Source organism: Polyodon spathula, chromosome 2 (genome assembly GCF_017654505.1).
Source record: "Polyodon spathula isolate WHYD16114869_AA chromosome 2, ASM1765450v1, whole genome shotgun sequence".
Taxonomy (NCBI): Eukaryota; Metazoa; Chordata; class Actinopteri; order Acipenseriformes; family Polyodontidae; genus Polyodon; species Polyodon spathula.
In genome coordinates, this window is record NC_054535.1 from 82586868 (window position 1) to 82658956 (window position 72089).

General features: G+C 36.0%; 2 protein-coding genes and 1 long non-coding RNA gene across 3 annotated transcripts; 2 read left to right on the top strand and 1 right to left on the bottom strand.

Annotated features, from left to right (window-relative positions):
• Positions 1-11187: 11187 nt before the first annotated feature.
• Positions 11188-15861, bottom strand: lyrm7 (LYR motif containing 7). Its single transcript, XM_041232073.1, has 5 exons — positions 15757-15861; positions 15376-15448; positions 14881-14951; positions 13939-14020; positions 11188-11540 (listed from the first exon to the last, which is right to left on the bottom strand). Exons 1-5 carry the CDS (start codon positions 15772-15774, stop codon positions 11467-11469), a joined length of 318 nt encoding a protein of 105 aa, XP_041088007.1. The 5' UTR covers positions 15775-15861; the 3' UTR covers positions 11188-11466.
• A 173-nt stretch (positions 15862-16034) lies between these two features.
• On the top strand, positions 16035-17849 carry LOC121302241. The gene is made up of 3 exons (XR_005947690.1): positions 16035-16211; positions 16796-16900; positions 17276-17849. It is a non-coding gene; the product is annotated as an uncharacterized LOC121302241 (long non-coding RNA).
• Positions 17850-20899: 3050 nt separating this feature from the next.
• LOC121302249 (histidine triad nucleotide-binding protein 1-like) lies at positions 20900-23694 on the top strand. Its single transcript, XM_041232093.1, has 3 exons — positions 20900-21087; positions 22371-22475; positions 23389-23694. The coding sequence occupies exons 1-3, from the start codon at positions 20977-20979 to the stop codon at positions 23551-23553; spliced, it is 381 nt and encodes a 126-aa protein (XP_041088027.1). The 5' UTR covers positions 20900-20976; the 3' UTR covers positions 23554-23694.
• The last annotated feature ends 48395 nt before the right edge of the window (positions 23695-72089 follow it).

The following is a 72089-nucleotide window of genomic DNA, read 5'->3' on the forward strand; positions in this document are numbered from 1 at the left end:
TCGTCCAATTCTAGCAGCAACACTTCTATAATATGACCAAGCTACAGTAGAGCACTATTACTGTAAATACACGACACACGCAGATAAGTGTTTAACATAGAATGAATATGGGCAATGAATGAGAAGCATTACTAAAAGTGATTGTACAGTAGCTCGCAAAATAATTCACAAATCTTACTTGCTGTGCACTTCCATGCGAGAACACTAGGTCTCAAATGTGCAGTTATTAAAGTCACGACAAACATGTATTTTAATTTTAAAATGAGATGTCTGGCACTGAGCTAGGTTAAAGAAAGTTTGCTTGCCTTTCCTTCAGGAAGTTTGCTACCAAGACACCTCAGCAGTGTCTTTGAGAAGGGGCTGGTTGACAGGAAAGAACATGCTGAAGTTTCACTGTTGTGCTGTGGAGAGACATGCAGCAAGTTTCAGCTTTGAAAAATATAATTTCTTTAACCTAATGCAGTACCAGATACTGTATTGCATTTTAAATAGAAAATACATGTTTGATGCTGTATATCATGTGTTTTATTATTATTTTTTTCAAAACTGCACATTTGAAGCCTAGAGTAATAACTGAAAGCAATTTATAGAATGTTGACAGCTACTGACTATACTGTACAAGCAATTTGATCCATACTTGCTCAGATTATTTCATTCATTTGTGAGTTCACCAAAATATTTGTTTTTCTTCAGCTAAAATACTAGCAATTGAACTGGACCCTTTGTTTTAAGAGTCACTTAACCTCCTTGTGCTCCATCCTATGGATGAGATGTTAAATCTATGTCCTATTGTAAGTGACTCTGCATATAATGCACAGTTCACAGCCTACCTCTGTAAAGTGCTTTATGATGGTGGTCCACTATGAAAGGCGCTATATAAAAATAAAGCCATTATTAATTATTATTATGCAATACTGTTATCTTAGTAAAATACAGCATATACACAGCATATACATCATATATATACATATATATATATATATATATATATATATATATATGTATATTATATATATATATATATATATATATATATATATATATATATATATATATAAGAAGTTCTGCTATTTCAGTAGGCCTCAAAAAATAATCCAGTATCAATGTCTAAAATCTCAAACTTCCTCCCAGACCATCCCACAAACAGAATTAAATGTATAGTGTATATACATGCAAGATCCGGATGAGTGGCAATACTAACCTACCACGATATATATATATATAGGAGACATTTTATCTTTATTATCCTCCTACCTCATCACATAAACTCTTGTAAAATAAACAGCAGCACCACTGCAGCACAGAACCATAGACTCTCAACCCAGCCGTATTGTACAACACGCTAGTCTTTTTCTGTATCCCCACACTATTATTTTCTTACAATACCATTGAGCACAGACACCTGCATTCATTTAATTCTCTCATGGCAAACATTCTCCCATTTTGGCATCTACATGTTTGACTGGCAATACACTAAGATCTACTGTCAAAACTAGAAAAGGAGACTTGTGGAAGATAAGGTGTGCTGAGACTGCATCCCTGAACAGATGGAATTCATCCCTGGTTGGCACGACTGAAAGGACACAGCCTTGTGAGAACTAACCAAAGCAGTCTTGGCACAATTCCTGGTGGTTAGTGTCGCAAAATCATGGCTGCGGCTTGCACCTGACAGTGTCTTTTCAGTGGAGGCCAAGATTTCACATCAAACCCTTTTGAATACCCCTGTATTTCTCTGAAATATTCATTCAGAGCCATAACTTATTTTACCCACTTTCCACTGAACTTACAAATGCAGAATAAACTCGAGATATTCGTTTCAGTGCCAGTTTAATACTTTGATTCAATTTTAATTATGGCAGTTCTATCCTCAGCAGCGAATAACAAAACAAAAACATGACAACGGTATCTGATGGCGAGAGTATTCAATATTTGCTCCTCGTGTATCATACCACAGTCGATGAACTTACAGGACAGTTTTTAAAATCTGCTTTAAGAATCGCCAATTAAAATTGTAATTTTAGGATTAGTCTGTTTTCCTATTTGCAAGGGGGTCACATAATCCAAAAACATTATTATTATTATTATTTTTTTTTAAAGAAACAAGGTGAAATGGTAGGCATATTAGTCCAGAGATGACAGACAAAAAAGGAGATTTGATAATAAAATAAAAGGTATGCCATCTCCTTCTCTGTTTAAATAAACAAGCAAAGTTAACAGGAAGTCAAACATATTATACTGCATAGAGGCTATTTCAGAAGCACTGTATTTTGCCAGCATTTCAAACACTACAGTAAATTCTCAAGGAAAAGAAGCCATGACAGACTGGGAAGAGTTAGCCTTTCACATCTCTCACACACAGTATACATCAAAGGAACTTTGTACAGTAACCCTTGTTTCATAGCTTGTTTCCTTGTTGAGCTACAGTTTAATCATTTTCTTTTACTGCTGGCAAGACACTCATACTTCAGACTATTTTCCTTTTCAACTAATTATTGTGGCATACAATTGAGTTTATTTTATTTATTTTTTTTTAAATCAAGCGATGTTCCATCTGTGAGCTTATGCCTATCCCAGTTGTTGACTTGCTTTATGGTCAACAGATGGCAAATTCAGAAATCATACTTGCCATCTGCTTTTCAACGTAACCATTTCAAACTTTCCGCTTCACTTAAATAGACAGGGGCCAGCCGTGACAGTATTTAATCCAGCTGCAGTATATACTGCACCTCAAACGCTGTGCTTCTGCTCATTCAGCTCTGTAGAGATCATGGTCCTCTACACAGGATATGGTTAAAAGATCCTTAAAGACTTTATGTATTTGAGTCAATTCTGGCTGGATAACCTCCAACTTGTACAAACACACAATCTTTGTCTGCTTAAAACACATTTGAGCCCTAAAATACAATACTGACTCCACTAAACTTTTTGCTGATGCAGGTAAAACCCTGGCTTCATCAATGTTTCTTTCCAATCTCATGATCAAATTAGAAGTTTCAGGTACTTGAAATCTGTACTGCTCGAGTACTTCAAAATGAATTGTTCTGGTTAAATTGTGTGTCTCTGGCTCAATAAAACATTCCTTAGCATTCTACTTTAGGGAACATCTTCCAAGCAACTACAGGGACAGTGGATCAACATGCAACATTTTCTTGCAGTTCAGTAAATTTTTCAAACAGTTGCTGGCTTTTAAAAGCAACATATTGAATAATGGATTAGGTCCACAATCAAACCACAGCAGTAACTGTAATGAATTGTTCTGGTTAAATTGTGTGTCTCTGGCTCAATAAAACATTCCTTAGCATTCTACTTTAGGGAACATCTTCCAAGCAACTACAGGGACAAGGATCAACATGCAACATTTTCTTGCAGTTCAGTAAATTACAAACAGTTAGGCTTTTGTCATTGTTAACAAAAATAATATATATATATATATATATATATATATATATATATATATAGATATAGAGCGTATGATCAGTGGCATTCCAATATGCTTTAAAATTTCAGCTGAAAATGTAATTTTGCAAGAGAAATATTTGAAGTTGTTTCACGTAATAGTTTAGACCCAGTGAAACAAACCATAACATCCACTTAAATGTTTTTAATTAACAGTAGACTGTCAGAGAGTTACTAACACCTTGAACCATATTTATGCATTTTCTTGCATCATTACAAAACCGAAACGTTACAAAACTGAAAAATGAAAAAATTACATGAGCAAAGATTTCACGTGTGCACAAAAATGACCTTGATACATCTATCCCACTGTGCACTTCGACTTTAAACATATACAAAAATCTGCAAACTTGAAACACATGATACTTTACCAAATGCCCTCTTGTATCTGTGCCTTCTGTACTGCTCAATATATACACCACCACTGTACAAAAAAAACAGTGAACTGTACTGCATTCCCTTGCATAGTACACATCAGCTAATGCTGGCTGGAGAGAGAAAATGTACTCTATTTAACACTGGGCTCCTCAGTCTGCTGTGGTGCTGGTGCTGGGGGGGTCCTGAACAAAATGGGTAAGGCAGGTGCACAGCTCTATTATAGGAAGAGCAGCAGAAAATAGGTTGCTTATCTCTGCATCCAACTGGATCTGGATCTGTCTGAAGCCAGCTGGGGACACTCTGTGTCATTAGAACAGCCTCCTAACTAAATGTATAGTCCCAGCAAGCTAACATAGTTTTTAAAAAGTTCTGGATGTTATACCATTAAAATATATATTTGTTTAGTTGGGTGGCACCAAAATAAATGATAATCCATTCTTAACTAATGATGGGTCACCCTGAACGCTGGTGGAAGACATTCATGATACTGTATATATACTGTAAGTGGTGTAAAGTGACAACATGTACTCACTTAACTTTATCAATAGGCATCACTAAATGGAAAGTTATGTTTGTGTTGGTCCCTTCTTTGTGAATTCTGCAAAACCAATAACTAAATGGTACAGTACAGTTTACTATGTTGAGTATTGTAGAATTACCAATATTACCAAAACACAGGTTTTTTTTAGCATCACATGTATTTAAAACTAAGTAGGAGGACTATGGGTGGAATATACTGTGAAATAAATGACTCATTTTAAACCCAAACCTACTGTGAAATAAATGACTCATTCAAGTGGTTATAAATACCAAGCAGAGGCCAATGAGTAAAGTGAAACCTAAACAGAAGGAAAAAATTACAGCAAAGAAACTGAAAAGGTCAAATGACATGATCACATGCAGCTCAATTAAACTGATCAGAGTTTACTACTGCATCGCGTTACATACCAGTACACATCTACGTTTTGGTAAGTGTAGTTCAGTCCACTATTGTTAGATAAACTGTGCTACAATGTAAAAATCCCAAGGCGAAACTGGAGCTAAATCTAAAACCACGTTAATATTCACCAATGGCAACAAAGCAAAATGCTCTAAGAACAAATCAGTAACATAGTACGGATATGCAAAACAAATCTAAAAAGTGATCTTGCATTTATTTGCATGTTAATTAGATTTCTGTGGACAGTGGCACTAATAAAGACAAGTCACACTGATTTGAATGTGTGGGAAGTAATCCTGTTATGTTCATGCTTATCTCTGTAAAACAGGGTTGAGAACTGAACAGATCGCTTAGTTTACGATTCACATAGCCAATAATATAACACATTTAGTATGCCTGTTTAAAACTGCATTTGCAAAGCGAATTCGGCACATCAACCAAACACTTGGGTAATGCATCAACACAATTAAAACTTGATTTTGCGACACAAATCATGCCTTCGACACAATCCTGCTGATTATTCTGTTAAAAGCAAAGCTTTACAACACGCTTTCTATAGTATAACTAATTTTCACATTACACTATACATACCTGTACGCAGAATATCGCATACAATGGTCTAGATCAGTGATTGCAATATAGGTTAGAAACGGACAGATATGTCTTAAAACAGACAGCGTGTCTTTAATAAAAAGAGAATTGAAAATGTGCCCCTAACCCAAATTAGCAATTATGTTTACTAATATGTTTTAAAAATAATAACAATACTAACTCGTGTTTAATATAAGCAAAGGATGTAACAATAATATTTCTTACATGCATCACATTAAATGTCAGATCAAATGTCAATTGTAATTTGTATTCTTCCTTGAATCGTGTCTTTCTAGAATTAAGTGCCCATAAATAAGAACGAGGCTAATATAAAACCGACAATGCACAATAATATTTCTATCTGATTAACTTGTATTACTTGTACCCTACATGAATAAAACCCAATTGATTCAACAGCAACAATAAGAATAACACTCAATGCCTTACCTATATCCCCTTGCCTTCAGCTTTCCCAGTGCAATGCTTTTCCCCAATATGCAATGTGACTTAAAAAACATAAAGCGTCTGTGTCATTTGGTGGACGTGCACAGCTTTCCCAATGTAACGTGCGCGTGTAAGCTGAATACGAGAAGTAAAGGAAGCAAAAAAGTCGATGAAGATGGCGACTCACTCTGCTGCCGAAGAAGACTGAAATGCTGCTGCTGCTGTTTCTGCCGGGTTTGAATTAGAAAATAATCAGGTTCCGAAAGGAGGGGACTTCTCACACACCGACACTCCTCCAGGAATTAAAATCCAACAGATACATAAACAAGGAAAACAGCGCCTCCAGTGGTTTGACTTGTGTACACACAAAACCATAATCATGAGTAGGCGAAGCTTCGTTTGCTAAGCGTTGTATTAAGGGATAGTCAATTATGCATGTCAATTAGATCAAAATTGCATGTTTATAGTCAAGGTCAACCATTTTTCAAATGGGCACCTACCCCAGACCAACACACACACACACACAGATAGATAGATAGATAAAGATAGATACATGCTGTCAAAATGAAAACATTACAAAGTTAGCATTGGGTATGACCTCTCTGAGTATTAACACAATCCTGGCAGCGTTGATGCATAGATCTCTGTCTTCCAGGATGTGGCCTGTCCCTCACAGAACCGATTTCCTGGTTTCTCATTCTCTGGGCAACTTCTCTCACAGACAGGCCTCCTTCAATCATGCCAATAGCAACCAGGCAGTCTTCATTACTCAAGCGGGGAATGGTTGCATCTTTCGCTGTTCTTGGGTTAATTAAAATCATATATTTTAGAATGGTTATTTTAACTCATTTTGGCAATTTTAACTCAACTCAAATACCTAACACTGAGCACCTGGCATTTTTATGAAATCAAATGACTTGAGCTGAGTATTCTGTTATCCCAAGGAACATTATTACTCAAACAACCAACAAAATTATTTGCTCACTATTTAAAATGTAATTAACATTATGTATGTGCCCAATGAGCTATTGATGTAAAACTTCTACTGTTGCATTTTCATTGTGCATCAGTATATATTATATATATATATATATATATATGGACAAGCTTTGAAGATGTGGATGTGAGCTCATGAAAGTATACATATTGCACCCCAAGAGCCAAACTTGAGGTTGAGGAAACTGAACTCATTTAGAAAGCTTAGGAAGGCGTGATCAAAGTTTCAGAAATCTGAAAAGAGAGCAACAAAGCCCTGAGACCAGAGGACTCTTTTGGAAGTTTAGTGGAAGATGGAGTGAGGCACATTTTACAGAGGCATTGGTGGGTTGTAGAGTGGGTTTTAAATCCATGTTGCTGCTTATTCAGTGGGATCCTTTCATACATTGTATTTTTGGCACTGGGTATATGAGAAATTTGACAGGGGTGGTTGCCCCCTAAATAGATAATCCGCTCCATCTTGGTACCTCAAAACCGTATTATTCATTTACAACAACAGTAGCAAATTATCAAACAAAAACACACAGAATTATTGTGCAGCATGGTCATCAATTTTGAGTCTATTTCTGAATAAAAGGATATAAAAAACAGAAGTAAATAATCACATCTTGAACGTGGGAAAAGGGTACCAATGCCAATAAGAGGTACAAAAATTAGACTTTAAAAACTTGGTTAGCACTAGAACAGAAACTCTAGTTTATCATATTTCTGTAAACCAGTTTTAACATGTTATTAGCTCATGTCAGTGTGATCTAATGCTACCAGGTTCAGAAAACAAACACAGATCCATAACATAGCTCTAGGGTAAAAGAAGACTTGTCATTACATAGACAGCTGGAAATAACTGACTTAGCAAGCTGTAAAGGAGATTTCCAGAGACACACATCTGTGTAGCACATCAACTGTAGAAATGTAGCAAAACTCAGCAGTTACTTTAATCAATTTCTAACCCTGGACTACAAATTACATTTTCTGTTTGCACAACCATCCACCTGCTCCTGCTTTATCACAGCACACAGGGGAAGGAATCTATCAGCTCAGGAAGTGAGACTGTGTATATTGGCAAACAGACTTTATACTCCTTGGAAGATGTCTGAACTGTAGTGTAGTCCATTAAACTTCTACAATCCACTAGTCACTGGAAGTAACTTGTTCTAGTAAGTAGTGCATGTACAGTGGCTTGAGAAAGTATTGACCCCCTTTGGCATTTTTCCTATTTCGTTGCCTTACAAACCGGAATTAAAATGGGTTTTGATTTGGATTTCATGTAATGAACATACACAAAATAGTCCAAATTGGTGAAGTGAAATGAAAAAAATAACTTGTTTCAAATAATTCTAAAAAATAAATAACGGAAAAGTGATGCGTGCATATGTATTCACCCCCTTTTCTATTAAGCCTCTAAATAAGATCTGGTGCAACCAATTACCTTTAGAAGTCACATAATTAGTTAAATAAAGTCCACCTGTGTGCAATCTAAGTGTCACATGATCTGTCACATGATCTCTGTATATATACAGCTGTTCTGAAAGGCCCCAGAGTCTGCAACACCACTAAGCAAGGGGCACCACCAAGCAAGCAGCACCATGAAGACCAAGGAGCTCTCCAAACAGGTCAGGGACAAAGTTGTGGAGAAGTACAGATCAGGGTTTGGTTATAAAAAAATATCCGAAACTTTGAACATCCCACGGAGCACCATTAAAGCCATTATTAAAAAATGGAAAGAATATGGCACCACAACAAACCTGGCAAGAGAGGGCCGCCCACCAAAACTCACGGACCAGGCAAGGAGGACATTAATCAAAGAGGCAACAAAGAGACCAAAGACAACCTTGAAGGAGCTGCAAAGCTCCATAGCAGAGACTGGAGTATCTGTCCATTTTTAGGTCCAGAAAAAAGCCATTGTTTAAAGAAAAAAACAAGCAAACAGGTTTAACGTTCGCCAAAAGGCATGTCGGAGACTCCCCAAACATATGGAAGAAGGTACTCTGGTCAGATGAGACTAAAATTGAGCTTTTTGGCCATCAAGGAAAATGCTATGTCTGGCACAAACCCAACACCTCTCATCACCCCAAGAACACCATCCCCACAGTGAAGCATGGTGGTGGCACCATCATGCTGTGGGGATGTTTTTCATCGGCAGGGACTGGGAAACTTGTTAGAATTGAAGGAATGATGGATGGTGCTAAATACAGGGAAATTCTTGAGGGAAACCTGTTTCAGTCTTCCAGAGATTTGAGGCTGGGACGGAGGTTCACCTTCCAGCAGGACAATGACCCTAAGCATACTGCTAAAGCAACACTTGAGTGGTTTAAGGGGAAACATTTAAATGTCTTGGAATGGCTTAGTCAAAGCCCAGACCTCAATCCAACTGAGAATCTGTGGTATGACTTAAAGATTGCTGTACACCAGCGGAACCCATCCAACTTGAAGGAGCTGGAGCAGTTTTGCCTTGAAGAATGGGCAAAAATCCCAGTGGTTAGATGTGCCAAGCTTATAGATACATACTCCAAGAGACTTGCAGCTGTAATTGCTGCAAAAGGTGGCTCTACAAAGTATTGACTTGAATACTTATGCACACTCAAGTTTTCTGTTTTTTTTGTCTTATTTCTTGTTTGTTTCACAATAAAAAAATATTTTGCATCTTTAAAGTGGTAGGCATGTTGTGTAAATCAAATGATACAAACCCCCAAAAAATCCATTTTAATTGTAAAGCAACAAAATAGGAAAAATGCCAAGGGGGGGGTCAATACTTTCGAAAGCCACTGTAAAAGCACAAATTCACTAAAGCCTAACTTTAAGCCATGTCAATAAAAAAAGACCACTTTGCAAAAAAACCCAAAAAACATTCCCGATTGGCTCCTACTGACAGCAAGGCAAAATTGTGTTATAGATGTTTACCTATTTAGGGTCCATATGAACAGTGAAATTGACTACAAACGACTTTTCTGTCTGTCTTTAGCAAGTCTGACTCCACGTTATGCCAATAGAAAAGTGCAATACTGTAACTGACACTAACCTTTCTGTATAAGGATTTCAAAAAGACCAAACTACCTTTGACAAGCTTTGATGACCAGATGAAGTAAGCTGCACAATATTCTGAATTCTAGAATAAGAAATGAGTGTCACCGATATTTTTCTGTTTTGACTGACATTATTTTAATAGTCGAGATTTTTTTTTTGCCCAGAACAGCACGTAAAGGGCCTGCTTCAGCTTATCACAGGGCAAAAGTCATCAAACATAAATTGAGCTTGAACAGTATCAATAAAGAGGTCAATATGAAGTTAATTAACTAGACTCTATGCTTGTTCTAAGGGAGTATCTGAAAGGATAGCAGCGTCAAAGTGAAATACAAGAAATGAAAGGTCCATCCCAGTTATGCTATGGTACTGTTTGCAGTTTCTAATTTGCCAGCAGAACCAGTTGTGAGCCTGAGAGACCTAGATATAGGCTTGGAATATTTGTTTATGTGAACAAAAAGGAAAACAGGATATCACAGAAATACTAGTCACATAGAAAATACAAGTATAGTGGCATTAAAATCTAGTCATGAAAGATAAATAAAAATGAGTGACCCTAAATTCAAAAACTATATCGGTATACTGTAGCCTGTATACTGAAAGTGAATAATTTATTTTCTTTTTCACATTCATGTTTCACTTTTGAAATTTCATACATTTTGAATACAGATGTTTTACACAATAGTTCTTAGCTTAACTGAGTTTTGAGAAAATCTAGTACACAGATTTCCAGTTCCTTGATAACATTATCAAAGTGAATTGGTGTATTTTGTATTGAAAAGATACAAGGGTGAATATTTCATATATAATAATAATGCTGTCATATGTGGCAATTGCTCAGATCAGCATTTCTGGAAGACGACTTGTAATCTATATAGACGGAAACTATATTAAAGGCAATTGAGGAAAGAGATAATCGGATACTTCAGCAAATTAAATGATGTTGTTCCTAGTTGGTACATATTCCAGAGAACTAAAATATTTATTCTTAATTTATTTTAAACAGCTCATAAAACCTACAAACATAATGGCAATAAAACAAATACAAGAACTACCATGGAAGACAAACAAATAAAATATTTACTGCAAACTGTAACTACAAACTGCTTGTTATTATTATCAGCTGAAAACCAGCAATGCATCAATTTACTGTGTTCATAGGTATGTTTCTTTAAAATGAACATAGCATGTGTTTAACACCTTTTTATGTATATTTTGTAAAACGTGTTTCTAACAGCTTCTAGCAATCCATGTTTGTCTGTTTTGTTTTTTCTTTGCAAGGTTGTTAATATATAGAAGCAACACTGCCATCTAATGTTCAACCATACTGTAACTCTGCTTTATAAAACAAAGATGCAACATTGGGGAGGGAATGTCTTTATTCAGAAAACTATATTACAACACATTAAATAAATTAATTGTTTAAAATGTGAATACAAAATATGAAGAACCGAAGTCAGTGCACAAAACGCACTTACAGATAAGTGACCGTCACCACTGAAAGCGAGCTCACCACTGAGCAGTTTCTATGGCAACAGTAAAATAAAATTCAACCTTCAAGTTGCCTGAAGAACAAAAGTAGGCTTTTGCACCTTTGATACTCGGTTTGGTTTGCAGGATCTTGTTGGGGATCACACAAGTCATGCATTCTTCTTGGCAGGATTATCACAATAAGGTACATTTTCCTGAAGATGTTCTTCTCTGTACCGAAGCTCTGTCAAAAAAGCAGAACAATGTTTATCTTGTTTTACAGAAGACATATTTAATTTGGTGAAACATGCTTGCAGAAAACCCAGTGTATTTAAGTATCTGGAAACCACTAAATCTAATTAAGTCACTAGAAACAGGAGTACATGTTTCAGAACAGCAATAAACACAAAAATGTACTATCTTGCAGTACTTGAATTATGGGAGAAAAAGTAGGGGAACCTAAAATGTGAGCCTGAAGTGACAGTTAGCACAGCCAATCAATGTTTTACCCTCAGACTTCACAAGCATATACAAAATCCAGTATGTAAATCACAATATTCTTGCACACACAAGATGACTAATAATAGAAAATAAACATACTTGCTTGATTTATTTATGCTTTTTTTTTTTTTTTTTTTTTTTTAGGAAAGAAAGAGTCAACCTATAGGTAATGTTTATTAAACTAAAAATATTAAAAAAAAAAAAAAAAAAAAGATATTATTCTTTAATATATCATCATGTATTTTCCTGTTAGGTTTTCAATGCCAAAAAACATAGGTCTTTAAAGTTGTCAGCGCTGCAACAAACAAATAAAAAGGCATGAATAAAAATCAGCTGCCCTCAGTTTACAAACACAAATAACCAATGACGCTCCAGTGTCAAAAAGAGAAACAACTGCAATTGAAGATTGAAAGTATAATAACTTTGGTTAGAAAGGTGCTTTAAAGTATTAAGATTTCTGTATTTTTTTTGCATTATGTGTACTTTAAGCTTACTTTTCATAGCACATTAACGCATACACTTTTCTTACAGTAAATACTATGTTACTAATTACGATTGACGTAATTTTATATATGGATTTTCTTGCTTGTATTTCTGATCTTTGGTCTTTTTCATTGTATATCGCGAGTATTGTTTGATCAAGACAAAAAACTAGGAAGAAATCTGAAAAAAATCGCAAATTAATATCCGACAAAAAACTGATATGAAATCTTACAAAGCTAACAGTTATTGGAACACTATTATTTTCTTGGACGCTTTCTGTTAGGATGACTGAGGTTAGCTTTATTAAGGATGGAGTCTTCTCCCTAAAATTCGGCAAAACTTCTCTCAAATTAGTCTTTGTAGTTATTATTTTCTGATTAATACTGTATAATAGCAACGATGGAAAATGTATTTGGAAACTACTGGACATATTGTACTGTATTTATTAAAATGCCACATCTCTTTTATATTACATTTTTTTGTAACATTAAACATTGGGTGTATTTATTGCAGATTTACATTGTCATCTGACCAAAACATGTTAAATGTACAAAAGGACAGGCTGGAAACATTTGATCAGCTTTTAACAATCAAAAACAAAATATATACAGCTATGGCCAAAGGTTTTGCATCCCCTATAGAATTAACTGATAATTCTGCTTCATAAAGTCAAATCCTGCTGAATGTTACTCTAACTAATTCTAACTGAATTACAATCCCAGCTTTCTTGGATGTCTGGTAAACCTGTGTGTGATTCTGTGAATACTAACCCAAGTTTTACACTTAAGTTAATGATAAAAACAAGCACTGGTTTGTGTGATATTGGTCACTGTTATGGGTAATTATATATGCAAGTCGATATTTAAGAAAAAAATGTACCAACTTCTTTCAGAACAACTTTTAACCACCTGATGTAAACATCCACATCTTAACCATGAGAAAGTAAACTCCAGCTCACATCCATACCGCGTGCGACCAAAACATGGTAGCATCTCCAATCATTCATAATGCGTACAGCCAAAACAGCAGTTTGATAGGTAGCACCTCCAATCATTCATACTGTGCGCCGCACAGAAACAGCAATTTGCTTGGTAGTAAGAGGATGTGAATGCTGTCATATACATTGCAGAAAGCGGCATAACTTCTACAAAAGACTTTCCCTGCAAAATATAAAAACAAGAAATATCCAGCAAGATAGGAAATCCTCCCGTCGCCAGCAGATTTCTAGCATCCCTGGTAGGGGTGCCAAGAAATGCCCCCCCCCCCCACCTTCTTTAAACAATGTCCCCACTACCCAGGTTACTCAATATAGTAACTCCAATGTAGTATAAACATCAGACATGGGCTCAATTACAATTGTAATTTTTTGTCATTCGATCACTATTCTTGTATCTTCAACCCCTTCAAATATACTATAACTTGATAACACAAGTTATCGTATATTTTTGTATTTGTACCTGCGATTATTGCTTGCTTATTAGAGTAAACATGTTAATATGCGTAGCGGTATGTAAATTGTAATTATTTCAGTATAAACTGTAACTAATTGAACAAAATACCATTGTAATTGTAATTGAGATTTCAGCACACAATTCTGCTGTAGGTGTAAATGTAATTGACCCAGGACTGAGAAACATACAGATATTGTTCTTACTTACGTATTTTTTTGTCTTCTACATGAACTCCCTGGATTACTGTTTTTCGAAGAATAACTTCAACATCTGAGCCAATTTTAATCATCTGAAAAATATTTTTCAAGTTAAATACAATTGCTTTAAGAATAACCACCTCATTGGCATCAACTTAGAACTTATTTGAGGAACGGAATACACTCACCACATTAGCCTCTTTTCAATCACCACATTTTTTTTTTTTTTTTTTTTTTTTTTTTAACAGTAATCGAGTTTCGAAGAATATTGTAAGTTTGAAATATCTATTTAACTTCTAAACAATAAAACAGAGGATATATATATATATATATATATATATATATATATATATATATATATATATATATATATAATATATATATATATAGTTATTGATTATCTGATCAAAAATTATGAGGATGATCACAATTAGCTTAAATCCTGTTTCAGACTCCCTAAACTGAGATAAAGGTTAATGAGATAAATATTAGTTGCCTTTAAACCGGCTTAGAAGTGTGAAATCCGGTTAGCGTTCACACTACGCAGGTTTAACACCGTTCGAGACCACCAACGGTCTTGAGTCCAGTTTTAAATCAGATCAAGTACAGTGTGGTCTGTCAGAAGTGTGGATGCTGTAATGCTGAACTACATTTTTTCTTTATCTGCCAATATCCCAAAATGCTTTCTGATACGTTTTGGCACGTGGACATTACAAAAGCAGTACTCAGAACAGGCGCCTGAAGGAGCTGAGAGGGACTATCAATACTGCTGTACCGTATACCATTTCTGAGGCTGGTTGTAAAATGGTGGATCATGAAGCGACATGATCAGAATTCAAAGCTCTAAAATAAAGCCATACTACTTCTCTCTCCCACAACAGAGGGGAAGACTGAATTGGAATATTTTTCTAATCAAAACAGGCTTAATAAAATAAATAAATAAATAAAATACCTTATTTATTGTTTCTGTACATGTTTCATTTCTGTGTTTCTTGAATTCTTCATTTATCTTCTCCCTGGCAGCTTTTAAGAAAAAAAAAAAACATGTTGCACTGATTATATCCTCTCTATAGGATTGTTTTATTATTTTTTAAAATGAACACTGAAGGCATTTTGTTGAGCCTGTAGACTAATCGTAATACTCGTAAGAGTCATTCTCCAAAATGTTGTTTTCCAATTTACAAAGATATATCTCGTAGGCATGTCTGACGGACAGTAATGTATGATTGAGAAGGTGGTCACTTATTTGACATGCTAGTAATATTAAGCTCACGGTAAACCTAAGAATACCGATATGTACATCTGCTGCTATACTACGTCGACCTGGGAGTTCTGAGTTTATCCCACTGCGATTATATTGCAACAGTGGTTTTGGATTATTATGTAAAGATTTAAATTTAATAGAAATATAAATAAATAAATAAATAAATAAATAAATAAATATTACCTCCCAAAGCTCTTGTGTCATCTCTGAACACGTTCTGTCTCGTTCTGTGCAATGCTTTGAATAGTCTAAGAACCTGCAGTATGTACAAAAAATAATTTTAGTGCAATTCTGGGGAGCGACTTCAAACGGGTAGTTATATTATATATCCTGCTTGATAACATACAAGATAAAATAGTTCATGTACCAGTAGTACAGTAAATTGATCAAATGCATTCATGACAGCAGTATCTCAATATCTCACTCAATTTGGATTTAATATTACACACTATAGGCTATTTGCAATTTTACAAAAGACAATTAAAAGAAATGTTATAAATGTCAGAACGGTGAAACGAAAGCGTGATGTTATTTAAAAAAACAAATTGCCAATGTCTCTCTCACCTTCATGCGCGGCTCCATGTTGCTTTTTTTCTGAACGCGAGTTGTAAATATCCACGCCTCTTTCTCAAGTCTTAACAAGTCATGTCACAGAAATCCGAGAAGGGCGTGGTAGATTTTACTTCCAATGGTACAGTCTGGAGGCAGGTCTAGTGTCTACGGGTACACCAAGGGCCAATAATATGTAAATTGTGTTCTTACGGTTTATTACGTGCTCTTCGAACAACCAATAACAATCGAAAATGAAAATGAAGCGTCTCCTTTTTTTTTTTTTTTTTTTTTTTGCAATGAAAAACATATTATTAGGTTCAGGTTTCGCAGCCGCAGCCTGCAGCACCCTTATTTGGCGATAGAAGAGGATACATAGTTTTGAAACCATGGCTGAAGGCGAAGACACGCTCTTCAGTAAAATCATTCGCAAGGAAATTCATGCAAAAATATTTTATGAAGACGAGCAGGTATTTATTAGTCTGATTTATTTGCAGAAATAAATGTAAATAGATGAATGTATGTTCTTTCATACTCAGATTGATGTATTCTCTAAACTGCACGTTTAGGATTACACCGGGGCCAAAGCAGTTTAGTTTACAGTAAATATTTATATGGTAGCATCGTCAAAAAGGTGAAATATGAAGATCTAATTGCATGGCCTATCAAAACAATTTAAAAACCTGCTCCACTGTGTGGTACTGGGGGAAGGGCATCTAGAGCCAGTTTTAACTTGTTGGTGCAGATGTCCTATTATTATGTATGTACCATATCATGTTGTAAATTAAATGAAATGTACTATAAAGTAAGGATCTATTAACTGTCATGTAAGAATGTACATACATGTTCGTGCATTGCCTTTTCACCATTGTATTATATAACATATATGAATTGATCTAAAATGTTAAATTATTTACTTTAGAGAAAACAGACAAAAACAAAATAAAATTAAAACTGCTGTGTGTATTCGTTTTGTTTGTTTATTTTAATTATTTTTTAAAAAGCCATTTATAAATAACAGCTTGTTGCAAATATCTATGTTTGTGTTTTTTAGTGTATAGCATTTCATGACATTGCACCTGAAGCCCCAACGCACTTTCTAGTGGTTCCCAGGAAACCCATTGCTCAGCTGTCAAAAGCTGAGGAAGCTGATGCAGCTGTAAGTATGGTGTATTGCAGGTCTTGACTAAAACCAATGCTTGCCCCCTTTGTTCTGCTTGTTTTTGACTTACTCAAGCTGTGCAGGTATTTAAGTTCCTAACCACTTTCAGTGCTGTAGTTCACACCTACCCCAATAGCCTAGCAACAATATGACAATGTGACCTACTGCAAAGGTTCCAGGATGTTCTTTTTATAGAAAGTGTTGAATTATAAACATGTCCATTTCCTGATCTAATATATAAAAAAAGATTTCCAGCACAATAATGCAGTTAATAAGAAGAAACTGTCTCACATGCACAGTTTTGAAAGAGAAACATGTATTTCTTTTGAAGTAAGAAAAATACTTACTAACATTGTTGCATTGTATTTACAGCTTCTCGGAGGACATGGGCCTCTCTAAGGGATACCGGCTGGTTTTGAATGACGGGCCCCATGGAGGACAAGAAGCTTACCACATTCACATCCATGTTCTCGGAGGCCGTCAGATGGGCTGGCCCCCTGGTTAACCTTACGGACCAGAAAACGTCCACATACAAAAAACATGGCTGGGCATTCTTTCCTGGCTGGTCTCAGTGCTGGATTAAAACCATTGGCTGAGCAGCTGTGCAAAGGACCACTGCTGGTCTTTTCAATAGATTGCTGTTTTGCAGCACTTCAAATATTATTTACAACCAAATTTTGACTACATAATTTAATTAGAATTCTTATATTACTTACACACATAACTAAAATATGACTCTTATAATGCCAAGTAAACTGCAAAGCAAAGCACCCAATGGGAATACAGCTGACACCTAAACCAGCTAGGAAACAGAATGCAATAGGCTCTCAATCTTTTTCATATAGATTATTACTGACACTCGCTCGTAGTATTGCTTCACCGTCTGTTTGCTGCCTGGAAACAAATAATAACAATAACAAAAAAATTAAAAAGTGTTCAAAACAAAGCAATGTTTACGTCTATATTTCTGCATATTCATAGAAATGTTAACACTCCATTTTAATTTTCTGTTAAGTTGAATGTTTGGTGTAATCAGAATGCATTTACTACCTAAAGTTGTAATAATTAGGCTACTGATAGAATTGTCTCTAATAAGATCAGGTGTCCATAAAGCTTTCTGAAAAGAATGTACCTGAAGTTACGGAGAAAGGCCAAGGGTCTTGGTGTAATCAGATGGGAATTTTGCTTAAAAGTTATTTTACCCTTAATAGAACTACCATAGCGTAGAATTTGCAGAAATTAACTTGTTTATTGCCACATTCTATTTTTCTTCCATGGGTGTCGAATCCTATATAGGCCCATTTTTTTAAAATGTTTCATTCATTAACAACTTCAGTGTTCAGTGTGCTGTTCAGCAATGTAAAAATATATACATTTGAAAAGATGACATTGTTTAAAGATGGTGCAAAGCAGGAATTACCTCAAAATGAGATAATCTGTATGTGGGAGTCTATTCCATACACATGTAAAAAATAAGAATGTGGCAAAAGAAAAGTTAATTTTTGCAAAGTTCAAGAGTAATTGGCGGGGTTCCGATAGATAGAGTGTTCCACCTCCCCACATGTTGCTATAGCTGTTTAAATAACATACCTGTAATTTTTCTTTACAATGTTATCATTCTGACAACTTTTTACACTTAAAAGTTTAAAGTCTGTTTCAAAGCTCTTTTCAAAATGTCCACGCTAGTGCACTGATAGTTTAAGGATTATTGCCCACATTGTCAAACAGGTAACACAGCAACATGATGTGGTACGGAACTGAAAAGCATGAGCACTTGTTATGTCTTCCTACAGTGATCACAGGACAGATCTCAAATCCCAGTGCACTATAGTGGACATTTTGAAAAGAGCTTTGAAACTAAAGTTGTCAGGGTGTTGTCACAGATGGTTCTGGCACGTCCCTTTTGTGCTATAAGTCACTAGCTCCTTTTGCGTGGAAGGCCTCGGTTGCATGGGTGTGCGGTTCTTTGATGGACCCAGATTCAGTTCAAATGTGTTTGCCCACGTGAGAATGTAGGAGATGTGGCGCCTGGCTAACATCATTTAAGTTTTTGTAGGTATCAAGTAAAGACCCTGGTCACCCACACCTGTGATGTAAAACATTGGCTGCTCAGGCCTGTTGTGGTGTTTGCAGAGCCACATCGAGCTGAGCAAGTAGGAGAATTTGCTACCAAGCAGGTTTCTAATTAAATTAACCTCTTGCCTTCTGTGTATATCAATGAAGTAAAATAAAATGACAATTTATAAAAGAGATTGCTATATTGAAGTATCTGAATTAGAAATACATGTTATAAAATAATTTAAAGTATAAACTGTAACTTTGCATATACAGTGAACTGATTTGTAACCTTGTCCTTACCTGCTGGTAGTAAAAGTGGTGAAGATGACTCGTTGGTTTTTGCCAATGTAGCTGGGTTTTTTGATGGTCAGCGATTTAAAGGCCAAGCTCCTCTATAATGAGCAATCTCTTTAATATTAACAAACAAAACACCTTTCAGATAACAGAAGGTAGGAGTTTATTTTAAAATAAACATTTTCTGTATATAACAAAAATTAATTAGAACCTGGCAAGAAGAAATGGGAATGGAAAACGTAGGACAGGTTTACTGCGTTAAGTTAAAATTTGGTCTAAACTAATGAGTATTAGAAAATTCTTATGGTAGTGTTTCACATTAATCAACACCAAACATTGGACCTGCGATTGAAAGCTTAAATAACTTCAAACAGATCAATGGAGTAAAAGAAAATTATTGAAGTATTTGAAATGGAAATATATGACGTTTTTAATGTTAAACAGTTGAAAGAACATATTAAAAGTTTATTATAACAGAAGCTTGACATTGACAATGTTGTAGACAAATTGTTAAGACACATGAGATAATGTTATTAATTTAATCAATTTAAGAATTAGTTCAGTTTCTGTCTCCAACTGAACAGATTTTTTTTTAGACATTAAAATATCAATTAAACTAAAGAATATAAATGTTTGGTTTGTACAAAAGTTTTACTGCAACATAAAACAGAGGAACTGTTAAGTTTGAATGTAGAGCTCAAAGGTATTATGTCAGTTTGAAAGAGGTGAGCAGAGTATAAAAATCACCTGTGGTAGATCGACAGAAGGAGTGAGAGTGAGACTGAGACTGAATACAGGAAGAGAAGAGAGAGGAGAGAAGAGAAGAGAAGAGAAGAGAAGAGAAGAGTAGAGTAGAGTAGAGAGTAGAGTAGAGTAGTGTAGTGTTGCGATGACTGACCAAAGTTAAGCAGTGAGCTGTTCTTGAGCGGAGCTGATACCAGTGCAACTGGAGAGTGGCTGCCGGCAAGGAAAGCACTTTGTTGCTGATCCAGGCTACGGGAGAGCTTGGCTGTGTGATTTCGGCTGGAGAATCGGGGGGGCGGCACGTCCTCTGTAGCTTTTTACAGACACTGCAATAGCTGAAGTTAAGTATCTCTCTCCATAATTAATCTGGGTTGACTGGTTTTTGTAGTATGTGTATTCTTTTTTAACTGATTTATTTTGTTCTGTAATTTGTTATTAACTGCATGTTTAAATGGTATAATAGGTCTTTTTAGCCTCAAGTGCAGCTGACTTTTAGTGAAAGCTCATTAAGTGTTTCTTGCTTTGGTTTGTACTAGTAGTATTTGATTTTGATGTGTGGTATTAAATTGTGAATTGCACTGAGTTATTTAAATGTTTTGAGAATTGTTTTTGTGATTCTAGTTATTGATTTGTAAGTGATATTGGCTTATGTATGTTGGTTTGTGTGATGTTTTAATATATTGAAGCCTGTTTGGGATTGTGCATAATTGATCTGTTGATTGAACATGATTATAATTGATTATAAATCATGTACCTAATTTTTCTCTATATAATGATATATTTAAGTATCTTGTTTATGTCTTTATATTCTGGATAATACGGTGGATGTTTATTAGTCCAGCCAATAAAATACGACACCAAGGATCGTTCCATTTGTAATGCACAGGGTGTCTTTTTTGTGTGGAGTCATGTTCAGAGTCGACAATACTACAGATAGAGTAGGGAGGAGAGCCTTCAGGGGGAAGTAGACAATAGCTATGGCTGACGAAATTGCAAAGGAACAAAGCGCCCAAGCCGGTGGAGACACGATCTTCGGTAAAATCATTCGCAAGGAAATTCCTGCAAAAATATTTTATGAAGACGAACAGGTATTTTCATATGACTGAAATTACATTGATAGAGAATTACTGTATACAGACACAGTTCCATACACGCGTGCAGCCACCCGTCCCCCACACCTCCAACAATCCGGGTGCAATAACTACTGGAACATAACACGTGAACTTATATTCGTATAATTGCTTTTTTTTTTTTTTTGCTTTGCTAATAATAGTAAAGTTTCATGGTCAAATTATACTGCAATTTGCATATGTATGAGGAGGACCCTGAGGCCTGGCTTTCAGTGATTAGGCTCAATACAGACAATACCACAAATAACCAACTATAAGACCTAGTAGTGTTTTTAGGTGGATAATAAATCTAAAATATCTTTTAGTTAAATTTAACTATCAGTTTAATAATACAATAGTAAAAGGTTGATTTTTGGAATTTGTGTCATGATTCATCTCTTCGTTTCCTGCCTGAAGCAGCCAGAGACCGCTGTCACGCTGGCAATACTTCTTTTGCCAGTGTTGCCAACTTTTCAGATCTGAACGTAGCTATTTTAAAGAAACAGTCGCCAAACAATCATAGTACATAGGCCCACCAACAAATACACACAGTAATGCAGTGATGTAGTCCTAAATCTAGGAGTACCCGAACGCTAGTGGCGTGATACGCGAAAGTGGTTACCTCGGAATAAATTTCATAGATCAGCTTAGTAAGGGAACCATGTGGCCCTGTTCAGCGGGACAATTCAGGCTTTTCAACTCAGAATCCGATGCATTCTGGTAAGCGTAGTTCTGCTTCTCGTAAGGTACCTGCGACAGGTAAAACGTACAAGAATGCATTGGTTGGGAGCTGAAAAGCCTGAACTATCCCAAACTGTCCCGCTGAACTCAGAGCCATATGGTCACCTTCCTACTGAGTAGCAGCACATTTCAGATATAAGCCCATGAGACATTTTTATTACCACTTTTTTACCAACTGGTTAACTCTGTTATTGCAAGACAATGTTGTTCTGCCAAAGTTTTAGGTGTGTTTGAGATGACTCTAATGTGCTAGCTTTTTCAAAATCATAATACTTTTGTTTCCCCATAGATGCACTTTCACTAGAAAAGACCCTGACTTTAGATATGATTCTGAAATATGAAACACATTTGTGAACATGTTCTGCCACATTTTCCTTGAATTAAAATATTCTCAAGTGCACAGCATTGTTGAAAACATGTAGGCCTCATTTCATATACTGACTGTAATATATGGAATGGTGATTGCTCTGGTAATCGTTATTAAATGTAAACATTTATCTTTTGTTTTTTGTTGTTTTAAGTGTTTGGCATTTCATGACGTTGCACCACAATCTCCTACACACTTTCTTGTGATTCCCAAAAAACCTATCGCTCAGCTGTCTAAGGCAGAGGAGGCTGATGCAGCTGTAAGTATGGTGATTTGATGATGATTTCCAACTCTGTTTGTGTAAAACACCTTTTAAAAAGAAGACTGTACCAACCAGTGCAGTGTGCTTTTATTTATTTTTACACTTTATGTATGATTCTACTAAAGGAAGAACAATAATTTCAATGTTAATGGTAGTTGAGGAAAAAACAATGTTGCATCTAGTTAATCTTGTTTGTGGTTCAGCTGAAATTGAATGAGAAAGTGTTTGAAGGGAACCAAATGAAAGATATTCCCCTGATCTTGGACACCATTGTCATATCTTCAAAAGCTTTTGAGTTCTTGTTTCATCAAATGGAAATACTATTTGAGTAAAAAAAAAAACAAAACAAAAAAAAAAACATTATTGGTTTGAACTTCAAAGGTAAGCCTTAAGTTTTTTTTTGTTCGAGTTATGTACAGCTATGGCCAAGCATTTTGCATCACCTAGAATTTTAGGATTGAAACATTAAACAAACAAAAAAAGCCCTATGAACATAATTTAGATATTTATTTAAAGTCATGTAATCAAAGAAACTATAAAATTATATTGTAAAAGTCTGCCGGAAGCCATAATAGTTGTACAGTATTTCATGTTAGATTTCAAAATGTCACATTTTTAAATTGTCAGTTTTTCGTTAAGTACTGTATATGGAAAACTACAAATCAGTATGTAATTCCGTATATTAACCTAACACTATTCAGCAGGTTTCATTCAACTTCTTTTTGTATTGCAATATGATTTAATTCTATAAGGTGATTTATATAGCTGGATATTTATCTGGGTGTTCTTACTAGGGCTACATATACTGTCATGGATATGAGGATATAAGGATAAACCCCCCACCTCCCCCCCAATCAAATTTTAAATATATTTGCATTTAAAACCTTCTTACTAATTACTGTGTTTTCAGCTTCTTGGACATTTAATGATCGTGGCGAAGAAATGTGCAGAGGAGATGGGCCTCTTGAAGGGATACCGTCTGATTGTGAATGAAGGGCCTGACGGCGGGCAGACAGTTTACCACCTTCACATCCACATTCTCGGAGGCCGTCAGCTGGGATGGCCTCCTGGTTAACCGTATTGATCTGAGAAGTGTCAAGAAACTTCAACAGCTATATAGATTTCTTCTGTTAACCCTGACCTGCAATGTCAACTGTGAATGTCAATTCATCTCATGTGTTTACTGCAAACAAATAGCAAATAAAAACCTTTCAGCACATTGTTTTTTTTGTTTGTTTTTTTTTTTTTTTAAATGGAATTGCAAGTTTTAGCCCCTTTTTGTTTGTTTCACATTTGCTGAATGTCAGAATTATTGATTATTTTATTCTTTTTTTTTTTTTTTTAATTTTGTTGGTCTGTATTATTGAACTTTTGTAATGTCAGTGTTGTAAACCAGGAGTCTGTTTTATTTATTTTTTTTACAATTAGAGGGGGAAACGTTTTTGTTGCTTGCACAGTTAGCCTCTGTTCATATTGAGGATTGTTTTGAATGGCCACAGTAAAGTTGCTATAGTTTGGATCAGTATTGAAACTCTGGTTTCTCCAAATTTGATATTTGAAAATAACATACAAGATATCAAATCTCAAAACGACTCACTGTTACTCAGCACAATGGCAATGTATTTCTGGTAGGACAACCTGAAAATGACAAGCAAGTTGAATGGGCAGGTAGTTCTCTCTACAGTTTAAGAATTATAATTAGCATCTGCTATCCTGCTTCTGCAATATACAGCTCCTTAGCAGGGGTGCTGACATCCATAGTGTGAAGATGACACACAAAAACATTCAATGTTTACTTTATATAGCGCCTTTCAAAGTGGCCCACCATCACAAAGCGCTTTACAAGATGCAATAACAAGAACATCCATAATACTTTAAACACAGAGAAATGCATAATACATGATATACAGTAAAAAAAAAAAGAAAGCATAATACATTAGATTCAGGGGAAAGTACATAATACACAATAGTAGCACCCAGGAAATGCAGCTGCAAACAAATGAAATGAAAACTGACAATGGACTTGCACTATTAATTAAATGTCTTAAAAACCCCTTTCACACTGACGTTCCTAACTGGAGCATGTGGGTCGACACGCTTTGACCAGCTTCCAGTTGTTGCTTCCCATTATAGCCACACTGATTTGTGCAAGGCTTGTTTTCCCCACCTGTCAGTTACAGTTGGCTATTTTTCTTGCTAAACAAAGCATGTGTTTTTTTTTTGCCAGTGGAGTGTGCATTGTGAATTATGGATTGTGTTACTACATATTCTCCCTGCTAGTATTTTTATTTGTAATTCCTGATTTAAAAAAAAAAAAAAAAAAAAAACTTGCTGTCAGTTCTTCTATTTTCTATATCAAATGTATATGCCTTTTCTCATTGGACAAATTTAAATCCATCTAATATTTTCAGAATCAGGTTAGAGAATAGTACAACATGCCCACTGCACAAGTCATTCTGAGAGTAATTAAGCACAATTCATTCTGAGAGTATTCCGACATAAGGCTGTATCTTGATATTATATATATATATATATATATATATAATATATATATATATATATATATATATATATATATATATATAAGCTACCTGATTAACAATACATTTGATTTTGAAAAGTTGAAAGGCCTATAAATGGAGATCATTGTTTAGAATAAGACACGGAAGAGAATGTTGGGTCACTGACGTGCATGCTGGATAATTACAATGAAGGTGTAATGTCTAAGACTTGCATTGACAGGAATCGAAACACTCAATTAACCACAACCTTCCATTTAGCTATAAATATGCACAATAAAAAGTATGAATAGATGTAATAGTGAAATATGAAAACAAGTGAAGGTGATTGAACCACCTGACCTATAGAAACATTTGCAGACATTGTGTGATTTATCACATCACTTTTTGCCAGGGAGTTGTAAGCGTATTGTAAAGAAACAAACTTTTTACTTTGGTGGAATATTTAAATTCTTAACCATATTAATGGTTTATATTAATTTGTAATACTGTATGTCACTAAAATGTACCTAATATTATTAGTTTGTGCTTGGTTAACAGTGCTAAAAAACAGTATCCAAGGTTTGTGTCTTAAAAAACAAAACAGCATAGGATCAGCAAAATACTGTACATAGAGATGCTGTGCTTTTTGTAAGAACCACAAGAGGGCGGTGCAACTCAATGTTTGTTCCTTAAGGTGGTACTATAAGTACCACTACTCAAAATCATAGCAACAGTTAAACCTTGATTGCGTGATGGCTGCCTGGCTTGCTTCTTACATATTTTTTATTGTACACTTTGGAATTACTTTAATGATAGATTAATTCTCAATACAGATCATTCAACATACATTCATTTTATAATAATAATAGACAGGATTAAAGATGGCTTGGGGGTCCATTATAATCCGGTAAAAAAAAAAAAAACAACAAAAAAAAAAAAAACAGTATTACTGATTTGAAGTCTTTCAAACCCCCCAAGCAATATTTTACCAGATTTTAAATATATACCTTAAATGTAACAACAAGACTCCATATGGCAACCAATCAAGCGTTAGTTAATTCCTTTTCATAGGAAGCAACGTAGTCAAACGTAGCCACCTGTCAAACAAGGCCACTGTAGTGTGTCTCATAGGGAAACAATCCTGTAGGTACCTAATACTTAACATTTGGAACCTGGTGGTTCCTTACCAATTCTTGTTCGAACAGCAATATTATAGTATGCACACATGATGCCCATTGTCTTTGCCTATAATCACTCACTCAAATTGTTCATAACTACCCAATGGGGAAGGCATAAAGGTAGCAATCACATTCTCCCACACAGCTGCAGTCCCTCAGAAAGCCTCAACACTGGTAAAGGAGATCTCAAGGTCAACTTCTCTCCATCAAAGATGAGGTCCCCTGTCACTGCAATTAAGATCTGAATTTTCTTAATGGGCTTTTTTTAAAACAGTGAAGCCTCTGAAGGTGCAATAACTGTCTGCAACATGACAAAGTGTCTGCAATATCTACAAGGTCAGCTGGCGTGTTCCCTCTTATGGGTCTCCTGTGTGACACTGATAGAAGCTGTGGATTGAGTTTATGGGACACACTTCATATGCTATTTCTTTAAACAGAGAAGGAAATAGAAAATCAAAACATGAACTTGCATAAATATTTTAATTGTTTTTAATATTTGATATTTTTCAGACCTACAGAATGTGCTTTGTAATCTGCAGTACACTGTATGTGGAGCGATGTGAGGGAGGGGGGGATTTAAAGCACAATATTTGAAGTATCAGGCTTTATGGTTGCCATAGCTTTGATGCATTTATAACATCTGGGAATGCATCTAACTGAATGTTCAAATAAAATATTTCAATGAATATAAAATATACACATATATGCCTGTAGCAACATCACATGGCAGTGAATAAATTATTATCCATCACCCTTTGAGACTGCTTTTTTAAACAATGGACTAATTCAAAAAGTGACCCGAGGCTACTCTAGAATGGATACATGGCTGGTAAACTGAAATCCTTTTTGCTATAAAGATAGCGTCAAAAGGGGAGTACTGGTCAAAATATTATACACATATCTAATACATCTAGCATGCCTTGATCATTTAAGCGTTCATTTTGCCAAATACATAGCTGGGCCACAATATGCCACCCTTTAAAGCAAAGCCGAAGTCAGTATTTTCAAGAGGAATTCAATTATTATTATTATAGGAACAACAAATTAGCATGAAGGAGTGGCTGAAATATTGTGAGAAGTTTCTTGGGCTCCTATGTGCATTGTGCCAGGCTTCAGAAAACAAGCTTCAATTTAAACAATAAGTAGCCATCGCACCCTTTCATGAGTACAGTATGGGTATTGGGGATGTGAATTTGAGTTTAACCCTTAAAAGGACGATGACAAATATAGACATGGCATTTGGTATCTCTAGGCAAGAGTTGCTATGGAAACATTTGCGGTTGTTTTTTGGAATGGTGCTCAATTGTAAAAAGCTTTTTTTTTTTTTTTTACAGCAATCTATCCTTATAGGTGGGTTTTAAATTATTTTGTACATTGTATTTTAGAGAGAGATAAGGCAGGACATTATGTCTTTTGTAGAGAGCTATAGAGTGGATAATCCCCTGAGAGGTGTACTTTAGCTCTTGGGGATAGAAATAATAACAGCACAATGGGACGATGCCGAGGAGCCGAATGGGGTTTCTAGTCGCACATTTACACACATCCTCAGTATTTATTGAAAATATTTTTTGCTGCATCGATGTGTGAAAGGAACAGTGCTGTAGTATAAAAAAAGGAAAGGGCTTCCAATAAAAGCAGCTCTTCAGCCTCTATAGGGAATATGCTGCGAACAGAGCAGTAACATTATGGACTCAGATGCATGAATTACTCTGCGTCTTTTACAAATGCTGACACAACCTTTTTTCGTGAGAAATGTTGGTGTTCGTGAAATGTAGGTGTTCATGAAATGTAGGTAGCGGAAGCATTTGCAGTGACGCATTGTCCTGTATGCATGTGTCAACCCTCTTAGGGAGGGTCACAGCAGTTCAATACCCATCACATTCTTGACCTCTTTCTTTAGACTGGCCCTAAGCCAAACCTGTAACTTGACGAAATAATATAGTTTTGTAATGCGTCTCCAAAGGAACTAGTTTAGACCAACTTGTGGCTTGTGATCTCAGCCTAATTCAATCAAGACAACAGACTAGTGCATTGACCGACTCAACAATTTAAAATAAGTTCCTGTCAATGATAAGAAATACGTGTTTAATAAGAGAAAGTGGGGAATGTGACAACATGATACATACACACATCTCTATATACATTGCATCCTTTATAACTAGCCCTTCACCCTTTCACAACAGGTAGAATTATTATAAAAGAAGGGTGCTCAAACTTCTGTTCAGTAATGGTAGCTCCATAACAGTCCACAAAAATAAATAGTAAAAAACTAACCTACCTGTACTCTACCTACCAATGAAATCACCAATGTTTGAGCATACAAGTAAGTTTAGGTATTACATATGGTAAACGTCTGCACCCTATAGAATTCTGTACCCTTGATGATTCCACGCTGACACAGCTGCATTTTCAAAGATCTTTGGCCGTGAACGCATCATGTTTTTACATGTAATACAATGAAAATGTGTTTTAAAAGAAAGTTTTATAAGGTTACTTTAATCAATGGTTTCGTGTATTGCGCAACGCAGGAGGCTGAACGTACTGTATATCTAGAAAATCAGTGGTGTTAAATGTTCCGTTTTATTTTGCCACATAATTAGTTTGGTCTTGTTTATGATATTTGTTGCAAACTGCAGGAGAAATCAATGGCATCACGACTCGGGCACAGGAATATTTCGGTGTGTGCACTTCCAGCTATCTTTGAAAAACTGCATCTGCACAGGCATGGAATCATGTGGGGTTACAGAATTCTATTTGATTGAGATAAATTCCTGAGTTCGAATGTCAGTGAGTGAATTTTTTTTTCCCTCAGTTTAGGTGCAAATGTAAAAAGAAAAAACCCAAAAAAACAAAAATAAAACTTTTCGCCCCCCCCTGAGCAGGCCCTAGTTTGCCTGTGTGATAATCTGGCCCTGTGTATACCAGTCTAAATGTTGATAATAGACATTCTTTGGTTTTATCCAGTGTCAGGAGAGCTGGAACTAGGGGTGCTGGGGGTGCAGTAGCACCCCCTTGGCTTTGCATGGCTTCCATTATATACAGAGTTTACAGCTTTGTCCAATAGCTCAGCACCCCCACTTTAAAGTGCCACTGTCCAGTGTTGTCATTTACATTTGATCTAAGACAGCATTCATTTACATTTTATCGTCACTCATCCTTTAACATGTCAGGTATTATTAATTATCCTCAAGACTGGCTAGAAAGCACAAGACATTGAATCACCCAACTAATGAGATTGCTTCACAATCAATCTATATGATATGCAGAGAAGATTAAAAAGAACGACAACTGGTTCATCAAAGATTGTATAATATGCAGGTAATCTGTTTAAACACTGTAGGCATATAATATTAACTGTAAATAAATGTTCGCATCAAACTAACCAAAAGTCAATTGGTGTGCTATATGATCAAATTAATCAGATTTTCTGAGCTTGATGAAAATATGGACAATTTTCAAAGGAAGGGAGGTGAGGTATTTATTTATATGGTTAGATTTAATCTTATCTTCCAACAGGGTTAACAACAACAAGTTTTAAAAAGTGGGTTGCACTTTTATAATAGGCAGCCAAATGCATGGTTCAGAGGTGAGAGTCTGCGATTTGCAGAAATCTTCTGGCTTTTTTCCAAAACTCTAAAATGAATAAATTTGCATTTCCATAGCCCAAGCATAGAAGATTATTAATTTGCTAAATGATTAATACATTCTTGCTACTCGCGGTTCATTTTATAGTATAATAAAAAGATTTGAGGCACATGTGGAAACACAATCCTCAAATCAGAAAACCAGTTAATGGCTTACAATACAGAAAAGAAAATCCAATCAAATATTGATGGTTTTCTGAAACTGACTGTGCTAGCTAGTGTGCAATCTATATATATATATATATTGTCCATTTCCAGCACAGCCTGGGATGAGAATAATCTGAAATTAATAAGAATATTATCAAGCTGTTGAAGAAAAGGAAGATCAGTGGCAGAACAAGTCATTAAAATGTAAGATACTGTACACATACAAAAAGAAACTTAAGACAAGAGGTTATAACAAAACAAAGTTACTGTCAGACATACAGTATTCACTTTTTTTTTTTTTACCAACATATTGAGCAATACTGGTGGTTTCTGTCCAGTTTCCGATTACTAATCACATTCCCAAATCCACAATTTCCAATACTCTACACAAGAGAATTTGGCTGAAGTTAACCCTAGCACAGGAGTGAAATAATACCCCCTGCCATAAACTACAGTTAATATTGCTTTAATGCATTGTTCAATTTTCAAGGCACCCAACTGACTTGATTTAAATAGTAGGTAGCGAGGTTCTGAAAAATATAACGTTAAACATCCCAATGTGTTGCTACAACCATTTCAATATATGTACCTGTGATTTTTGTTTTCATTGTTAACAATCTGACAATTTTTTACACTTACAATTTTAAAGCTCTTTTAAAAATGTGCACTGATAGTGTGCCTCTCTACCTCTTTATCCCTGACTTGTTTTGAAAGCTCCTTGGTCGTCATGGTTGCTTTGTTGGATCACTATGTGAGTTGCAGCTTGAAAGTCTTTATATACCTGAGGGAAATTATCTACAAGTTAAACCACTTTGAGTACACACAGGCTGAAACCATTTCACTAATTTTGTGACCTTTCAAACAAATCATTTGCACCTGAGCTGATTTAGTTCTGTGGTAGCAAAGGGTTTGAATACTTATGAAACTGAGACTAATCTGCTTTTCTTACTTATTTATATTCTATATGCATTTTTTAACTTTATCAATGTGGAGTAGTTTGTGCAGACTCTACATATAAAGTCTAATTTGAAAGTGTCATGGAGTATGCTCAGGTGCCAACAAAATGTGAAAACTTTGCAGGGGGGTGAATACTTCTGCAAACCACTATATATATATATATATATATATATATATATATATACACAACACACACACACACACACACACACACACACACACACACACACACACATACATTTAGCCTTTTTAAATTATTAACATTTATTATGAAGCACTACAAATGGTTCAAGATGCCTTACCATTTATTGAACCAATATTTCAGAATATACAGTGCCTCATAGAATGCGTATGATTCAGCTGGTTCAGAGATAGATAAAGGCTTAAAGCAAGTGAAACGGTTCAATGTTTGATTGAGGTTTCGAGTGATCCCAGTGTATTACGGGTCATTGCCTTCTCTGTAAACTAATAGTGTAGTTGTTCATAATGTCACTTTATTATTGATAGCTGTGTTACATTTTAATAATGCCTTGATTTTAGAGGTTGTGCATATCTACCATTAGATGGCACTGTTGGTTATTCCAAATAATACAGAAGAAAGGGCTTTTTCTTGTCATGCTCCTAAACTCTAGAATGCTCCGCCTTTTTTTGTCAGGGAAGCTGGGAAGATTGAAAACTGATTTTTACTATATATATATATATATATATATATATATATATATATATATATATATATATATATATATATATATATATATTAGCATAGTTTTTTTTTTTACAATCAAATTGAATGTTAGTTTAACGAAGTTAAAAACACTTCAAATTGCATTAATGTTTTTATTACACTTTTTACAAATTTATTTTGAAAAAAACATAAACTAAAATAATTTTTATAAACTAACTTTTTGTCTTTTCTAATTTGAATTTTTGAATGAATGAATTGTTCGATTTAGTGTGAAGCGGCTTGGGGTAGATGTAATGGGGTAGATGTAAGGACACACGCAAAGTGATTTGCGAGTGCAAAACCCCCATAATGCATCCATAAATTGTGTTTAGCAGCCGTTAAAACAGCCACAAAAAATCAGGGCATGTAAAGAATGGTATACACCTGGCATTCTGCTCCCGCTATCAAATTTGCACTTCATCATTAATCCATTACAATTATATTGAAATTCATTCAAACAAAGAAAAGAGCATGGAATTGAGTGGGATCTGGATAGTAAGCAGGCACAAACATTATAATGTGATGTAGGAATTTTGCCTTGCACTTAGGCAACTGCTGACCCTCCAAAAACGTTACACTTCTTCTTACAAGGTGCAAACCATTGTAGAAGCAAGTAATTAAGAACTTTATAAAAGCACACGCCTGCAGAGACCTGTCATTGGATTCAGAATGACTGCTGTGGTACACTTCCTGATGCAGTGACACTCTTGTTAAGGACAGACAGGAACACGTTCGGAGGAGAACAGCAAGACGATGAAGACCCTGCATTTCAACCCCAGGGTCACTTTGTTTGGGTTTGCTAGAGGACGCAGAGTTAAATCATTATTGTCTCAGCCTGAAGGTCATCCTAGACATAATAGCTGAATTGAGGGATGAGCTGGACCCCCGCGTCAATCTAGGGACCACTATTCCTGCACATGTGACAGTACTGTGTTATCTGCAGTACTTAGCCTCTGGTTCCTTTCAGACCAATTGGACTGTCTGGAGGAATAGCGCAATCTGCCTTTTCCAGAGTTCAAGACACTGGATGTCATGCTGAAAAAAGCAGGCCAAAACCATTTAATTTACTATGGATACTAGCATAACTGATGTTGGCTGAAGCTTTTCCAAACAACTCTGTTTCATGACTCTCAGCTCCTTCTCAGAAAACTTTGTGCCGAGAGGACTTTGCTGCACTTCCTCTCACTTATTTATTTTTTTTGGTTTGTATTTTCATGCTACACAAATGCAGTGGCGTAACTTTGGTTTCAAAAGTGTGTGTGTGTGTGGGGGGACGGGACGGGACATGAAGATTATTCTATCTGAAATAATAAAATGCATTGCATCCCTAATATGTATAATTAAAAGATCTGAAGACATTCCTGCGGCAATCATTCAAAACAATATATTATTGTCATGCGTGATGAGAGGCAAATAGCTGTATTATTCAGTCGCTTCTGAGTCATGGAATTACAAAACCATGACTTTAGCCTTTGAAGAGCACTGAAGATCCATTCAGATTGGAGCCTGGATCCAGGATCAAATCCCTTTACAACCGGCCCCTGAGGCAACATAGAGCACATAATGCAGAGCCATGAGAATTGCCCTTGAAATATATTTCTAGAAACGTTGAGGTTTCCCCACGATTGAAATACTTAAGATATATACAGTTCTGCTATTAAAATGATAGTACTGTATTGGTATAAGAAAAGGGTGTTTTTTAAAAATATGCAGATGTAGCTTGAAACTCAGAATGCAGAATATCGGCGACAATGTAAATAACACCAAGCTCCAGACAATGAGTTTCAAACTCTAAATGTGTTCCTGTTTACATTAAGAACTTAATGTTACTTTGGTGAATATGATCATTTTCGTTATGGTAATCGTTATTAGTTTAAAAATGTTTAGTAAAATATGACCAAAAGTGAGCTTATGGAACATTGATAAATAGAAATGCAAGAGTCTGCGATGTGTTTAAACATGGAGAATAATTTAGAATCAGTAATATATCATCATTAATTTGGTATAATAATTGTGTAAAAAATGTGGTAATGTATTTAGTTTTTATTGATGTCTATATTATTTGCACAAGACACAAAGTCTACTAAATAAAATTAGTAAATAACAGGAGCTATGGTGAATTACAACCTAAACCATTTTCCTGTGTTTTGGATACAGCAACTTAGAGCATCCTCCTCTACCTTTGTCCATCTGTTTGCCATTTTTCCCCAACATTACTGTGATCTCAGGCTGTATACAAATTTGTCAGCTGGGTCTTTAAACTATGTGCCATGTATGTTCACTTCTCAATGGTCAGTTTCCCTAGTTAAGGTGTGTGCAGCTTCAGGATCGGATCAACATTACGGATCAGTGGAGCTTGATCTAGATCCTTGTAGTAAAACACCATCTCATGATCCGACTCCAGTGATCTCGGATTCAATCTCATTTTTTCCCCATTGACTTCTACACTGACTGATGTTTATAACAATACATTCTCATGAAATAAAAGTTTTCATTCTCCTGCAATGTGAGGGGGACATTTCATCATCATTGAAAAAGTGAGGGGGACATGTCCCCTGCAACCCCCTTGTAAACTGCACCTATGCACAAATGTCATACAACGCCTACTGCTCTCTGTACTCCTAACTCTGTCACCTCTGGCCTGCAAGTGCATCCGCCAAATAGACCGATGCGCTCATTGAGACCCTCTATCATAATTGCGGATCATTATTTGTGCATGTTAAATAATTTGCATTGCTCTTTGTGACAGGGTATTCGTCGAGTCACGTGTGTGGGTCGCCGCTGTTCAAGCATACAGAGACAGACAAGGTGTTGAAGTTGAAAACGCCGGCAAGGGTGCGCAGGTTTTATTAACAAAAACAGAAAACGAAAGTAAAATAGAGGCGGTCATATGACGTTACCAGCGATGGTAACGCATAGAAGACTAATACAGCAAACTGTACAAAAAGTGCAAAATAAAACACAATACCACAAACTGCAAATCAAAAGGTGCCGTGAAAACGGCAGGCCTTGCAGCAGCCCAGATCACAGCGATCGCCACGTTTTTATACCGACGCTCCGCTGAGACATGCCCACCCGCCTGCTGGAACAGCTGATTGCTTTCACCTGCTGCTCCACGCAGATGGGTAATCATCCCCAGCGGAGTGCCACAGCAGCTAAACAATTAAATCAATATTAACACAAAAACATACAATAAACTACATATTTCCATGTGCAAGGCTTATGCTTTGCCACACTCTTAAGCTTACAAGGGCACAATGCAAAATAATTGCCTGGCCGCAATGCAATTTGAATTTTGCATCCACAATTATGTGCACTGCGTCTATACCCGCATCTACCCCAAAAGGCACTATATAAATGTGAATAGTATTGTATTTTTTGTTTTGTATTGTATTGTAAAGAGCATGACAGGTTTCATGTGATTCGGATCACTGAACCTTGACGTGAACAAAAGGTTCAAAGGGCTGACTGATTCATAATGCTTCACTTTTCCAATCACTAGGGAACACAAACAAAGGTGATAACACTCAAACACAGTAAGCAAGAGGTCTGTTTCAACAAAACAACTTAACCAACTCATGTATCACTCCAGTTACTTCCATGGAACATCACCCGTTTGTCTCTCTCTCTCTCTCACAGCTTTTATACAATGAATCAGTCCAACTAGTTGCTCGCTAACAAGCAACTAGTGCTGCCTGTGCACATTTACCAATTAACCAGTGAAGTCTCCTGCAGACATAATTTTTATGATTTAGCATGGAACCTGAACCTACTCATGTAATTTATGTAGAGTAAAAGTCAATTATTATTAAAATAGACATAATACAGTACTCCTAGACGGTATCACACATGAACGCCCCCAAATACAACTGCAAAGTATAACATTTTCTACAGCTTTAATATTAGACCTTGGTTTCCAGCCTTGGTGTTTCATATAAGAAAGTGTTTGCCATAATAAAGATTATGCGAAGGATGATATGAGGTGTCAGTAGAACATCAGATTGCCTCGTTGGAACTGTCAGATTTGCACATACTCTTTATATATATATATATATATATATATATATATATATATATATATATATATATATATATATATATATATATATAAAACACAGAGATGTTTCGGTCCCCTGTAAGTGGATCGTTCGTGCACTGGGCTTGCAACGTATCCAGACGACAGACTCATTCGATTTGAAGTTTTAATGAATCAGAATAGTATTAGTACCCCTTCAGTTTATTAAATGCTTAAAAATGGATTGAGTAGTTACAGACTACGTCGAATCCCAACTGACAGGCAATCTGGGATGTCCAGTGCCTTAACAGGTATAATAGCATTAATACTGCAATATGTTTATAGTTATAAGATGTTTGCCCTTAAGCTATGCATGCATAAAGTTAAAAACGCCCACCGCTAAATTCTAGAGGATCCAATATATCACTCTCTTAGACTAAAATATAAATCATATACCTTATAGCAATGCATCAATATAAATGAGATGTCTTCAAAGGCAAAGACTTCTAAATGAGACCCAAATAGCAATAAGCTTGATCAGAGATCTTCAGAGCATGGATCACATCAGCTTGAAGTACGAAGCAGAGTGAATCTTGACTAGGATTTACCTCTGTTTTTATAGAGTTTTTGCTTCGCTTTTTACATCAGAAGTCATAATTAAATCTTAAACATTAATATGCCTTGACAGCTCACAGTCAAGCACTCACCAGGTGTCTGCTGTTAAGCTTATATATTTATTATTATAACATCATTATGAAAAAACTTTGAAATTGTGTTATTGCACTGACGAAGGCCAGTGGCTGCAATGAGTGAATGTGCTTCATTGTCAACTCTTTCTAATGAGCCATCATCCTATAATCCATCTCCCCTACATTTCCAAAGTATGTAAGGTGAAATTTTGAACTGATGTTATTCTCTTGGTACCCTGGAGTTCCCGAATACAGCATGCAAGTGATTACAATTATGTATATAAAGAATACATATAGAGAGACATGTTTTAATATATAACACAGATTCTGTTTAATTATTCCAACCTGGGTTTTAAAATATATTTCCCTTTCAACATTAAAAACATCCTGTGCAGTAAGTTGGCTTTATTTCATGTATAGATGTGATTTAACAATTAATAAAGTCATATTGGATAAAGGCTGGTAGAAGGATCATAACAAACTTTTAAGTCTATAATTACAGATCCAATTATTTTCACTTAAATCCAGACTATCAAAAACATACTCAAAATACAACAAGCTCATATTAGCCATTCAATGCTTAAACTAAACTTGACCTTTCTCTTTGTTTTCACAAAAATCCTGTTCAGGCAAGTTTCAGATCACTTGCTTTTCTGCCAAGGTCATTCATCATTGATAGAAGACTCTTCTGTAAGCATTTTCCCAGACGTATGGCATTCTTACTAGATCTAAACATGGTCCTATGCTATTGCTCCCCCTCACTTTTTTTTACCAGATTTTCATTAATTTCTATAATTTAATGAGGCCACAGACAGTTCACCATATGCTCCATTTCATATACCAGAAGGTATTTCTTAAAAAGATCAATCATCATAGAATCCTTTTATGTAACACTGCTGACCAGTAGACCTAGCTTCAATTGCTTTTATTTGTTCGTTACCCACGCCTGGTACCGTTCCGTTTCAATCAAAGACAAGGCTGTGTGGTCCAGTGGTTAAAGAAACAGGCTTGTGACCAGGAAGTCCCTGGTGCAAATCCCAGCTCAGCCATTGACTCACTGTGTGACCTTGCCCCCAAGTCATTTAACCTCCTTGTGCTCCGTCTTTCGGGTGAGACGTTGTTGTAAGTGACTCTGCAAATGATGCATAGTTCACACACCCTGGTCTTGTATCTTGTAAAGCACTTTGTGATGGTCCACTAAGAAAGGCACTATATAAAGATTATTATTTAGTAAGGTTAACAAATTAATTACATTCTATTTGGTAGACCCTACTATATGCCTGACACAGACTGGCATTGTTATGCTTTGATTTAAGTTTTTAAGTAAATCTCTGTACTATATCCTCTTAATTTCAAACTCTTACAGTTATGTCAGATCAAGCTTACTTCTTTTTTTCTACATAAGAGACTTGACTGTGAACATTTGAGTTAATTAAATGAGATGCTTGTTTCTGCCTTTCTCCTCACTGTTATAAGCCACCACAGGTGTGTCTTTAAAAGCCTGATACCTGCAAAAAATGTAATCTTGTTAGCAGGGCTACATTCCCAATCTCATCATCAGTGGGAATACTTCAAATGAATGAAACTGTTTCTATCAAAGAGCCATCCATCTCTGCCGCATACGCCTTTCACTCGTAAAAGGTGATCGCACCTTGTACAAGGGAAGATGGGTTTTAGGACCACTCCATGCAGAACCCTTCCATAAAAACATGCTTCCTTAAAAATGGTAATTGAAAGAAACATCCGCTTGACAGTGTTTAACAGTCTAAAGGGTTTGTGGCTGGGTAGAACAGAGTCCTGCACATAAATAGGGGACAGGGCCAAGCCCTGCTTATTAATGTGCTCATTTAAACAGGCGTTTGTAATTTGAGTTATGATTTAAAAGGTATTCAGTGTTTAGTTAAAAGCACAATTTAGTGTTTTGATTTAATTGTATTGTTTTGTGTTTATTTAGAACGATGTTTTGGTTTGTTATTGTTTGGTTTGGATGTGGTCTGGCAGGGGCGATTGTTTGCAGTTCGTCTCTGCCAGACATCCTGTGAAAATGTGTGGTCGGCAGCAGATTATGAACAGAGTTGCTGTAGACCACGCAAATATTAAAAACCCTGTGCAGAAGGTGACCGTCTCCAAATTAACTGATTAATTGTCACTGATATAAAAACCAGCAGCTCTCGTTGGTCGGGATGGGTGTTCAAGAGGAGGAACGTGTGTGTGAAAGAGATGGGAAAACCAAAAACGAAAACAAAGTAAAAAGAAAAAGCAACTGCTACTAGTGCTGAGCAGACCAGCACGGTATTAGTTTGTTGGAATTGTGTCTGAGATTTGTTTCTGTTTAAACCTTTTATTTCGTTCTGTGAGCAGTGTTTATGTTTAAACATTTGATTTGTTTTATTGTTTTTCTGAATACGTGCCTGTGTGTCTCTATTAGCTGTCTGGTCTGGGGACGTCATCTACTCAGCCTTCCTGTCACAGGGTTATATACCAGGGCATGTATAAGGGATGATTAATGACATACTATTTTGGGGCTGGTTAAGTGGATGGTCACCACAGCTACTTGGTGATGATGAATCCTGTCAGAAGAGTCAGTCTGGCTAAGAACTCAACTGCTGTTTAATCTTAGTTCAACCTTTTCAATGTTATCTGTGTTATTATCCTAGATGCCCTCGGAGCTTCGCAACATTAGCATTCTTACAGAAACTGTACCATAGGATTCAATTGGAATTATGGTGCTGCTATCCTTCTAACAAAAAACATGACGAGTGTGTGCAATTATAAAAGATCAGGAACCATAGTTATCATAGTTCTTGTTTTTTGGTACTTTTTAAAAAAGCCATTATAAAAATAAATGACACCCTTGGGCCATGGAAAGCCATGAAAATATTTTTCTTCATAGACAAAATAAACACTTTTTTAGTTCATTAAAACATTCTTGCAAATTGACCTTGTCTTTCCCCTTATATATGTTTACCATGGTACACCTGTGCGGTATGTTTTCAGTTTCCCCATGCCTTTTCCATATATTTACTATGCATTTGCCACAGTTTACTGTAGTTTTTAATATACTTTACCATTTCTCTCTGAAATTTACTATATTAACATATGCTTTTCCATGCTTTCACTGTGCTTTATTACACATTGTTCTATGCTTTTACTATGGGAAACTTTTAGAAGGGTCAGTATGTCCCCTAATCTTTGATTTAAGAACTCGATGTTGTTGGATATTAATGCTTATTAATGCTTAATGTATTAATATTCTATTTCACATCATTCTTTGCACCTTTTGTTGTTTAACATTGTATTCTATTTTGAGGCAATTAACAACAAAAGCATTGTAGTGGTAGTTTGACCCCTTTGACAGCTTCTCTTTCTAGATTAATTCTGAATGCAGTTGGGATTCAAGGAAATGCATGTACATGGATTAGGGAGTGGTTAACATGTAGAAAACAGAAAGTACTGATTAGAGGAAAAACCTCAGAATGGAGTGTGGTAAACAGCGGTGTACCACAGGGATCAGTATTAGGTCCTCTGCTATTCCTAATCTACATTAATGATTTAGATTCTGGTATAGTAAGCAAACTTATTAAATTTGCAGACGACACAAAAGTAGGAGGAGTGGCAAACACTGTTGCAGCAGCAAAGGTCATTCAAAATGATCTAGACAAGATTCAGAACTGGGCAGACACATGGCAAATGACATTTAATAGAGAAAAGTGTAAGGTACTGCACGCAGGAAATAAAAATGTACATTATAAATATCATATGGGAGATACTGAAATTGGAGAAGGAATCTATGAAAAAGACTTAGGAGTTTTTGTTGACTCAGAAATGTCTTCATCTAGACAGTGTGGGGAAGCTATAAAAAAGGCTAACAAGATGCTCGGATACATTGTGAAAAGTGTTGAATTTAAATCAAGGGAAGTAATGTTAAAACTGTACAATGCACTAGTAAGACCTCATCTTGAATATTGTGTGCAGTTCTGGTCACCTTGCTATAAAAAAGATATTGCTGCTCTAGAAAGAGTGCAAAGAAGAGCGACCAGAATTATTCCGGGCTTAAAAGGCATGTCATATGCAGACAGGCTAAAATAATTGAATCTGTTCAGTCTTGAACAAAGAAGACTACGTGGCGACCTAATTCAAGCATTCAGAATTCTAAAAGGTATTGACAGTGTCGACCCAAGGGACTTTTTCAGCCTGAAAAAAGAAACAAGGACCAGGGGTCACAAATGGAGTTTAGACAAAGGGGCATTCAGAACAGAAAATAGGAGGCACTTTTTTACACAGAGAATTGTGAGGGTCTGGAATCAACTCCCCAGTAATGTTGTTGAAGCTGACATCCTGGGATCCTTCAAGAAGCTGCTTGATGAGATTTTGGGATCAATAAGCTACTAACAACCAAACGAGCAAGATGGGCCGAATGGCCTCCTCTCGTTTGTAAACTTTCTTATGTTCTTATGTTCTTATGTAAAGGTTCACTACATGATGAATCCTCATTCTTCCTTGCTTTGCTATCAAACAAACTTGCAGGTAACAGAAGGCTTTTTCAGCAGGCTAATGAATGGCCCCATGATTTCTGAAGCAAATATATAGACAAGAGTTTCAGATCAGTAGAATGCAAAGATGGAAAGCTGCACCATAGCCCCTGCTTGGTATTCAGCATTGTACAGTTTCTTCTTTTTGCTTTGGCTGAGCATGCTGACTGCTTATCTTAGCTTTGTGATGCCAAGCATCACCTTGGTATTCAGTTCATTTCATTATCATATACAGCAGAGGATCATTAAGCTCACTGTTCCTAGCTCACTCATTAGAGAAGGATTAGTGGGAAAGAAATAGCCTTGCCAAGGTAATCTGCATGATGCCCTTCCTGATTTAAACTGATAGCCATAACAAATGGCCATGTGTTGCCTACAATGTACAATCAGCTCTGAAATAGCCCTTATCTGCACATAATTTACATATTGAATGTTTTTAAAATGTTTAATCTTTCCTGGACAGCTTTGGTAAATTTGTCCTACTTTTTTTTTTTTTTTTTTTTACTATACAAAATACTGCTCAAAAACAAAATTTTAATAGGAGTGGGAAAACATGGAGGAGGGAATTCTAGTGTGTTTTGTACCTTCTGAGATGTTTCAATTGAAGGATTATAAACTAAAATTGTAACAGCAAAATTAAAAAGGAAGTAACAGAAAGGTAACTGAATAACCTTTTTTTCATCATTGGAATGTCATTAATGGCTTTCATTTATTTCACACCCATTTATTTCACGCCACTTTGAATTGCTACTTAATATAACTTATAACTCTTCATGTTTGCTAAATATTTATTCATATGAATCATTTTCAATATGGGATTAGCACAAATTAACTGTCACATAATTTCTCCAATGCATGACATTACCTTTAGAAGATTACATTTTAGTTTAAGATTTTTTGGGAAGTTTTTGGTTTAATAGAAAACTAAAAGTTTCATATGAAAAATCAGAATGACACTGACAACTGAGTGCTTTATAAGTTTGATAGAAGATTCTAAAAATGGCTCCAAAAGGGTATGTGGTTTGTGGTGTTGGAAAACTTGAAACAAATGAAGTGTTGCGAAACTCTTTATATCTAACAGGATTTATTAAGTACTAAAGTAAAAATACTGAAGAAATGACAGCTCTTGTTAAAAAAAAAACACAATAACTGTTTATTTAACATAATTGTTTGTTATGATTAAATAGGTATGGATGTTATTGTCTCATTTTTCCAAACAACCAACTCCCATGGTCTACCACAGGGCTCTTCAACTGGTGATCCAAGGGACAACCAAGTGGCCCGCCGGCAGTCAGCAAAAATGATAAAAAATTAACTAAAATAAATATGGAAAATAAAAAAAATCGAAAAGAAAAAACAAAAACAGTAACATCGTAAATCAATTTGTGATTAAGCCGTCTCTTATTTTTATATCCGGCAAAGCAAAGGGAACATCACACAACCCCTTTTCAGTCACTAGCCACTCAGAATGACTCATGCAAGCCAGTTCGATTGAGCTCGGCTTTGCGTACTCTTTGGGTGATTATAGTTTTTTTTAACCGTGTTGCTATTAAAAGATTTTTTTTTTCTGTTTTATTTTGAAAGTGATATAAACATGGCTCTCTTTAGCTACTAAGAAGAGAAAAGTTGATGGTGAAAATTGTAGATTCAACAATGAGTCGACCAATAAATACTTATTTATTTCACCAACTGTACCGAAGTATTTTATACTGTTTCTGCCTGAAAAATCTTTTCCTGGAATAGATGGTAATTAATATACACAGAAACAAAACAGAGAAGCACACAGAACATATTATTGTAAGATAAGTAATAAGTACAAAATAAATAAAAGAAACAGGGAAACATGTTCTAATCCAAGGCTATTATTGTAGCATGGCCAGGTCCTGTTGTAGGTGAGTACCCAGGGTCTGGAAAGTATGGCGATGATTTCAGAGAATACTGAATGGCCAACTACATCGTTAGTAGTACCATAGTAGTGCCTGTTACATAAAACATTTGATGGGTATTCTAGACCCTATTGTGCATTGTTTCTTAGACCTTTTTATATAAATTTTTTTCATAGCACAGTTATTTTTTTTTAATATCTTTTTGTTTATAACATCATCCTTTTTTAGGATATCTTGAAACAAAACCCTCTCTACAGCAATTACTGCATAGCATAATACTTCTTAATGCTTGTCATTTAAGGTTTAACTTAAGGTTTATATTACAGTAGATGACTGAGTGATACATGCAGACGGTACAACGCTTTCAGTATTTTCAGCTTCCTTGTTTATGGTGAATTGATTATAATTGATCAGTTATTTTTTAAGACTTATTTTGTTTTTATAAATGTATTGTGTACTGATATGTATACATTTTTAAAGTATTTATTAATTGCACTCAAATTGTCTCAATTTTTTAAATGTTTATACCTGGCTGTGCATATGAGTACCTGCACTTTTTTTTTGTTGTGAATTTCACCACTGCTCAAGACTATATAGTATAGCATAACAGTTATAATATACTATATTGAGGTGAGTGCTTCATCCTGGGTTGAAAATTATCAACCCTACTTTCTGTCAGGGTTGAGTTCACCCCGGTAAAACAGTTTCATCTCGGGTTGAAACTGGCAATGTGAAAGCGCTTTCTGTTCAACCCGGGGTTGCCCCAGGTCGAAATGACAAGTGTGAAAAGCCCTTCAGTCTGTCGGGTCTAACCCCATGACCGGCAGGTTTGGTACTGCAAGGGTAAGTTCAAGGAAATACTTTATATAGAAATATTCAGTCAGCCCACCCTATAACAGACATCAGCTTGGACTTTTTTCTCAACAAACAGGAGCCATTTTCTTTGTTATTGATAAGCTGCTTGCCTACAAGTATATTTCATGTGTCTACAAAATTCTCTGGTTCATATGCGCAGAGATATATATATATATATAGAAAAGTATATATATATATATATATATATATATATATATATATATATATATATATTATGTGGCACCGTCTACTATGGTTATGAGTCTACTAGATGACTAGACCTACTTGGGCTGATGACCTTTTCCCGAGTAAGTAATTTTTATCCGTTCATTTCAATAGTTATATTTTCTTTCTTGTTAGAGTACTATGTTATGCACATATTTTAACCTTGTGTTTGACAGCTAATCTTGGTCACCCTTTAAAAACTTGGCTGATGAATATGTTGCTGGAATGACAGACAGCAGTAGAGGAAGATTATGATTTGGAGATCAGACCATCATGTCAGGGGATAGAATCACATTTAGACACTGCCCTACTCTGTATCAATGGGCAATTACTTTTAAAGTAATGCCAACTTTTCTTCCTGTCCAGCAGACAAACACATACTTTGTAAAGTGGAAACCTTAAGGGGAATTAAGAATAATATGGAGTAAAGTAGCAAAGTAATCCTGTGCCAGTTCTAAAAAAGCCCCATTCTTATCCTGTATTGAAATGCAGAGTGTACAGCACTGGGTTACTGTAATCACAGATACCTTATTAAATACTTCATGTCTGGAATCCATAATTGGGTTGTAAAATCATATTAACCCCCTAATGATGGTCTGATAGTTATATAAAGGATGCCTGCAAGTGTCCTCTCTTTTAAGTGTGCACAAAAGAGGAGACAACAGCAGAATGTATGGGTGGTGTGCCCAAGGCAGTTACACCAGAAATGGAACTGTCTTGTGCCACAGGCCACAGGCTTGAGGGGGCCTGCTGACTACAAATGAGCCATTGAGATCCCTTTCAACTGATTCTAGTGCCATCAGAGAAAGGAGAACAATATCTACAATGATAGTGCAAGGCTGCCTCAGATTTTTTTCTTCTTTTTTTTTTTTTTTTTTTTTTAGCAAAACATTATTACTTTTGTCTTCCTAACCAAAATCATTGCAGAACATTAATGAACATATATATTTTTATATGAAAGAGTTTTGTAATTACAGTTTGCTACCAGTAACTTAATTGTAGGCAATAGAGAATAGCTTATTTAAATCATCTACATTTATATGCTATACAGTAATGATATCACCTTCTAGCATTATAGTAAAACTACAAACTGCAAAACATTCTAAAAGGATTTTTTTTTCACGTATTCTGGGTTTAGTACTTACCAAATTGTGCCAAGATTTATTACTTCATCCCCCTTTTCCTTGTCAAACCTCAGTACTACAATCACGCATTGAGCGATTAAAGAGTGGACCGCATAGATTTATATGTATTGTCAAAAAAAAAAAAAAAAAAGATTGAATTGCCCTTGAGAGCTCACAATATACATATGTTTGAAGTTCTTTTAGATGAAATCAGGTGAAGTAATGTTCTTGCTGGCTGGAGCAGAAAGCGGGCTCTGTCTTATTGTTCTGCTTTAATCTATTGATCTGACCAGTTGTTCTTTTTATCTGCTGAAACAAAGACATGTTAAAAAACTCAGACTTTATGCTTGCATTTCGAAAGTTTGAAAAAGGTAACTGTTATAGAAAAATGCAGTTGGTGTCTTTTGACTTTTCCAAGGTTGTTAATAAATAGATAAATAAATGAAAATAGCCCTGGCATTATACCATACAGGTTGTACAAGGCATGTGGTGTCAATAGCAGCTTTCAAACCGCCTAACCTATAATGTGGCATTTAGCAGACAATGCACAACCTATTCACACATCACACTTGATCTTTGATTCTTTCTGAAAAGGCACTGACATATTGACCACGCTACCCGTTCTTCAGTTGTAGAGCAGCATTATCTGTCAGAGTACTATATATCATCTTACACACAGAAGTGGACTTCAAGACACAGGAATTGCTTGAATTGGAAATCTTTTGAAACTGTGCTGTATCATTAAGCATCCTTGAATGTTTTTTGCAAACCCACCACTACCATCTTTTGAACAGCTCCTATTAATCATACACTTGCTACACAGCTGTATTTCACAATCCTCATTAGTATCCAATGAATTAACCGTTTTGTGGTCACTTGTTTTAACCTCCTGGCATGTTTCAGAAACTGTTAACAATACACACAAGTGTGTGTGTGTGTGTGTGTGTGTGTGTGTGTGTGTGTGTGTGTGTGTGTGTGTGTGTATATATATATATATATATATATATATATATATATATATATAGTGCCTTGCAAAAGTATTCAGACCCCTGACCAATTCTCTCATATTACTGAATTACAAATGGTACATTGAAATTTCTTTCGGTTCGATATTTTATTTTAAAACACTTTAACTCATAACACTATGTAACACAATTTTTTTTCCTGGGTAGTAAGTGTTATTTCCTAATTGCTTATGCCTCAAAAGTGTAGAAAATGGTTATTATTCCCCACAGACTTTGCTTTTGTGACCAGGACAGTGATATTTCAAAATATCACTATTTCCAATGGGAAAATGGGCAAATGTGTCTTTTAGTTCACATAAAGTCAGAAAAACACAACATATGAATCCAAATTAACATATATTTATACTAAGATACTACAAAAATGACTACAAAAGATTTAGAAGTGAGTAGTTTTTTTGAGATATACGATTTACTGTAAATAAAGCATCATTGTAAATCTCGAAAAACTACTCACTTCTAAATCTTTTGTAGTCATTTTTGTATTACTTTAGTATAAATGCATGTTAATTTGGATTCATATGTTGTGTTTTTCTGACTTTATGTGAACGAAAAGGCACACATTTGCCCATTTTCACATTGGAAATAGTGATATTTTGATAGGTTGTTCAATTGTGTCCTAACGAGGACACAATTACCTTACCATTGGCCTCCACCTGTGAACCATTAAAGTTGCTGTCACATTTTCTGGATAAAAACCCCACTGTTGAAGGATCATTGGTAAGGCTGTGAACCTGAAGGAAAATGAAGACCAAAGAGCATTCTACAGAAGTTAGAGATAAAGTAATACAAATGCATAGATTAGGGAAAGGGTACAAAATAATATCCAAGTGTTTGGATATCCCAGTGAACACAGTTGGATCAATAATCAGGAAGTGGAAGCTGGAGTAATGGTGCACCAGTCAACCATATCAAGAGCTCTGCATAACACTGGCCTGTATGGGAGGGTGGCAAGAAAGAAGCCGTTACTCAAAAAGCACCATCTGAAAGCATGTCTGGAGTTCGCCAGAAAGCATGAGAGTGACCCAGCTGTGATGTGGGAAAAGGTTTTGTGGTCAGATGAGACCAAGATAGAGCTTTTTGGCCAAAACTCAAAGTGCTATGTGTGGTGCAACCTAACACTGCCCATGCCTCAAGACACACCATCCCTACAGTGAAGTATGGTGGTGGCAGCATCATGCTGTGGGGATGCTTCTCATCAGCAGGGACTGGGCATCTTGTTACAATTGATACTGCAAGAGAATCTGCTTCAGTCCGCTAAAAAACTGAAGCTTGGTAGGAAAGTCACCTTTCGGCAGGACAATGATCCCAAGCACAAGGCAAAAGCAACATTGGAGTGGCTCAAGAACAAAAAGGTGAATGTCCTACAGTGGCCCAGTCAAAGTCCTGATCTCAATCCCATTGAGAATCTGTGGCACTATTTAAAAATTGCGCTCCACAAACATCGTCCAACCAACCTGAACAACCTGGAGCAAATCTGCCAAGAAGAATGGACCAAAATCACTCCCACACTATGTGCAAAGCTGGTACATACTTACCCCAAAAGACTTAAAGCTGTTATTACAGCGAAAGGTGGCTCTACCAAATATTAATGTGTGGGGGTTAAATACTTATGCAAGCAATATATTTCAGTTTTTTATTTTTCTTAAAAATATTTCCCAACATAAAACCAATGTCACCTTACAATAATTGATTTTGAGTTTAAGTGTTTTAAAATAAAATATTGAACAGAACGAAATTTCAATGTACCATTTGTAATTCAGTAATATGAGAGAATTGGTCAGGGGTCTGAATACTTTTGCAAGGCACTGTGTATATATATATATATATATATATATATATATATATATATATATATATATATATATATATATATTTTTTGTTTTTGTTCACATTTATTTTCTCTAGTTTTACTTTATTTCACAACTCTCACATGCAGATTTATTGTTATGCTTTGTCCATTTAAAGCATGAACATTAAAGAACAAATTGAATTAAGATTCCTTTGAACTTTCATTAAACTAGATTAAAAAGGATAAACCCGATTTTCCGATTCATTTACTTTAATATTAGTGACTGTTTCAGAATTTTCTTACTCATAATGTAAGTGCATGAACTGTAATTAATGCTGGACATTAAAGTTTATATGGGGCTCATTAGTCAGCGGTCTACCGATGTGTCATTAAATGGAAGTTCATTGACCTAGTAATTGTGTTTGTCCATATCAATAGGTTTTAAAGCATGTGCGTAAGTATGTGTAGGAAAGTATGATTATATTTTTTTTTATTAAAGACCACCAATGCTTTTGAAGACATGGTCAATCTCATTTTATAACTTCCTAAAATCATCCTGTATCTTGGTTAGATTAAACAAACCTACCCCTCAACACTGGATTCAATCAAGACAAATTGCCCTGCCGATATACACAGGTTATGCACTGCGTGTACCTTTCATTTTCAAAATGTCGTCTTCATAAGCGTGGACTGGCATGCAGTGGTCCACATAAGCCGCGTACCTGCAGTTTTTACACATTAACAAATTCCAAATCCGTAACCACTTTGAATTTAATGTGTTCAAATACACAAAGCAATTTTGCTGCACAGCTTGTCTGCCTCCTCTAAAACTTCCTATAATATTGCCTATAATATTAATGTATTAATGCCATTCCTTATTTTATTTATATTGAATTTTTAACATGTTCACTGAGTTTATAAATGTAATGTTGAAATAGAAGTTCTGTTTCTGTGCTTATCTTCATATATATGATCTGTTTCTGTGCTTCTCTTCATATATATGATCTGTTTCTGTGCTTCTCTTCATATATATGATCTGTTTCTGTGCTTCTCTTCATATATATGATCTGTTTCTGTGCTTCTCTTCATATATATGATCTGTTTCTGTGCTTCTCTTCATATATATGATCTGTTTCTGTGCTTCTCTTCATATATATGATCTGTTTCTGTGCTTCTCTTCATATATATGTTCTGTTTCTGTGCTTCTCTTCATATATATGATCTGTTTCTGTGCTTCTCTTCATATATATGATCTGTTTCTGTGCTTCTCTTCATATATATGATCTGTTTCTGTGCTTCTCTTCATATATATGATCTGTTTCTGTGCTTATCTTCAAAGTTGTATTGGCTGTGGTCAATAAAGTGAATAAGAATAGGTATTGTCTCTGATTTCATTTTAATACTGAGTTTTTATACAGTAGTTCAAAGTAACACTGCAGTTAAAGTGGAAGGCTCTTTTTAATGCCTACCCCATTGCCATTAAAGATTGTACAGTATTTATCAAGATTACTCATGACTTCCAGGTAATATTGCATTTTCCCCCCTTAAAATACATTTTACTCTCCCAGTGTTAAAATTAGAAGCTAAGTTACTCCCAGACCCTAAGTGACTTCATAACAGCACACAAACTGGCAGTTAATGAAAATGACGGCCAGATCAAAATGTTACTGATGAAAACAGAGACATGTTTGTTGAAAGTACTGCCATTGATTGATATAAATGTACTAAAACTTTTAGTAAAAACATAACTGGAAGAAAATGGAGAAAACAGCAAAATTCATCAGGTACCAGTACTGAAACTTGACATTACGGTATACTAGGAAGCAAAGACAGGTATTTAACATGACACAAATATGAGAGTTCAATTTACTACAGTAACCGAACGAACTTCACAAAAACAAAAGAAAGTTTAGGGTTAGAGTCCCCAGTGGGAAGCATTGTACTCCAAGATTGGTCTCAAGAAGAGCTGTGGACTTATGATGGAGCGATCCGCATGGAGCGCTCGCGTCAGGAGAGATCCTACATCACTTTACAGACTCGGACGCCACATGCCCTTTCTAATAAGTATTCCATATTAATTTATTTTTTGTTCTTGAAGAACCTCCTGCTACAGTTCTGGCTGCATAGTCCCCCTACTGGCACTAAATAGGACTAATTAAAACAAATAAAGTACACCAAACTGTGCAACAAAAAGCATGTAATTGTATCTCAGGCTTCTGGTAGCATGGATGCTCCTCCTTCAGTCTTGTCATTTATTTTGTCAGTTTATTCCTTATATTATTATTGTTATTGATGTTTTATTTTTTAAACTACTTGTGTTGTCATGTGTAGCAAAAAATTATGTTTATGGGATGAGTTATGATTAGTTCTAGTGATATGAGAGTACAATTGTGAGTTTTTCCTCTTGTTTAAGACTATATTTCAAATAGGTTTATTTGTAGCTGTTATTGTTGTGGGCTACTTGGCTGTCACTGTAGCTGCAGTTCTGTCTCAATGGCAGTGCACTGTGTTTATTAGTTTTTAGAAAGAGAAATTCAGGAAAGAACAAAAAAGCAGCACTCCGATTGGCTGAAACACTTTACAACATGGTGATGCTGAGTCATTGTCAGCATGAGATGGAATGTTGGTGTGGTTCAGTTGTGCGTACCATGTGAAAGATTTCTGGGTGCACGCCTGGCCCTGCCAACACCAACACAGGCTTCAGCAATGCCAGCAATGTGAGCGTATTCAACAGTCATTTATTGTTATTACTGTATTTTTAAAAGAGTTAGAATTTATTGCATTGCAATGCTGTGGGTATAACTCCTTCCCAGTCTTCTTGAACCACGATAGTCGCTGTTATCCATTTCATACATGTTGTTTTCAAAGTGATGTGATAGCAGTAATATAATGACAGCTATAGGTGGCCTCACATGACTGAAGCTGCCTTATCCTCTTTTGACTGGACACCCTGGTGACAGATACTAGAATCAAAAGGTAACAATCATTCAGTTTTTTACGACCCAATTAGCGACCTGCTGAAAGCATTATTTAAATAGGTTGTTGAAGTTAAACTGCATCAGAATAATTTAATCATTAACATATTTCGTTAAACTTTTGAAATCTTATCTTTACATTTTTTTTTTAACGTTTTTTGAAAATCATCTACTCTGTTTTCGCCAACTGGGTAGCAAAAAAAAGTCTGTCTTATGTCAAGTTCAAACTAAACCTAATTTGTTAAATTGGATTTCTTACAACATGAAATTTCCCTTGAAGTTCAGGAGCAGTTAGAAAAATTAGAGATGAAAAGGCAAAAGGGGAATAGTGGCCCGCCATTGCAAACACCTTTTGTTTTTTGCTTAACAGTTTTTCAAAGTATTGAAAACATATACAAACAGACTCAAACATTCTTAAATAAAGCACTTAGATAAAGTTGTGTGAATGCTGTAAAGCCCTACATGAATTGAAGCAGCTGATAATAATAGTTCCCCTCTTACACAAATGAAACCCTTTCACAGAAGTATAAATGTGCTAAAATACATCAGACAAAAAGCCTCTGAAATAAAATAAGCTTTCATCTCACAACAGGGCTGGGTGAGTGTCACTTACCACTGGTGTTTTGTATCTGGTTCTATCCTTTAAAACTGGTGACAGCAGTATTCTAAGTTTCTTGTCCCCAAATCTAATGGAAGAAGGGTGGGGATATGCTCTTGCAGAGGGAAATACTGATAGTACAGAACAGCATTGGTGGAATCAGCATTCATAGTGTTAAGAGACTGGTAGTTGTTGGGAATCGATTTGTTAAAATAGAAGCTTTTGCAATTGGTTTGCACTGAAAGCAAATCTGGGTACTAAGAACCTGTAAAAAATTACTTAAGAAAATGGTAAGATGACTGAAAAGCCAAAAGTGTGTGTGAATTCTCCATAGCAACAAAGTGAGGAGCATAGAAATAACGTACATTGCGCATTTAAAATGGTTTAATTTCCAAGCCATGTGCGCTGCAGGCCAGAATTAACAGTGGACATGTGAAGATTAGCAGTGCAGACTCTTCTCCAGGACTCACACACAGTTGTCAGTGGTGTTTGCGCAGTGCTAAGAGTGGATTTTGAGACTGCGGATTACTTTTTGAACTTGGCAGCTCTTGCTTGAATTTATCATCCTGACAGGCCCTCTCCGACAGAAACTAAAGCAGTGGGGCCAGCAGGAACACTGGCCCCAGGTGGCAGGCCTGGAGATGAGTTGAATTTAGCGGGCCCTAATGGTTCTGGTCTCCATGCATTCAGTTGGACCAAATTAATGCCGTGTTTCTTGTCAGCCCCTTCATTACCCTTTTAAATGAGTTGTTTCGAGGTAGCATGTGGACGTAATACTGTCAGTTATTATTTATTTTTAGCCTTCCTTCTTTTGTAATGTAAGCCATGTATAACACACCACATTTGTGTTTTAAAATGCATTTTATTAAGAAAATGAATAACTCTTTGCATTAAACACAAGGGCTTAATACCTATTTTAACTTATTATTGTACAGACTGCTTCTCTGTGGGCAACCTTGTCGATACACATTTAATATAATGTCCATTTTTATTGACAACTGATGATAATGTTATATTACAGTGAATATTTAAAAAAATATATAATTTTGAAACTAACAGGCAATCTTGTCATTCTGCCAGCCATGAATGAATATGTGCCGTGCCATATGTATGAGCTATAAGGCAAGAGAGAAAATAATAAATTGCCATGGAAACATTTGCTATGCTAATCAGTTCCTGAGAGAAATATACATGTGGGAAAACAACACAATATACAAAACACTGCGACAGAACTGATGTTAAAAACACAGATGACATTTCCCTCAGTCTTGTAGAAAAATATGACAGGTTCTGTTACACTGAGAAACAAGCAATGTGAGAGGACATTTTTATTTACCTTAGTGTTGTTGTTGCAATGACTCAAATATCTTTAATTACCATACATTTTTGTGTAGGCTAGTTGCCAAATTCCTTCACATAGACGAATTGTCCTGCCTACATATATCGCACGCTAGATCAGAAAAGTGTCTGTATAATTGTAAGAGCCAGTGCCATGTGCTAGGGTTATCATATGACTCCATGTACACCACAGTTCGGTACATGACTTTTCAACTAACAGCACAATGAATTCTGGTACATATTACCTGTTTCAGGAACCTTTCACAGCAGGACTACACTTACCAGAATGCACTGGTGATGCAAGTTGGAAAACCTGAACTGTCCCAAACTGTCCTAGGGTACATGGAGTCATATGGTAACTTTACATCAGATGAAAACTTATGTACAGGCACTACGCTTTGACAAGATTACAAAAAGAAAGTTAATTCATGAATGGAACTGGATCTTCAACCAATACACACACCATGCCAACATAACCAGCGCTGTTTATATGTCTATAGTAAAACAATATCTGAAAAGTGCAGATCAAGGGCAGCTCCTAAACTGAGGTCAAAGCAACTAAAAACACAATAAAATATCATTTGAAACTACTTGACCTAGAATTATACTGAGCTGTTATAATTTTGTAACAGATGTTTTCCCTGTCACCATTGAAAATTATTAAATATGTCATCATTGCTTCCTTGCGATGATTTCTGCACAACCAGTTCCTATAATTCTTGATTAAAAGAGTCAAATCTGTATAGGTTTCCAAAGCATCATTTAAACAATACAGTGGCACCCAGCAGGCCTGGAAAGTTCTTATTACAATATTTAACTACATTCAATCTCTAATTCTATATTGTACCTTTATTAGTACTGGCATTTTGTTTAAACTACTTGGGAACTTGTTATTTATAAATATGTACCCAGATTATGAAGATTACTTGATGGATATTTATTGATATTGACCTTGTCAGTAGCACGACAATATACTTTAGCTGTAAACTGACCTATCCTTGTAAAACCACAGCACAAATTTCAATTTCTATTCTAATAGTTGCTCTCACACACACAATTGATAGTGGAAATGAACATACTGGGCACAGCCTGGGCACTGACATCCGATTTGAATTTAATAAGCCTATTGCATGGAATTTGAATGTAATCAAGAGCATTTTAAGAAGGAATCCACAGACATAGCTGATTAAATGCATTTTAAATGAATAATAAATCTAGTGTATATCAATGTGTTTAATACATATTTTATTGGAACTCACCCTCAATAACAAAGTTTACTAGCTCAGAACATTTTCTTACTTTTTATTTTCATACTACATTAGACAAAAAAAAAAAAAAAAAAAAAAAAAAAAAATACATAATTTAAAAAACTACTTTGTGGAAACATATTTTCATGATGGGTTTCTTTTAATTATTTTAAATTGGTTTTTGGTCTAATTTCCACATTTGGGTGCAATTTGTGTAGTTTTTAACAGTGAAAATAATTAATCAGTTTCCTTGGTAACAGTTCTGTAATCGTAGCATCGTTTCACGCCGCAGGCACCATCAAGCCCTCTTGAGGTGTCGTGGGCTAGTTGACGAAACACTGAGGGTGGAGAATGCCCACTTGAGAGATGTACCCTACTCAGCTCAATTCAGACAGTTGTAATGCTGAGGCGCCAGGGAGACCATAATGTGCTGATGCTCTGGGGGGGCAAAAAAAGCTGATCCGTGGAGCCAGCATTACACTATTGCCATCAACAGGCTAAATGCAGAAGGATATCCACATCATCAGATGGAAGGAATCGCAAATTTATGGAACACAGATGGATCATATTAGTTTAGTGTAAAGCTACGTCTTAATTGGTGCTTATCTTGGTGCGAGTCAAGTCTAAAATCAGCATGAAGTTTTAACATCTACTCTCATGTAATAGAAATCATGAAGATCTAGACACGTCCAGTAACTGCTGTGAATAATGCAGCTGGCAACAAGGGGAAGATGCTGTGACAGCCTAGAGAGACAGCCTGGAGAGACAGCTGACAGAAGGAAAGAGACCCCCTCTGGAGACACCCTCCCAAGGCTTCTAAGAAATTAAAGAGAAAAATACCCCAAGAGTCTGCGAGAGGGGCGGCAGAAGATAACTCAATGTTAGACAACACGGTTAAAAACTTAGGAAAGGAAACAGATATGAGAATGGGAGTACTTAACAAAGGACTAGCTCAAGATCTGCAGTTATCAAAGACATGGAACTTGTTTGTGTCTGTGGCTGGAGCAAGGCGACAACAGTCAGGGGTTTGAAGATTCATCAAGGGAGAATTAAATGCTTGAGGGAGAAGAGACAAGGGCCTTGCATTTATCAGTACTTATTACAAAGTCAGTCAAATGAAATCCAGCAACAGGAAGCAAACCACAGTTCGCAGGATATCATCACCCCAGTCATAGACTTGCATGGAGACAACTAGTGATGAACCTAATGATCCTTGCGAAACCAGTCAGACAAACCAGTGTAAGAGAGAAAAGAACCTCAACGGGCACAAGCCTGGAGTTAAATGGCCAAGAGCTTGTGAGAAAACTGTGTCGGACACAGTAAACACAGATCTCTGTTTTGCATTGGAAAGGTTAAGTGGAACAGTTGAAAAGAAGCTGGATAAATTTGGAGACATCATCTAAACATATGGAAGTAAGAGGTTTGGAGTTGAAAAAAGGAAGGAAAAAGTACAAGCTATTCCTGGAAAGTCTAGACAGCTGCAGGAGACTGAACGCTTAGTTAGAAAAAGGATGCAGCTGAGGAAGCAATGGAGATCAGAACAAAGTCAGAAGGAGGCACGGAATCTGTTACAAAGGGTCATGAAAGATAAGCTAGCAACAAGCTGCTGAAGCCGAACAGAGAGGATGGAGAGTCTGGGTTTACCCAGTGGAGGTGGGTTGTCGAGGATTTGAGGCACACCCTACAACCCGGTTTCTCGGAGGTGTCGGATTCAGTGGTCAAGAGTTGCACCGCACAGTGAAGAACTTATCAGAAGCAGAAGAAGGAGAAGAAACCGTCTGTGGTTGAGACGTAAAGATTCTGGTTGGGGATTTCATTGTCGCGCCCTCTTAAGGATGGAGTGTGCTCACTTGAAGACCTTAGAAATGTACCATAATCAGCTCAATCCAGACGGTTGTCATGCTGATGCGCTAGAGAGACCGCACTGTGATTAATCCCTGGAGCCAGCATCGCAGCCGTTGTGTGTGCTGATGTGCTGGGGAGGCAAAATGAGCTGATCCCTGGAGCCAGCATTACACTTTAGCCATCAACATCAGACAGAAGGATATCTACATCATCAGATGAAAGGAAATGCAAATGGATGGAAACGCAGATGGATCACATTAGTTTACTGTAAAGCTACATCTTAATTGGTGTTTTCCTTGGCGAGAGCAGAGTCTTAAATCAGCATGAAGTTTTAACATCTACTCTCATGTAATGGAAATCACATGCAAGTTCCAAAGGTAATCAAGCATGCAGAGGCAGAACTAAAACAAATCTGTCTTTCAAATTTAAAAGTTTAAATTAATTGATAGAATTTCCTAAGATATGTTTAAAATTAAAAACTGATTTAGAAACAGCTGCAGAGCGACATAAGACACCATGTATATCCCCAGAGAACTATGTCTACTGCCCAAATATAATTTTTTCCCTGGCAACAGCAAAATTATTGGTGAGTTTCATCTTGAAACTAAACGTATTTATGCTTAATGCTTTGTTTAAAACAAGCACATCAAAACATATGGAATCAATGGGAAGACATCAACAAATTGCAGAGAAAGTAGCTATGATGTAGTATGCATTAAGCAGAAAATGTAATTCTTTGAAGGAAAACCTAATCCTTCATAAGAGGTCCTCACGACTAAATCACCTTTTATTTTCTAGATTATTCAAATAGGTTAGTGCTTTTGCATACTGGGGCTATTCACATCTTCTGATTTGAGTTTTAGTGACACCAGAAGTATTTAATCTATACTGTAGGAGAGCGGATGTCAAAGAGCTACCGACCTCTGGAAGACACAGGCCGAGGGATAGGGTTAGGGTTAGGGTTAGGCTTGTGATTCATTTCTGCCACAGTGACAGCCTACCATCTTCTGACATAACACGGGACACATTTTAGTATGCTTACCGTATTCCAACGATTCTACCACTTTCTGATTGTACAACGGTGAACACACTGCATAGAGCTGCGTGATTTCTTTAAAATATCTTCAACAAAAAAGACACCAGCTGTGTCAAAGATATATTTCTGCTAAAGATGACTCTGTTCAGCACAACATGGGGACATACTACTTGTACATTGTTATTTTTTATATTTATTCATGTATTGTATTTTGCTTGATAATTCACTGAGGGTGAAAATAGAATGTCTTTAAAAGGTGAACATAAAAAAAAAAAAAAAAACTGTTTTTCAGGTAAACATTTAAATATTTAGGGACATTTGTTGTATAATTAGAGAAATGCTGTGAAATTAGGTATTTTTACTATGAAAAAAATACAGCCCTACTCATAATGCAGTTTGGTTTGAATAAAGTGTAAATGCAATAGCATTGGCTCACTTGGTAAAGTCATCTAGAGATTTAGAGTTTGCATAAAGATTTTACATTTACTAACTCCCAGTTGCAAAGGGGGCAGGATTTACAGTTACAAAGCCCTGGTGGACATTTCTAAAACCATCCCACCATTTATTCAGCTTTTAGAAGTGATAAAAAAGGTGGACTGACAAGTAAGCAGAAATTATTATCGAGAATGATAGATACCGCAGGATATTAAGCAGGTAAGCAATTACTTACTCATACAATGGAGAATATTTAATCTTTAAAGATTTGTGAGCATACAACTGTTTTGTGAGCGACTTAGATTTTATTTTATATTCATAACACAGTTCATCAGGCGATATGATCATAGCTCCCATTTGCCTCATAATGTAATTTTACTAGCACTTGTATTCTTGTTATAAGGCAGAGGACAAAAAATATGGCTCAGCGTTGTACAGGGGTAGCACACTTGCTCTGGATATTAAGTACCTGAGAAAGATATAACTGTGCTGAAAACTGCAAATCCAGGCAGTTCAGATTTTTCAAAGTTGTCTGGGACTTTACCTTGCTTTGTCTTCCACATTGTGACACTAGTGCGGCTGTAAATCTCCACAGCAGTCAATAATTAATTTAACTGAATTTTGGTTCTCTCTGTCAGCTGTATGCTTAAAGGCCACTGCCAGCACTTCCTGTGGGCCACCAGTGATTTATCTGTGAACCTCTAAATTACCTCTTTACTTCTGCACAATTGGCATGCTTTTAATATTACTTGTCAGACTGCTTTATGTCCTGCTGACCTAAATCACCTGGTCACAATCATTTATTTGCTGGTGCTTCTAAATTTTGTGACCGTGGCAACTGCACTGTTTACAGTGTATTTTAGTGCCATAAGAATGTCCCCACAAAGCCCTGTAAGTGCACTTCACTTCCACCAAACTGATTCAAAAACCGGCCCTATAGATTTTAGAGGTTGGTGATGTGGTGTTTTGTTTAGACTTAAAGTTGTGGTAATTAAGGTTTAAATATGCATTGTTACTTTAAACTAGTGTAAGAATTGTTATGGGAAATGTTAGGGGTATTGGTTCAGCAGTGTTTGACTTGCCATGCCTGTGTGATTAACACAGAGATTGTTTAGCAAAGACTGGGGAGAGAGAGGGAGAAAAGAAAATGGTGACTGTTCTTGTTGTTCAGTTATGTGTACAGATCTGATTAAAGTGTTTCAAGAACCAAACAGCCTCTTCGGGTTCTCTATTAAACACCCACATGCAACGCTACACTAGCTTTGATATCCAGAAATAGAAAAACTATGACAATGCCAAGCAGCAGAGGTGAAAAACATGTGCAACATTAACTTGGAAATGTTCAGAGATCAATACGAACAAACTGTAACAAAGAAAAGTCACAATCTGTATCTTGTTAAAAAGGTTGTCCGATGGGTGAGGTAAAATCCTGCTGCTTTTGGGAAAGCCAAGTCTCTTGAATTCACAATATGTTTATTTAGTGTCCAATTAGCAAGAAGCTTGCATATTAAAGTCCTGTTTGTACAAAACATTTGTACAAATTAAACAAGTCATGGATAGACTAGCTTTTTATGCTTCGTTTACATGATTTTAAATTAAAATATCAAAAGGTAATGCAATGTTAGGCAAACATTATTTTGCATGAATGTATTATAGTATGGTTCAAATGTTAGTGTTTGGCTTGTGTAGTGATGTAATATTAAACAGTGGTCACAAATAAAACAATGCTATTGATTTGGCAGGTTTAGGCAGATCGAGGCACATGCATGTGTGACCCTTTAACTATAACATAGTGACCACTTAATTGATTACATTTTGTACAATACCATTTTGGTAATGTTTACTGTATAAAATCCCTTAAAGCATAATACATGTTAAAAAGCAACATACTTCATTAACCATGTGTCAATACAATAACATAGTAAAGGGTTATCAACCAAGATTCATGTCCCTGGAAAAACAAGGCAGTTGTCTCAGGTGTGGGAATATATGCTCATCGGTAGGTCTTTTGGTTTTTTTTTTTTAAATTGGTTAAATTGGTTTTGAGGTTTTGTACTGGGTGACCCAAAATTGCCTGCACTGATACTGGTGACTTTTAAACACATATAACTCCAGCTGTGATTTCTATTCTCTTAGCTGCATTTTTGCATTGTGCAGCAATTCTACATAGCGTTGAATGTTCGGGGCTGTTGAAAGGGTTTCATGTTATGTTTTTTTTCTCGGTTTGGGTGAGTGGATGCTCCCACTATTTAACTTTCCATGTATACTTGCTAACATGCTGAAAGAGCGCAGAGCTTCGTGCACAGGAGCCTACAGTTTCAATAGTCGTTTGCATTTCTACAACAAATTGTTGGACCCTTGTCCCAATATATATATTAATGGAATAAGTAACTGGGCTCTGGGGTATTTCAGGAGCTAAATTGCCTCGGGCTGCTTTGTTAAAGATGACAAAGGAAAGCAAATGCATGTTAGACAGGGAAGAATACATATGGATCTACTTCTGGATCCCTACTTTGAATTGTCAATATTGCTATGTGTGCCATGTTTGCCCACTGGTTTTGTACCAAATTCTGTTTTGGGCTGTGATAAATGCAGATGTATGGCGTAGAGGTGTTCCACTGTGTTTGTATTCTCTTTGAAATGAGCAGCCCGAGGTGATTTAGCACATGAAATACCCATTACTTATTTAATTTTAGTTACATTTGTGCATATTAGTGAATAAGAAGTTGGGATGTGAATGCCAGGGAGACTTGATCTGACTTGCTGTCACTCTGGCAGATAGTTGTATTGACCATGCTGAAGCAGTGGAAAGCAAACTGATGGAAGTTCATATTATCCACCACTTTCATCTTTAGAAAATATACATGGATTCTTAGATCATTATGTATTCCTCCAAACTAGTGTATAGAGTCCCGTCGTGTTTTCCGCAGCTTCAGAAAATACTGAATCAGTGGGGAAAACGGGTGCAGAAAAAAAAAGGTTGAAATAATGAAATCCTCCAGCGGATCACTTTTGAAAATAACCCCTAAATATAGATGCATTTACAGATACAACCTCAATTACGCATATACAACTATGGGTAATACTTTATATTAAGGTGCTGCATATTAATGTATGCTTAACAACTATGTTATAGAGTGTCAATAAAGCATTATAGATGGTTTGTAACCATACAATAACCATAGTTGGAATTAGTTTTATAAAGGGGAGTTTTTAGCCACATATTGTACTTTGGAGTGTTTAAACGTAATTTCGTCTATAGCTATTGCATGGTTACAACGGATGCGCTCGTTAACCAAGGGGTCATGAGTGAGGGTATAAATTAAGGAGTGTAGGAAAGTAATCTGCTCCTTTGTAAATGGTTGGATTTGACCTTGAAGGAATACCGTGCTGTACTAGAAACCGTGAGTGTTTGTTTTGTGTTTGTAAAGTGTCAGCTGTAACTGTTGTTTGTCTTTTTAGACTATCAGTAACACAATCCAGAGCTGGAGTACAAGCTACCATTAACCCGGACCTCACTTTTCACCCCAGCATTCCACGGAGTACTGTAAACACCACTAACACTTAAATTATTATTATCATATTAATAAACACCCCTGCACCTGAAAGTAATTGTCTGTGTGTTTTGTACCTGCACTGCACTGCACTTTATCCACTCACCACTTTGCCACAGGTATTAACGCAGACCTTTATTGCGGTGAAGAAAAGTTAGAGTTAAGTAAAGCATTTTGCTGTTTTCACACGGTCGACTGCTGCAGTGGCTGGTGCAAGATAATTCCTGGCTTATCCCCGTCTGTCAGAAGAGCCCCAGACCCTTTTGTTTTCAGCCGATTTTAGCAGTTGAACTTGTGAGCAGGATTGAGTTTTTGTAATCTCTTCTTTTTGATTTTAGCATTTTCTTTCTTTGAAACTTTGTGAAGGGCGCCAACTTGCATGAATCCTTCACTTTGGCCTATTTGAAAATAGTTTTTCTTTTACATTTTTTTAGTATGGTTTTATTGTGCTTAATTCAATTTTTAATGATTTCATTTAATGTAAATGTATTGTGTAGTCTTTCAGCAGGCAAATAAGCCAGTGGTAATAAAAGTGGATATCTAATTTGCAGACTCTTGGGCAATCTGGCCTGTGTGCATTGTCTCTCCCTGATTAAAAAAAATCTGTGTGTTGTTGGTACAAACTATTTATTCTAGACAATAGTTAATAGTTTTCTATATTTTCCTAAAGTGGGATCCTGGGGCTCAATAACTGTCAGGTGGGAGGTTGGTAGACCATGTTTATGCTGCTGCCACCCCCACCCCCTCTCCCCTATTGCAGTTGGAACAGGCAGCTTCATACAACAGTATTCTCTCTCTCCTTTTAAATCAGCAGCAAGCTTCCCCCTCACACATCAAGATACATTCCTGAGCACTAGCCAATGCTGCCAGGTCCACGGCTTTGCTGCAGAATTGGGCTGCTTGGAAAAAATAGTGGCGGGAAATATTGTGGAATTACGGGTAGCTACTTTATTGGTATTTATTTGAACAGTGGCAAATTGTTGGGTATATTTTTGCTATTTAAGGTGCAATTAACCTTTCCACTACAGTGCTGCATATTGACATCTCCAAAGGCTTCAACAACCAATTAAGGATGTTTTTATATACTTTCAGAACAAATGAAAGTAAAGTGAGATAGACAGAAAGCTAGACGAGTGAGTTTTAGTTTTTGGTTTTCTGTCGGGTGATTCAGTGATCACAAGTACAAGCTAACCAGAAACCATACTAAATCGTCCAAAACATTCATAAACCCCAAAACAAATGAACAAAATATTAACTGTAGTGACAAATTCATATGATACACTTTAGGGATGACTCTCCAATCAAAATGCATTTCACTAACGCCCCAAGCCAACAGATATATCTTTTATTATGAGGTCACAGTTTACTGACCCAAATGAATATATACATCATATATCATCAAAAGTTTATATCAGCGCTAAAAAATATTTATCTGCTTGTTTCCAACCTGGGAATATGCAAGAATAAAGATACTATTTTCTACAAATTGACTACGGATCTGGACTAATCCAAGGGAGTTGCTTTTTCCCTCTGTGTGTGGTTTTCTACAGTCAGGTATTTTGTGTGTGTGTGTGTGTGTGTGTGTGTGTGTGTGTGTGTGTGTGTGTGTGTATATATATATATTTTTTTTTTTTTAAGATGTTGACAAGTTGACAGATCTACCTGATGAGAAACTTCTTCACATTACACACCCGTCAAACAATTTGGTGTAAAATCAAAACCAGACAAGATATTTATAAAATTCTTTCTGATCCTAGTTCCGAAAGACTAGGATCAAGGACATTTAATGTGAATACTCATTTCTAAAGACTTCTTTTTACTTTGAAAATGGTATCGCCTTCAACAAGATACGAACTTATGAATCTTCATCGCACGGAATGCGTAATCGTATGATGTTCAAAGGACATTTTTTTTTTTTTTTTTTTTTTTTTTTTTTTAACATTCAAAATAGGTAATCGTCCTGACCAAACAAGCTGAAGGTCAAGTCATGTCAGTCAGCCCTTAAACAGATAGAACTTTTACCATAGCGGAAGCGTTAATGATGTTTCAATATCTAACTAGATTGTTACTGTTAATGAATTGTGGGTGAACTGGTGCTAAGAGTGAGGCTTCTGTGGAGTTTTTTTTTTTTTTTGTCAAGTCTACACTGGGTGTTTTTTCTTGGTTTCAGTAATATAACTGGGCTAGTTTTGAGGTAACTTTGGGCTATAAACACTGTAGAAATCTGGCAACCTTGGTATTAGCCATAGTCCAGCACAGTATAGTGTGACTATAGTTTTATTTATTTTTTTAAGTCATTCAGTAAGTGTTTAAAATTAAAACAATTTAACTAATTTTTATTTTAAAGTAATACAAATTGCCCAATATACATATAAATCCCGTATTTTTGAGATCCACATATGGACAGCATGTTAACTCAGGGAGACCCTTTCATCATACAAACAAAATAAAAACATTTAGAAAAGTACACCTGACAAATAAACAAGACTGTGGTTGGAACAGGCAACTTCTTACAGCAATATTCTCTCTTCTAATTATTGGAGCATGAATAATCATTATAGTTTTGTTTTATTTCCTTTATGTGTACAAGAAGGCCCCGGCTGCATGGTTGCTGTCAATGTGCTCTGTCACTATACTCAGTATATATTTCTGGACTGTTTTGAGACATTATGAACAGTATTTTCAGCAAGCTATGCGCTCAGTGACACAAACCAATCTGTTGCCAGTTTCATCCATGGGGATGGGGGGGGGTCGGTCTTCCCTTTCCCAAGAATACCATAGCAACCCCCCAGTCATAAATCAAGATCTACACAAAATTGTATCATCTCTTCTCTTGTTTTAATTTGCTGTGGTGTCAAGTCCACATTGTGAATTGTGACTAGCCAAGACAATGTAATTAAAAAACGCAATGAATCATCCATTAATCTAGTTAGCTATTGCATTTTGGATGTTAAAAGTATTAGTTGTGCTAAGCAAAGAAACTTAATGAAAATATGTGACTCATTTCTGTGAAAGACCAAACTACTGGAAACAGACATTTTGTAACTGAACATTTTTAGTAGTACACCAGCTACATATGCTATTCTGTACAGAAGGCTAACTCTAAAATGTTTGCTCTTTGTAACACCCTTTAAAATTCACTAATAACTTTAGTATTACTCAGGTTCAAAGAAAACCTGTATTTTCTTCTGGTAAACTGCAAATGTGATAACATGTCAAGTACAGCTCAGGAAGATCAGCAGTTTAGAAAACAACACTGTTAGATGTGGTGAACACTGGGGAATAGCAACAGAGATAGAAAGACTCTGAACACAGTGTAGACAAGTAGACTGCCTCAGAGGTTTCTAAGTCTAGAACTTACTTGCCTAAGTGTTTAGAATACAGTATAACGTGATTTATTTTAAATGCTTTTTTATTTCTCATTTTTGACAGAATTACATAACCAATTAATAAACACAATGTTGCATAATCTGCAAAAAGCGTTAAATATATTAGAATTATAGTTATGCGTTTATATATATATATATATATATATATATATATATATATATATATATATATATATATATATATATATATAATCAGAAACAAATTAACAAAAGCTTTAAAGGGTTACTACAGCAGTGTAGAATTTGAGATCAATAGTGCAGCAGCTACTGGCATAATTCCAGGAAGAGCTGATCTAAATCAAGAAATGATACAAGTTGATCTTCCTGCACACCTTCTATCATGCCAATCTCCCCTTCTGAGGCACTGTGAACCTTAAACAGAAACAACATGTTTATTATTTATTTTGAATCCATATAGCTACAGTAATGGAATGCTAATGTGAATTTGCTCAAACCATGCAAATGAAAAGCAGAGCACAGCATGACAGAGGCTCATTCTACTATTGATCAGAACTCTGTGTTGACAGTAAACAAAGGCTCTTGGGTACTTTCTAAATTCTTATGGGTGATGCAAATTTTTTCTTTCAACATAATTTAGTTCTCAAACTGTGGGGTGCATCCGACTTGGGGGTAGCGGGCAGGTTCCTGGGGCATGAGGTTTGTAAAATAATAAATACAAGATACAACAATCTAGGTAGCTTTCCAAAATGTTGAGAACCCCAGATTTAATGATGTAGGTATCTCTTTATTTTAAAGATATTGCAACATTCTGGAAATATAACACATTACCCTAACTGTATTATTATTTCCATGTTGATATTCAAATGTCCTTGATTTGAAAAGGTCCTATCTAATGGACCTGGTATTTTGTCTAATTGTTATTATTGACATCTTCATGAATTTGGGTGGTTTAGAGCTAGATAAGAGCAGAGATTCTAGACAGTGTTTACAGTAAACAGAGATAAGTGTAACAGGGTCAAAATGACCAGTTACTTCACATTTTTATTTTTTCATTTTTTTTAGTCGTATATTTTGATTTGTGCAAGTTTTCTTTGATAGTGCACTTTATGATTGATTTGTAGCACTTTATTTTTGCTTCCCCACTCAGCACCCGAAGCTAAATGAATTAATTACCTGGCAATTGAAAATAATACTCATCTGACTATATCCCTTGCTTTTTGGTTTTTCAGGATGGCCATGCACCGTTTGTCTTGTCTGTGCGTGTAGGAGAGAGTGGACCCGAGACGGAAAGAAATAGTACATTTTGGACTTTGTTCTTGTTGCTGCTGCTATGATGATGGTGATGATAATAATAATGTAGTTGGGGAGTAATGTTTATCGATGTCCCCTCAATGCACGCACTAACGTTTTGTGTTCTGTGTTTTGTGTTTGTGTTTAAACCGGTTGTTTTAATTTCGGATCCTTTTAGTGTGATTTAAAACAAAACCCTTGTTTTTTTTATTTGCACAAAGCACACACGTGCTTTTGTAATGATCTGCTGCTAACTCTTAATTCTGTGCAATAAAACATTATTTTAATTTAGAACAACTGTGTCCTGGTTGCTCTGTTCCCTGTTGAACTTCTTTGTTCAAGACTGAACAGATTCAATTCTTTTAGCCTGTCTGCATATGACATGCCTTTTAAGCCCAGAATAATTCTGGTCGATCTTCTTTGCACTCTTTCTAGAGCAGCAATATCTTTTTTATAGCGAGGTGACCAGAACTGCACACAATATTCAAGATGAGGTCTTACTAGTGCATTGTATAGTTTTAACATTACTTCCCTTGATTTAAATTCAACACTTTTCACAATGTATCCGAGCATCCTGTTAGCCTTTTTTATAGCTTCCCCACATTGTCTAGATCAACAAAAACTCCTAAGTCTTTTTCATAGATTCCGTCTCCAATTTCAGTATCTCCCATATGATATTTATAATGTACATTTTTATTTCCTGCGTGCAGTACCTTACTCTTTTCTCTATTAAATGTCATTTGCCATGTGTCTGCCCAGTTCTGAATCTTGTCTAGATCATTTTGAATGACCTTTGCTGCTACAACAGTGTTTGCCACTCCTCCTACTTTTGTGTCGTCTGCAAATTTAACAAGTTTGCTTACTATACCAGAATCTAAATCATTAATGTAGATTAGGAATAGCAGAGGACCTAATACTGATCCCTGTGGTACACCGCTGGTTACCACACTCCATTCTGAGGTTTTTCCTCTAATCAGTACTTTCTGTTTTCTACATGTTAACCACTCCCTAATCCATGTACATGTGTTTCCTTGAATCCCAACTGCGTTCAGTTTGAGAATTAATCTTTTGTGTGGGACTTTGTCAAAAGCTTTCTGGAAATCTAAATAAACCATGTCATATGCTTTGCAATTATCCATTATCGATGTTGCATCCTCAAAAAAATCAAGCAAGTTAGTTAGACACGATCTCCCTTTCCTAAAACCATGTTGACTGTCTCCCAGGACCCTGTTACCATATAGGTAATTTTCCAGTTTGGATCTTATCATAGTTTCCATAAGTTTACATATAATAGAAGTCAGGCTTACTGGTCTGTAGTTACCTGGTTCAGTTTTGTTTCCCTTTTTGTGGATTGGTATTACGTTTGCAATTTTCCAGTCTGTCAGTACCACCCCTGTGTCAAGAGACTGCTGCATGATCTTGGTTAGCGGTTTGTAAATTACTTCTTTCATTTCTTTGAGTACTACTGGGAGGATCTCATCCGGCCCAGGGGATTTGTTCCTAGTCCCTTTAACACTTCTGCCTCAGTTATGCTAAAGTTATTTAAAACTGGATAGGAACTGGATGACATGTGGGGCATGTTGTCAGTATCTTCCTTTGTAAAAACTTGTGAAAAGTAATCATTTAATATATTTGCTATTTTTTTTTCTTCATCTACGATTTTGCCATTTGTATCTCTTAAACATTTAATCTCCTCTTTGAATGTTCTCTTGCTGTTGTAATATTGGAAAAACATTTTGGAATTGGTTTTAGCTCCCTTAGCAATGTTCATTTCTATTTCTCTCTTGGCCTTTCTAACTTCCTTTTTGACTTGCGTTTGCAGTTCTGTGTACTCTTTCTGCGTACTTTCTTTTTGGTCCTTTTTTAATGCTCTATAAAGTGCCTTTTTTCGTTGAATATTTTTTTAAATTGATCTATTAAACCATTTTGGCAATTTAGTTTTACATTTAGATTTGTCTACTTTAGGGATGTAATTTTTTTCCTCCTCTAGTACTACATTTTTGAAGAACAACCATCCTTCTTCTGTGGGTATTTTCTCTATTTTACTCCAATCTACTTCTGTTAGTCTCTGTTTCATACCTTCATAGTTTGCTTTTCTAAAATTGCAAACCTTAGCTTTAGTCATTACTTTTGGGGGTTTAAAAAACACTTCAAATGAGACCATGTTGTGGTCTGAGTTTGCCAGTGGTTCTCTGACCTCTGTTTTAGTTATTCTGTCTTCGTTATTTGAAAAGACTAAATCAAGGCATGCCTCCCCTCTAGTCGGTGCCTTGACAAATTGTGTTAGGAAGCAGTCATTTGTCATTTCCACCATTTCAATTTCATCCTTCGTGCTACCCACCGGGTTTTCCCATTTTATATGGGGGAAGTTGAAATCCCCCATTAGTATGGCTTCTCCTTTGCTACATGCATTTCTAATGTCATTGTATAACAGATTATTTTGCTCACCGTCTGAATCTGGCGGTCTATAGCATGCTCCTATTATTATGTCCAGGTTTAACACCTGGGTTTCAAGACTGTTTCTTATGTATAAAGCTAACCCTCCACCTCTTCTGTACTGCCTGTCTTTCCTATACAGTGTATACCCACAAATATTATATTCGTCCCCATCACTCTCAGACAACCAAGTTTCTGTAACACCTATCACATCATAGTTACTTGTTAGTGCAGTAGATTCAAGTTCCAGAATTTTGTTTCTGATACTTCTAGCATTTAGATAAATACATTTAATGGTTGTATTACCTGAGTTGTTGTTCTTGTTTTGATGCGGTCTCCCTTCTGTTTTTTTGTTGATTTCTCCCCCCTTCCTTTCTAGTTTAACACCTGTGATGGTTGTCAGGGGCAGAACTCTGCCAATCATACATTCCCACACACACTGTTTACACAAGCAGGGCCCTGCCACAATACATTTAACTGAAAAAAAGATTTAAAAAGAAGGAAAAAAACTGAAATATTTTCATGCCAGGTATTGTAAAGCTAACTCAGCTCAGAGTAAGATAATTTGCTCTGCCAGTTCATATTACAAATTGGATTACTCTTCCTCGGTCATAATTAGGGGTTCTGATTTTGGTTTTAACTGATAAAAAATTGATAAAGCAGCCCCAAAACAAAAAGCAAAAACAAAAAATGAAACTGATGTATAGTCAATAAACACCAGAAAAACACTGAAAATGGTTACCAATTCACTTTAACTTTACCCCTTTCCCGTCTTAAAAAAAAAACTACAAAAAAAAAAACCTAAAACAAACTACCTTTTCCAATGCAGTTGGGGAATGGCCCTCCTTCCTGACTTGTCTCTATTATTAATTTGATCTGAATACTTTAAACCCAACCCAACTACAGATTGGCTGCAAATGTATACCTTTCTATTGGACACTCTGCTTGTAAGATTTAAAACAAGATTACAATTAGGAAGGGAGACTTGTTCGCAGGATTTAAAGCTATATTACAGTTAGATAAAATTGGAAACCGTGCTGAAATGTAAAAGAAAATGCCTCGACACACAAAAAACCCCAGAAGAATGTGCCCGTGAGCACAATGATTTTGTTGAGGAAGACAGCAAAGGAAAAAGGTACAATTGAAGTGTGAAAGTACTGTCGAGTTACTATACATATTGTGACAGAAAGAAAAAAAACCCTCAAGCATTTTGGAAGGTAAGTGAAAACAATAATTTCATTCAGTATATAAAAATCAAAAATTTCAAGGTATATCGAAAATAGTTAAAAATAAGTACCAAAAAATTAAATTCATTAAAACTGAAAAACCAAAGCTAGTCATAATGCAGTAACGGGCATTGCTTTTTATGTCCCATATTGCTGTATATCAGTTAATTACTACTAGCCTACATTTTTCAGGTTTCATATTTGAAGAAAAGTTCATTACTTGGTAGCACTTGTACAGATTCTTTCGTGGAAGATTTACAATTTTAAACAAGGGCTGAGCTTGCTGAAATTGTGATTGTTACATCCTCCAGTGTTGCTTCATCAAACATCAGAAATCAACACACTTAATCCTAATCATCTCCACTCTGGATTTTTTTTACAATGTGTGCCATTTGATATTTACTGTACGAACAATATAAAGAAAAAGCAAACTGACAAACTCAACTCTGATTCTGATTCTGGTGTATGGTTTGCATAGGGTTAAAAGGAGGTGTTCCTAGCATTTTCCTGACTAACCTTCACTGAATTTTATCAGTTTAAGTCATGTATTACTTTTCCTCCAGGGCAAGCCGGGAGAGAACAACATTTCTTCAATTAGAAATGTACAATTAAGAAAATGTATATATTTTTTTCAACTAGACCGTTATTTATTTTTATTTTTTCCCCCGAAGTGGCTAAATGTTTTGGAAAGGATTCGTCACTAGTGACTACCATAAAATAAAACCCAGGGAAATGTCTGTACTTTGGTATGACAAGATCAGCCAATAGCTTTCAGTTTTACAAAGAACTGAGGCGAACGGAAATCAATATGGAGGGAGAGAAGAGGCAGGACGAATGGAACAGAGGACACAAGCAGAAAGAGAGAAAAATGAGGAGCTCTGGAAAGTTTCACCGTACGTGTACAGTTTAGTTTAGTGAAAACTAAATGTTTCTAGCCCTAAAGGCTTGAGTAGTATAGCTGGCACAGAAATAGTACATTTTCTCATATTTGCAATTTTATACCAAAAAAAGTAGGGGTGAATAAAATAACGTATTTTAATAACATTTTTATATTGTAGCAATCCCGGTTCCCGCAGTCAGACGCATCACACAGGGCGAGGCAATCCACACACAGGCGGAGGGCGGGCACAAACCCAGGACCTCTCGCACTGAAGCATAGCGCCGATACCACAGTACAAAAGAGCTGGTTCCTTTGCATGGAGCATATATCGGGCTTATGTCTTTGTATGTGATTATGTCACCTACTAGCCCTGCTGCTGCCTTCCCCTGTGCACACTACCCTCTCCCCTGCCAGCCTCAAGTCCGCCCCGGACTTGCTCACCAGGCTACAGTCCAACGAATGCGTGCTAGGGTACCTGCATCCCACTCTAACACCAATGTAGCGATCTAGGTTAACGCAGGAAGGCACATTACACAGGGCGAGACGATCCACACACAGGCGGAGGGCGGGCGTGAACCTGGGACCTCTCGCACTGAAGCATAGCTTCGATACCGCTGTACAAAAGAGCTGGCTCTTTTGCATGTGATTACATCACCTACTAGCCCTGCTGCTGCCTTCCCCCGTGCACACCACACTATTATGGTGTAATTATATTTTAAATTATAGGCTATAAAAAACTACAGCTTTTTTTCTATGTTTTTTATAAACAAGGCTATAATTTTGAAACAAAAGGAATCTACAATTCTCTTTCAGAATGGTCAGTAGGGGCAGTTGGCTTAAATTTATAAGAGATGCCCAGGTGTACAGTGATATCCTGGAGTACAGTGTAATGTATTACATTAGGAATAAAGTTCAAATGTAATTTACATTTTAAAATAGGATATTCCTGTAGCATGGAATTGTGTGTGTGTGTGTGTGGTCTTTACTGAACCACCTAATGAAAACACTGGAATAATGCAATTCAATATGAACTGTGAAATCCATATTATGAGGAAATTCTTATAAAGGTCTGAGAAATAAAGCAGATTATCATGTGCCAGTAAAGGGTTTTTCCACAGATGTATGGAGAGATGAGTATGAGGATCTTCTTTTAGTAATGATTGAATTATTTACCAGGTTTCAGAGGTCATAACGTGGTCAATATTATCTGCTGTGGATAAAAAGGATGTCTCTTTGAACCAAGAAAAAGTATGACTAACTCTAGTTGCTAGTGCATAACAATAACAAATCTAATCTGTTGGCTTACCATACTGTTTGATAGTATAAATGTATAAACTTCTATCTTGCATTTTTGCACAAATCTTCAATGCCTGGCCAATTTAATTGTGATAAAGTTACTATAAGCAAAGCTGTGATGGTCACAGTCAGGGCACTCCATGAACTTTGTGTTGATTCAAGGTTGTGGGAGATTGCAGTGTGTTGAAAAGATAAAACATAATAAAAAATGACATATATCCATGCACACTGTGAAATGTATCTCATGTGAAGAGATTATAGAAAGAAGGGTATAACTATGGGGAGAGTCTTCTGGACCAGGTTGAAGAGGCTTTAACAATAAAAATATATTACAGCTTATACAGTGAACAATTTGTAGATTTTATTTTTCACTTTGACATTGTGGACTTGTTGATCAGTGGCAAAAACACCTAATTAAATCAATTTTGATTCCATGTTGTAACACAATATAATGTGGAAAAGTCCAAGGGGGGTGAATACTTTTGAGAGCCACTGTATTTCGGATGACTGAAGTTCAAATTAAACAGTTTAGCTGACACACATGTCCCTGTCATGTCCCACTCTACATGGTGAACATGAAAACTGGATTTTGCACCAGACTTTACCAAATGTTTATTTTATTTTCCACTAGTAGCCTCCTATTGAAGTTTCAGAATGCATTTCCCTATAACTTTGTATTTATTATTATGAAGACCCTCTGTATGTGCCTACACTGCTTTAGTTGTGTTTTGATGCCTCCTCCCAGAAACAGTTAAGGAAATTGTACTGTGATGAGCTCTATTCATAAAACTTCATAAAAAAATCAAAGCTTGCA

Bases quoted from the DNA above. Each gene is read 5' to 3' on its own strand.
- lyrm7 (XM_041232073.1), bottom strand. The intron at 14,952-15,375 runs GTAATATTTATT...TTTTCTTAAAAG, and splicing joins TGACACAAGAGCTTTGGGAG to CTGCCAGGGAGAAGATAAAT. The intron at 14,021-14,880 runs GTATTTTATTTA...AATATTTTTCAG, and splicing joins GTACAGAAACAATAAATAAG to ATGATTAAAATTGGCTCAGA.
- LOC121302249 (XM_041232093.1), top strand. From the start codon at position 20,977: ATGGCTGACGAAATTGCAAAGGAACAAAGCGCCCAAGCCGGTGGAGAC. The intron at 21,088-22,370 runs GTATTTTCATAT...TGTTGTTTTAAG, and splicing joins TATTTTATGAAGACGAACAG to TGTTTGGCATTTCATGACGT. The intron at 22,476-23,388 runs GTAAGTATGGTG...CTGTGTTTTCAG, and splicing joins CAGAGGAGGCTGATGCAGCT to CTTCTTGGACATTTAATGAT.